General features: G+C 38.7%; 4 protein-coding genes across 8 annotated transcripts in view; 2 read left to right on the top strand and 2 right to left on the bottom strand.

Annotated features, from left to right (window-relative positions):
* Positions 1-8,068: 8,068 nt before the first annotated feature.
* hapstr1a (HUWE1 associated protein modifying stress responses a) lies at positions 8,069-14,575 on the bottom strand. Its single transcript, XM_026947098.3, has 4 exons — positions 14,162-14,575; positions 11,771-11,851; positions 11,295-11,561; positions 8,069-10,406 (listed from the first exon to the last, which is right to left on the bottom strand). Exons 1-4 carry the CDS (start codon positions 14,358-14,360, stop codon positions 10,162-10,164), a joined length of 792 nt encoding a protein of 263 aa, XP_026802899.1. The 5' UTR covers positions 14,361-14,575; the 3' UTR covers positions 8,069-10,161.
* Positions 14,576-17,590: 3,015 nt separating this feature from the next.
* Positions 17,591-43,017, top strand: usp7 (ubiquitin specific peptidase 7 (herpes virus-associated)). Of its 3 annotated transcripts, none has more exons than XM_034309968.2 (31): positions 17,591-18,607; positions 22,365-22,469; positions 25,712-25,910; positions 27,160-27,298; positions 27,409-27,497; positions 27,584-27,692; positions 28,628-28,758; positions 29,483-29,537; positions 29,623-29,703; positions 29,804-29,894; positions 30,085-30,167; positions 30,294-30,403; positions 31,799-31,955; positions 34,144-34,288; positions 35,047-35,177; positions 35,313-35,447; positions 36,022-36,123; positions 36,250-36,355; positions 36,466-36,558; positions 36,819-36,886; positions 37,002-37,102; positions 37,198-37,351; positions 38,378-38,445; positions 38,588-38,696; positions 39,146-39,223; positions 39,359-39,459; positions 39,742-39,841; positions 40,016-40,135; positions 40,340-40,411; positions 40,588-40,678; positions 41,355-43,017. In XM_034309968.2, exons 1-31 carry the CDS (start codon positions 18,520-18,522, stop codon positions 41,459-41,461), a joined length of 3,318 nt encoding a protein of 1,105 aa, XP_034165859.1. In that variant the 5' UTR covers positions 17,591-18,519; the 3' UTR covers positions 41,462-43,017. The 3 variants fall into 3 exon arrangements, with proteins under 3 accessions (XP_034165859.1, XP_034165858.2, XP_034165860.1); XM_034309967.2 differs by having other exon boundaries at positions 31,799-31,976; XM_034309969.2 differs by lacking the exon at positions 17,591-18,607 and adding an exon at positions 20,153-20,279 and having other exon boundaries at positions 31,799-31,976.
* A 1,677-nt stretch (positions 43,018-44,694) lies between these two features.
* Positions 44,695-54,053, bottom strand: si:ch211-157c3.4 (Lipopolysaccharide-induced tumor necrosis factor-alpha factor homolog-like). 2 transcript variants are annotated; one of them, XM_026947091.3, is made up of 5 exons: positions 53,914-54,053; positions 49,070-49,134; positions 48,620-48,727; positions 48,251-48,419; positions 44,695-46,879 (listed from the first exon to the last, which is right to left on the bottom strand). In XM_026947091.3, the coding sequence occupies exons 2-5, from the start codon at positions 49,110-49,112 to the stop codon at positions 46,765-46,767; spliced, it is 435 nt and encodes a 144-aa protein (XP_026802892.1). In that variant the 5' UTR covers positions 49,113-49,134; positions 53,914-54,053; the 3' UTR covers positions 44,695-46,764. The 2 variants fall into 2 exon arrangements, with proteins under 2 accessions (XP_026802892.1, XP_034166154.1); XM_034310263.2 differs by having other exon boundaries at positions 49,070-49,135; positions 53,918-54,025.
* Positions 54,054-64,849: 10,796 nt separating this feature from the next.
* The window catches only part of clcn7 (chloride channel 7), a 19,749-nt gene continuing 13,371 nt past the window's right edge, over positions 64,850-71,227 (top strand). The window contains exons 1-6 of one of the 2 annotated variants that reach the window (XM_026947090.3): positions 64,850-65,098; positions 65,621-65,698; positions 68,356-68,421; positions 69,051-69,116; positions 69,205-69,337; positions 70,261-70,370. In XM_026947090.3, coding sequence (XP_026802891.2) covers positions 65,009-65,098; positions 65,621-65,698; positions 68,356-68,421; positions 69,051-69,116; positions 69,205-69,337; positions 70,261-70,370 — 543 coding nt within the window. In that variant the 5' untranslated portion in view covers positions 64,850-65,008. Of the gene's footprint in view, positions 65,099-65,620; positions 65,699-68,352; positions 68,422-69,050; positions 69,117-69,204; positions 69,338-70,260; positions 70,371-71,227 lie in introns of both variants that reach the window. The other variant, XM_026947089.3, reaches the window with a different exon arrangement.

Raw genomic sequence — 71,227 nt, 5'->3', positions numbered from 1 at the left:
TTCATTGTAACATACTACAGTGTAATTTGCCAGTGATTATAATTTTTTTTTTATTTATTAAAAACATATCTATTTATAGTTACATTTAATGTTACTGTGTTGGTATAAAGGGAATAAAACACTTCAGGATGTGCTTTTATAGCAAAATAATCAACTTCAGGGTGATGACAGTAACTCCGCTTCATCTCACCACCCTATCGTTGATGATTTCCCCCTTACAGCATGGCACAGAGTGTTTATTCCTGACGTAGGGAAAAAGGTTTCATCTTATCCATCTTATAAAGCTCGGAAGGAAGTAGCGGAAACCATAGCTACGTAGCTAGTACGTAACCGAGCACGTAATGTAAGTCAATCAGTTTTCACACTGATTAGTGCGTTATTTAACTTGTGTTTAATTAGCTAGCTTTAGAAGCTATACGTACTGGAGCTAATACTGTTTCCCATCGAAATTAAAAACTAACGCTGGACAGGCCACGCCCACAAGCGGCTGAACGTAGGGTAAGTGTTATGGTTATACACTGATGTGCTAGTTTATTAGCTATACTGATCTAATTGAAGCTACTAGATTAATTCTTCTTAACATTTGTGTTTATAGATTTTAACTTTCTTATCTTAACTCTGCTGCAATTAAAGTTTCAACGATGGCTGTTTTCGAGATCAGAGTTTTCTGTTTTGCTCTCACACACCTGATTAAACTCATCAGCTAATTTATTACTGTTACTCAAGTGTACAGAGGGAGAGTAAAGACTAAAGCGTGTGTTTATCAGAGAGTCGGTGTGTTTATCAGTTTATCTTCAGGGCTCGTCTCTCCGTCCTGCTGTCCTCCTGTGTGGTGTAGTGATGTACGAGTGTGTTGGCAAGGGAAATGTCCCGGCCAGATGGCGCTCTATTCTGTCTCGCTCACACACTGACTTCCCAAAGGCCTTGTCAAACACCGTGACACCGTGCTCCTTGCCTTTGTTTGGGTACCTGTCGTCCTGCTCGCCTTCACCATGTTGGACAACATGCACGTGACTGACATAAAAAGTGCTACACTGCAGGACTAGAAACTAGCAGTGAGGATCTGTTAGCATGTCCTGATCTGGATGATGCTGAGCACTCTCTGGCATGGGATATATTTTGTGTGTGTGTGTGTGTGTGTGTGTTAGCATGTCCTGATTTCGAATATGCTAACTGTTCTTGAATAGTTTTCCACATTTTGGCAGGAAATACTGTATTTCTGTAATGGAACCTGTTTAAAGCTAGCATGGTCTTTTATGAATAATGCTAACTTCTCTAATAGTTTTTTTTTCACTCATTATTAGCAATACTAATATTTAAGCAAGGCATTTGTGTTTGCATGTACGTGTAGATGGAGTAAAGCTAACAGCGGTTGTTTAGCATGTCCTGATTTGGATAATGCTAGCTCTTCTCTAATAGTTTTCAACATACATATTTTCTTTAATGTAGATTTATTAAAGCTAGGGAGGGGGAGACAGTTTCACTCTGTCAACAAACTGCTGCGCAAATTTATAGAAAAAAAACTGGCGTTAAATCAGTTTTCCTCTTCTATCTTTGTTAGTGATGTGCAGAATTTGATTTAGATACACTGCCAGTGAAATGTTTTTGGACACATGGACTGTTTTTTTTCTCACATTTCATTACAGTTTACGGCGCTGTGTAGGAAAAGCAGTACAGCAAATGGATGGATGGATTACAGTTTACGCATTTTGGCAATGAAAATAAGGAAAACTAAATAAAGTCATAGATTTTATCCACTTATAGTTGCATTTAATGTTGTGGAAATGGAAATGTTGTGACTGAAATGGACTAAAGAAAAAGCTTGACTGGTTTCTCATTCACTAACAACAACTCAAATTGTACATTCCAACATAAATCTGGTTTAAATCCGACAAATCGACGACTCATCCACTGGCTTCATCAGTTCCACTTTTCATTTACGCTTCACACTTCACACTGAAAAGCAATTATTCAAAAGCGTGTCCAGGGAAAGAGGTCATTCTGAAAGTGGGTTATGTGACTAACCCGCTGTGGCCTGTTCTGGTGAAGAAGAAAAGCAAGTAGTCATGAGAGAGAGAGAGAGAGAGAGAGAGAGAGAGACAGGGTTCTTCAAAAGCACTTTTGCTCCTGATTTCAAGTTCAAAGTTGTCGCTGTTTTGGTGAATCCAGTACCTCGGCACAGCAGTACGACATTTTTCTTTTCTCTAAATCGTCCTTAAAATAATAATTCACCACTCCACTCGTGAAAAAAAATAAAAGCATTTGCACTTCTGTCCTTGAGACTGCTTCATGGAAGGAGCCATACCACGTTAATTTAAGCAAATGGATAAATATCTAATAAAATCCAGGATATTTATGGTTTTGCTTCTTGAAGATGTTTAACAAGTGGTAGGTACAGTGCAACCTGAATTCTTCTTCCACTCGTGCCAAATGTACGCTAGCCAATAGCGACTTGAGTGATTTCCAAGGTCTTTTTTTATAAATATTTGATATATATTTGGCAGCGGGCCGATCTGTAATGCTGCCCGGTTCCTCCTGGGACGCAGCTGTCAGACTGGACGTTTTGACCCCTGTGATATACAGTAACGTTTCTGCTCTACCTCGAATAAGCAAGGAATAAAACACTTCAGGATGTGCTGTTGTAGGAAAATAATCAACGACAGGGTTGCATGATGAAGCAGCATTACTGCTGATTATTTTCCTATAGCTCCACGTTCTAAAGTGTTTTATTCCTCTTATACCACAGCAATTTGCCAACAATTACAGTTTTTTATTTACTAAAGAATGACACGGCATATTTTTTATCCATTCATAGTTACATCTAATGTTGTGGAACGTCTGCAAAACAAGTTATTTCCTGTTCTCACTTATGTTATAGCAGCTATAAACAGTCGTTCCCTCACCAACCTCAGCTTTACGGCTTTACTTCTGACACTGGAGGCTCCTTCCGAAGCTTCTCCAAAGAAGTTTGTACATTTTTCACAATTTTTAAAAAGCTGTTCATTGTTAGGCTGAAATTATTAAATTATGTGGAGCATCTGTCCATGTCATTGAGCTGTTACTATAGCAACCATAACGTATTAGAACGAGTGCAGTAATATAAACCTGCGATTTGAAGCCATGCTGTAATAGAAAATTAATCAACACTTTCCAATCAGACCAATCAGAATCCAGAATTCAACCGCACTCCCTGGACCACTTTTTTTAAACTCTGTATTGGCTTCATGAAATCATTCTGAAGCTGTTCACCAATTCTGGAGCGTGATGTCACCATCACAAAGATCTCATCACGAACACTACGATGTGTTCACTATTTCCACCAAATCTGACCGCTCTGCGTGGACGTCTAGCATCTTGCTTGAGGTCTTAAATTCGCCCTGAATCCACCATTTCTCTGCTTCATTTGTAGAGCTGTTCTTTTCTAAGATGCTCTGTGATTAGCAAGCGAGCAAACAAATACAAGATGCTCCATAAATAGCAAAAGACAGCATGTTCTGTAATATCACAGTACAGTCTGACCTCACAAACACTCACACTCACACACACGTATATATGTGTACACTGATTAGCAGCGATGTACAGAAGAGCAGCGCTGCCACCTACAGAAAGATCTAGAACGATCTCATTCCCTCCGGGCCTTATTAAAAACCTCGTGTTTTATTTCCGTCTCTGAAAGCAGACTAGCTCCTGTATGGCGCCCTGCTTCATTAAGCTTCTACAGACTTTTTGTTTTTTTTTATAGAAAATAATAATAAGAAACGGACATAAAAGGCAGGAAACTGTTGACTGAGAGGAGATGGGTCATTTTCACTGGGCCTGGGTGGCCAATATGAGCCACCTGATAAATCTCACAAACAAAGTCTGAATTAGAAAGCGAGGGAGAGAGGAAACCTGCGAGGAGAGCGCTCCTCCTCATCACCTGCTGTAGACAGCCTCGAATAGAGTTCACTCCGTTCTATAATTAGCGGCGCACAGGCTTAACGACGAGCCATCGATTTGAGCTCGTGGTTGTGTTGACGAATCTGTTTCGCGTGATGAATCAGGACACGATGACGAGAATGTCGCTACTGTATATTTTAATCTGCCAATTTCCTGTTTCTCTGTGTGAATCCCAGTAAACAAAGGATACAAGCCGTGTGCAGAATGTATAAATAAAAAGCAGAGCAGTGAGACTCTGATGGAGCAGCATGTACACAGCGTTCTCCTTCATCTTTACACTGGAAAATTTAGCAGCTTTATCAGCAAAGCAAAGCGAAGCCTTTCCATCACAGAAATGAGAACGAAATGAAGCAAATGGTGTGGAAATAATATTAATAAAATTCATTTCATATTCAAGGATTTCTCAAAATTTACAGCTGACTAATAAATACATCAATTAAATAATTAGTTCAAATAAACCTGCAGCAGAAATAAAATTTATATGTATATTTTAAAGAGATTAAAGTCTTTTTATAATGTGTGCAGTCTCTCACGTTTAAAGTCGCTTTACAATCAATGAAAAATGTTTTAATGTTAAATGAAAAAAAAAAACTAAAATTTTAGCTTTAGAAATAGGAGAATGTATGTTTTATATTTTAAGTTTGGTTTAATTTAAAAAGAAAAAAGATTTCGCTGTAAACTGTGTATCCAAGACACGAAATGAATAAAAAATTAATTCTTTTCACAAAATATGATAATGATAAGATTGTAAATTTGCCACCATTTTACCTCAAATATGCTTTTTTTAAAAAAAAAATGAAAAAAAAAACTGCTGGAATATGTAATTTTATATTAAATGTGCAATTGTGGAATTGCACAACATAAATTTATTTATTTATTTATTTATTTATTTATTTATTTATTTGTGTCACCTTTCTAACACCCAAGTACATAACACAAAGTAACATCTTTTTTTTTTTTTTTTAATGAGCTAATCAAAGGTAACAATGGGACAATCTGTGTGTAATTTATATTTTAATTTATACTCACATGTGTAATTTATATTTTTTTTTTTACACGAAAAGCTTAACAAACTGCATTTTAAGTGTTTTTTAAGGGCTTGATCTCAGCAGCCATTTTTTAAATATAAGCACCTTGATCTCCAGAACAGATCCTGATTAAATGAACTACAGTAACCTCTCAGCGTCTCTGTCCATCAGATGACCGCTGCTCACTTAACGACCTCCACGCATAATTGGTGTTTATTTTTTTCTGTGTGTTCTCGTCTGGATGATTTCAGTTGAATAATGGACTCATCTATTATTAAGAGCTCATCATCGTGCTGGTGACTCGCTTTCAGTATCATTTATTTTAAATGAGAGCAAATGTGCCATCCTGTCTGATAGCGGACGCCGTGTGTGTGTGTGTGTGTGTGTGTGTGTGTGTGTGTAGATGCTTGATCATAAATCCCAGCACTGTGTCTAAAAGTTCTTTAAAATTAATAAAATTTGACCCAGAGGTGGTAGAATCAAGATGTGCAGTCATATTCTGACAGTTCTGTCAATATAATCCATTGTGGTGCAAAAGTTTCTTTACCCTTAGAAAAAAAATAAAGAAAATACATAAGTAAAAAATAAAACACTCCATGTTGTGCTGTGATGGGAAAATAATCAATGACGGAGTGGTGTGATGACGCGGCGTCAATGTTACCATCCCAAAGATGATTATTTTCCAATAACAGCACATCCCAAAGTGCATTTTTCCCTTTATATATCACAGGAATGTGCCAATAATTCCCTTGTTTTTATTTATTAAAGAGCAACATGTCATACTTTTTATTAGTTAAAAGTTGTCTAGCTTCTGTGAAATGAAGTTAGTTCCTGCTTTCACTTATGTTATAGCAGCTATAAACGGTCTTTCCCTCTCCAGCTTCTCTTTTTTCTCTGTCTTCAAGTTAATAAGACAAAAAAAATGCAGCTCAAAGTGTAAACTCATCTGGCTCTTTCTAACTTGTTTCGCAGATGTTCCATAACATAATACGTAACACTAAACACATAAGAAGTTCTTTATTAAGGAAAAAAAAAGTAATCGATGGCAAATGGTGTGCTGTGGCATAAGAGGAATAAAAACATGCTGTTGTGGGGAAAATACGACTTTGGAGTGATATTCATAATTCATAAGCTTTCCTCAGTAATCATTCAGAATTTCAGCGTGTATAAGAAATACTGTAATAAACCTGAGGGAGGAAAAACATCTTCCCACTGAAGAACATTTGCTAAAGTCAGCTGTTTATGGGCTCAACACTAACGCTTGGTGTTATTAGTGGAACAACACTGACACCCAGTGGTAGGCTTCGGTACTGCAGCGTCGCTTTAACGCACAATCTTTAGCTCTGTCTCAAATCTACACTTCTGTATGTAGTGCACAAACTAGTGCACTCATTATAGAAACACAGAATCATGCAGTGTCAGTTGTGATCCTGTGAACCACATGTCATACACAGAGGGACATTTCTGTTCCACCTCCAGCACACCTGATTAAACTGATTAGTATTATGTATTAGTATTCGGTGTGTGGGGTGTCCTATAATATCCACACCGGCTGTGTTTGACATGGAATATTAGCCACACTACTCATACTAAACCCCTCCTAAATAAAGTATGTAGTAAATCAAATATATAAATATATATTTTTTAAATGTGTATTTCCACTACACCAGAGATCCAAGTGTTTAGATCCAGGTGTTCATGCTCATGCTTTTTCTTTTCTTTTTTTTTTTTAACTGTACCAAAAGAATTTTTAACTGCATAATTCTTTAATTGTATAATGAGCTGTTCTTACGCTATACAGCCAAAAGTATGTGCACCCCTGTCCATCACACCCATATGTGGTTCTTCGTCAAACCACAAACCAAAAGGAAGCACACAATTATATAGAATGTCTTTGTGTGCTGTAGCTTTACAGTTTCCCTTCACTGGAACTAAGAGACCCAAACCTGTTCCAGCATGACAATGCCCCTGTGCACAAAGCGAGCTCCATGAAGACATGGTGTGTGAAGGTTGGAGTGGAAGAACTCGAGTGTCCTGCACAGAGCCCTGACCTCAACCCCACTGAACACCTTTGGGATGAACTGGAACTGGAGACTCCTTACCCAACATCAGAGCCTGATCTCACTAATGCTCTTGTAGCTGAATGAACACAAATCCCCACAGCCACGCTCCAACATCTAGTGGAAAGCTTCCCAGAAGAGTGGAGCTCATTATAACAGCAAACACACAGGGAAATAAATCTGGAATAAGATGTTCAACAAGTACATATGGGTGTGATGGTAATGGGGTGCACAAACTTTTGACTATATAGTGTATTTGCATGTGATGGATAACAGATAAAGTCTATAAACAGTCATTACCTCACCAGCCTCTTTTTTCCCTCTCTTGAAGTTAATAAGATTAAAAGTAGCTTCTTGTTTGTTGCTGAGAAACTGCGCAGTGTAAACTGTAAAAAGTGTAAACTGTAAAAAGTGTAAACTCCTCTGTCCTGAAGATGCTGGAGAACACGAGTCACAGCCTGACACTGGAGACTCCTTCCATCAATGATGAATTTATTATTATTATTATTATTATTATTATTAATTCCTGGAACATTCCTGGAACTGTAACATGCTTTTTGTATTTGATGTTTTAAGACCAATGTACAGTGTACAGTGGAAAAGCTCGAGATCTGTATGTATTGAAAGAAATATATATTTTTACATGTGAACAATATAAGATAAGGTGTTTGTATACAGAGTAAATGTTTAGTGCTCCTTTTATCCATCAATAATTCCATTCAACACAGAAAAATCTCAAAATTCAGATTTGCTCCACTTTTGTGTCTGTAGTGTGAACATTCTTTTCACCTCATTTTTAAAATAAACGCAGCAGTAAAGCTTATAGAGTCAGAGTTTCATTCCCTTCCAAAAATAAATAAAATAAAAATTCAAAAGGGTGTAAATTCAGAAACACCAACATGAAGTATTTTTTAAAAAAAGACAAAATGTCTGACACTTATAAAATCAGCGTAAATGCTTTACATTTCTGAGATGAAACTGGAGCTCGGTGTGCTGATGATGGTGCAAAGAAAACGGAGGAAATTAAACACACACACAACATTAGGACATTTTTAGTTTTATTTCAGCAAATAATTTACTAACATTTCTGTGGCAGAATGCTGTAAACTTCACATCTTTTTGTACATACGACTAAAAGTCAAACTGCAACCGAGGCGTTTTCAGGGACGACGATTTTTTTTGTTTGTTTTTTTTTTCAATTTTTTTTCTTTTATGGAAAACGGAAATAAAGTGTTAGTGGATTCTACGTAACCTGGGACAGGTAGTGTTTCGTAACATTTGACGATGAAGAGTAGAGAAAGAGGAGAAAGACGAGAAGGTCATGTGGTTCGTTTGGGATTGAAACATTTTTCAACACAATTTCTTTTCAAACACCAACAACTCAAAGCTAGCTCTTTTTCTTCTTTTTTTAAAAAGAAAAACTTTTAACTACTTATACCAATCTGTTTGATTTTCTCTCACAATAAAATCTAATGCTTATAGAGTCAATAATGTTCGTCTTAAAACTCTAATCCAAAGACTTTTTAATAATCAGTACATAATAAATGTTAGTTTGAGCGCTGTGTAAAGGTAAATGGTCAATTGTCCAGATCAGCTGTAAAAATCTGCACATTTGAGGACATTTTGTTTTTTTTTCCCTCCTAGCATCACATCCTTACGAGGTGTCCTTTAAGAAACACTGGTTTTAAAGGACACTTTAATTTCAAGCCCATCAGCAATAAAGTTTCCTTTTCGACGTAATTTTGAGCCACTGACCCTTTTATGCATTGCACAAAAAGAACGAAAGAAAAATTCAAAAGATGTACGAACGTTTAAAGATGAGCTCAAGGTTAGTTTTATTTTTATTGCAACTGAATCAGATCCGAAGAAGCAGCAGCTTTGAATTGAAATATTGCTCTCCATACACTCTCGGGGGAGAAAAAGGTACTAAAACTGTACTTTTCCCTATCAAGAGCACACCTTTAGTATCCATCTTTACATAGAAATGTGAATAAAGTGTGTATTGAAAGCTTGAAAAGGTCAATCCCTTTTTTTTTTTCCTTTTTAAAGGTACACTATATCCACATTCCCTCCACACGTCAAAGGTACGACTTCAGCAACACGGAAAATTACAGTATAGTCCCTTTTTTCCCCCCACAGAGACTGTATGTTCGACAGAAATAATAATAAAGACGTCATGATGAAAAGCAAGATGAAGAAGAAAATATATATATATATATATATATATATATTAAATATATATTAACGTGGCTTTTGTAACGAATAATCATTCAAATCCTAGAAACTCCGGAAGATTCCGAGTGGATAAAGTGGCAATACTGTTATATAATGCACAGTCTCTATGGTTTGTTGTGATTATGGCAGCGTGAGGCTGAAAACTTCACCCAAAAATATCCGATACTGTACTAACGATCAATCCAAGGCTGCTTTCGCACTTTAAATTGGGAAAAAAAAAAAATCATGTCTTTTTTTTTTTTAATCCCAAAAATACACACGTTGGTAATTTTAGTTACAGCGTAAAATCAGTGAAATATTTTCAATTTGACGTTTTTTTTCCACCTCCATTCCGTCTTCCGTGTGTTTGTCTCGCTTTCCGAGAGGTGAAAAAGCAGCAAGTATCCTTCGCTGCAGAACCCAAAATAAAAAATTTAAAAATCCAGGGGGTGGAGTCGGACCTGATCCAGCTCCGCCTACCTGGGCGGAGACGACTTGACGTGATGTCGAAGTGTGTCGTGGGTCTGGGGTTAGAGGAGGAGTCGGATCAGGTCCAGCTCCACCCCCTGGACTTTTGGTTCTGCAGCCATCTGTCTTTCCGTACGATTACGTTACGTTACGTACAAACGTGCGTCACGCGTGAAAGCTACCTGATCAGCACTAAGTGAGCATTTTTGGGTGACGTGTCCCTTTAAGGCTGCTCCGTTCTTTTTATCCCCTCATCTACGTATTAATCATCACGTGGCAAAAATCAGTAAAATAACGTGAACATCGAGGTACTACAGCGTCTGCGTGTGTTACACGTTCGATGGCTTCCTTTCAAACTGGAACAGAAACATACTGAGGATTAAGTGGCTTTATTTTCGAGCAGCATGTATGTGTGTGTGTGTGTGTGTGTGTGTGTGTGTGTATTCTCGAGCTCAGATCGTCCTGTTGCGTTTGTGGGTCGGCGAGTCCGTGATGACGTCGCTGCACTGGGCGCTCGTGCGCTTCCTGCCGCCGCCGTTCTCCAGGTGCAGCGCCATCTCCTCCGCTATAAAAGTGTTCAAGTCGACGTCGTGGAGGCCGTTTCTCCTGCGGCCCGGGTTCGAGCCGCCGCTCACGTGGGTGGGAGAACCCGGAGTGCCGGAACGGACGCTGATGCTGGCCATCGCGCCGCTCAAACCTGCGACAAGACGCAAGAAATCACAGACAACACACTTTTTTTTTTTTTTCCCCTCGTATTCTGAACAGTTGAGTTTTTTATACCACAGCGCTGCTGAACTCTGGATTCTGATTGGTCAGAAGGATGTTGATTAATTCTCTATAACAGCAGCTCTGACAATATTAATGTGCTGGTTCTAACAAGTTATGATTTCTATAACAACATTTATTTTTATTTAACATTTACGGAAGGAGTCTCTTAGTCAGCGTCAGAGGTAAAGTAACGTACGCTAAGTTTTCCGACATCTTCAGCACAGAGGAGTTAACTCTTCTTTGCGGTTTCTCGGTAACACGACAATCTACAATTTATTTTCTTTTGTCTTATTAACTTCAAAAGAGAGAACAAAAAAAAAAACAAACAAAAAAAAAAACAGAGACTAGTGAGGAAACGACGGTTTATAGCTGCGATAACGTACATGAGAACTTGTTTCTTGGACGTTCCACAGCATTAAATATATTAATAAATGGTTAAAAAGTGTGACGTGTTGTTTAATTAATAAACAATGTGGTATAAGAGGAATAAAACATTTGGGGACGTGCTGTTATAGGAAAATAATCACCTCCGATGCAATAACAGTGACTCCGCCCCTTCACGCCACCCGTTCGTTGATTATTTCCCTCTAACCGCATGTTACGGAGTGTTTTATTCCTTCGTCTGTGAATTACTAATGTCTAAAATGTTAAATGGAAACTAAATCAGACCTCAGTTAGACCTGGAAGATTGTAGCTGCTTAAATTTAACCACAAAGAATAACGAGCTAGATTTTTTAAAAAAAATTTTAAATAATGAGTGCTCGGGAAATAGATTGTGCTTTAACGACGTCTCTGACGATTCGCGCTGATTATTTACCGTGCAGTGCGATGGCTTCACGGAAAGGCTGCAGGTCTGTTTCTACAGATGAGACTGCGTCTGACGAAGGCGGCCGGTTGGGCGGGATTCTGGGCGTGGCTCTGGAGACCCTCGGAGGCGGCGCTTTGCCGCACAGGAAGCTGATCAGATCCTCCCTCCGGATGGTCCTCCTTCGCTTCTTCACCCAGGCCAGGACTTCCTTGTTGCGTCTCTGTTGACCCGTCTGGATCCCAAGCTCGTAGCTTCGCTGATGTGCATCCACGCTTTCTGTTAACGTTCAGAATATCCAGTGAAGATCTGGTCGTTATGAGCGGACCAACAATCCACATCATTTTTTATTTGTTCGCGCTGACCTCATTTTTAAAATCGCAGAAAAATAACCACACTATGAATCTGTTTTTTAATTATTATTATTAAAAACGAGTTGTCGTGGAACGCCGAGTGTCTGCTGTGAAAGGGATAAACGCTGGCGGTACCTTTGTACAGGTTGGTCACGGCTGTTGCTGCGTTCTGAAACGGCGCCCACAGGGACAGTCCTTGTTGATGGCAAACTCGATCTGGAAAACAAAAATAAAAGTGAAAGAGGTGCTTCAGGTCGCGTACGCGTGCTTCTGTACTTCCACTGACGGTAAACGTGCTGCACGGAATTCCGGGTTTGTTTACGGCAAATTCTGGAAGGTTCATCACTGAAAGATCGCCACAGTTCCTGACAACCAATCACTGATCACCAACGTTCCCTACAACCAATAGCAGATCACCGCCGTTCCTGACAACCAATCACTGATCACCATTGTTCCCTACAACCAATCACTGATCACCATCGTTCCCTACAACCAATCACTGATCACCGCCATCCCTGACAAGCAATAACGGCTCGCCACCGTTCCCAACAACCAATCACTTATCACCATCGTTCCCTACAACCAATCACAAATCACCGCCATCCCCGACAACCAATCACTGATCAGAATTTTCCCCGACAACCAATCACTGATCAGAATTTTCCCCGACAACCAATCACTGATCAGAATTTTCCCCGACAACCAATCACTGATCAGAATTTTCCCCGACAACCAATCACTGATCAGTATTGTCCCCGACAACCAATCACTGATCACCATTGTTCCCTACAACCAATCGCAGATCACCGCCATTCCTGACAACCAATCACTGATCACCATCGTTCCCTACAACCAATCACTGATCACCATCGTTCCCTACAACCAATCGCAAATCACCGCCATCCCCGACAAGCAATCACTGACCACCGCCGTCCCCGACAACCAATCACTGATCAGAATTTTCCCCGACAACCAATCACTGATCAGTATTGTCCCCGACAACCAATCACTGATCAGTATTGTCCCCGACAACCAATCACTGATCAGAATTTTCCCCGACAACCAATCACTGATCAGAATTTTCCCCGACAACCAATCACTGATCAGAATTTTCCCCGACAACCAATCACTGATCAGTATTGTCCCCGACAACCAATCACTGATCAGTATTGTCCCCGACAACCAATCACTGATCATCGCCGTTCCTGATGACCAGTCACTGATCAGTGTTGTTCCCTACACCACTGGAGACTCCTTCCATAAATGTTAAATATCAACAATCACACAAATGTTTTTAAAGAGTTTGTTTACGTGATGTGTCCTCCGTACAAGTCCCTGTCAATGAGCTGTTACTATAGAAACGATAACGAAGACCTGCTGGTATAGAAAATTAATCAACACCTTCTGACCAATCAGAATCCAGGATCACAAAGCGTCTTCGTCCTTCTTCACGCAACATGTTTTGATATGCAAATGACCATGACGATTTAATGAACATGCAAATCAGGCTACGTCATCTGGCGACTTCTAGCTACTTCAGGAGCTACTTTCTCCTGAAGAGAGTCGGCAGCGCTGCTCAGGAAGACCCGGATGCCCAGGAAATGGATTATATTGAGAGGAAACGAGCCTTTACAGCTTGGAGCCCCAGACTGAAGCCTGGTGACTGAAACGCCACATGACGGCTGCAGGCTTGAGGATGTTTTCAGGCTTCACTGCTGTCACAATCAGCCGGTTCTCTGAATTCACCACTTGCTCTGACATGTTCCTCAACCTCATCCACACCAACAGTGTCTCTAATGCCTGAGTAATAATACTTCTTTGTTTAAAAAAAACAATAATAATACTGAAACACCAAATGACGCTATTATCAGATCCATCTGTCTGACACACACAGATACCTCGCTAGCTAGCATGCTAATCATCACCAAAATAAAAGGTTTATCTAAAATCAGCTTCAGAAACTACTGGAACACAATCCAGTCAAGACGAACTGCTTTATATTTTTGATCTATTTCAACCTGATTTAATCAAGAACGACCTTTTAAAGCTACATGCTAAGCTAGTCATAACAATGCAGAAGAGTTATAAAGTGCTAATAATGCTAAACCAGCTAGCGAAATCTGGCACAAAGGTTCACAAATAAACTTTACTAAATTTAAATCAGATCCAGATCGCAGTAATAAACATTCAGAGAACATTCTTTAGTAAAGAAATTAACTGACTAGCTACATCGAGCTAGCTAACGTTAGCTATACAGACATATATAAAAGCTAACAGCTGACTAATATTGTGTAACGGTCGTTCTTTTCCCACCTATACACACAAAAATCCCGCCCCCTTCATTATAATTGGCTAGCCTTCCACGACCCAATGGGCAACTAGCCAATCGCGGGGCACGACCCTTATTCTGATTGGTCAATCCCAAATCACATGACGCGGAACTCGCCGGAAAACAGATGGGTTATAAAATACTAGCAAAGTATTAACTAGCAAAGTATTCAGAGGAAGCAAGCAGTCATAGCGGACCTTTATAAAGCTGCGCCACCGCAGTAGCCGAATTTTGAAACATATGCCAGAGTTTTTCTCGGTTTTGGTCGACCTCCTCTTCGCTCGGTTCTCCTTGGTCGGCCTCGGCGAGGCACTGCCTCTCCCAGTTTGAAAACCAATGCTCGGGTCCGTGTTCTTGAATCTCTGCTTCGTTCTCTTCTTTCCGATCCTCCATCATGAAAACACCCGAAAAGTCCACAATAAAGTTCACTTTGTTAACAGTCAGCTGTCTGATGTGAACGTCTGAGACTTCAAAAACGCGAATTATTCTAAATTAACTCTAAACATAGCGCTAGGGATCGATAAACAATGAGGCTGGAGCGGTATCTTCTCGCTAACTGCTCTCCTAACGACCAACTTCATTGACGTGTTTGGGGTTATAAAGTGACTACGCTCACTTTGTCAGCGGAGAAAACCCCGCCCACCGGTTCAAAGAAGAAATCTGATTGGCTGCTCTTGCCCCTTTTCGAGGACGCGGATAAATCTGAATATTTCATTTGCCAGAGTAAACGCCAATCAAAAACGCGAACGGAAGCGTGTGACGTCAAATTAAAGGGCCAGCGCGTATTTTAAGTAGCTGAGTATTACACTGTGGATGACAAGGTCTTTTTTTCAGTTATTTATAGCAGTAGCAAGTTTGGTTTTTACATTGGAAAGATCTTTAAAACATGCTAAATATAATAAAATACAAACTGTATTTGTGGGTTTATCATATTGCACACATTAGGATGATATCAATAGTATAATCTTTGCATTTAAATGTAAAATAAAAGTGTTTAAAGGGCTACACTGAAGGCAAATATTGTCTTCCTGCTACTAGAAAACTTTTTCTTTTTTTTTTTGCTTGTTTGTTTCATTTTTGTTTGTTGTTTATGACTAATTTTTTTTTAAGTGCCCTCATTCAGTTTTTTTTTCCCAGCTGTTATTTAGTCTTATGACCTTTAGACATTTTTGTGAAAATAATTTCATAATACGCTTCATTCTTTCACAAATAAGTGTCACAGATGGTTTTATTGCAATCATGCATTTGGTTGATAAAAAATGTGGTTGTGAAATTTGGTGCATACAAGGCGGTGCGCAAATCAGAAATATTTATTCACAGAAACAGCGATTTATTTTTGTGATGAAGTTGAATGTTTATTAAAAAGTGGAGTTTATTCCTCATGGAATGTGTTTAGCTAGAAGCTTCACAACATGGGAATCAGGTCACTTTTAGAGGAAATACTTTACTTTGTTGGGATACAAATACATTACACAAATATATAAATATATATTTTTTGAAAATTAATAATTTAACAATAATTATTAGCAGGTTTATGTTTAGTACTTTGATTTAATCCAGCAGCACAAAAGTGCTTAAGTGTAAAGTAGTAAAAGTTAATCAGCTGTAAATAAACTCTAAGTACAATGTATTTCTACCCATATTGTGAGTGTAATATAATACATTATAGTTAATATTTAAATAAAATATATGTACTTTAATCAGACCTGCTGCTGAGTTTGGGTGCATGCTAATGAAAAAACGTTTCCTGTATTTTCCACGAGCTGTTTTTGTGGAAGGCTACACACTGTAACTGAAGAAGAATCGATTTTAAAGCACATTTCATTTCACATTTCGACATTTTCTCACTCGTGGAAACCCTTGTGACGAGCCGTGTGAAGAGTCAGGACTAGAGAACCACAACTCACTGCTATGATCCTTCACTGTGTAGTTAAATGTACTCAGTTTTTAGACTTTGTTCCACTCCAGAGAAGGTTTTAGGCGTTGAATCGTATCATCGTATGAACAAAACGCAAAATTCATACATACACTCAGGGAACTGAATGTAAAAACAGACTCGCGTTGACATGATGTGGCAGAATATAAACTTTATTCATTATTTATTCAACTTTATTCACTCTGCAGTTTGCCTCACAGGCCTCCGAGGTAAACCTGTATTCTGTCTTTCTGTCTATCTGTCTGTCTGTCTGTTCATCTGTCTGTTCATCAATCTATCTGTCTGTCTGTCCATCAACCTGTTCATCTGTCTGTCTGTTCATCAATCTGTTCATCTGTCTGTCTGTCCATCTTTCTGTTCATTTGTCTGTCTGTGCATTAATCTGTCCATCTGTCTGTCTGTTTATTGCTCTATCTGTCTATCTATCTATTTACATGTCTTTCTGTCTGTTCATTTGTCTGTCTGTCTGTCTGTCTGTTCATCAATCTGTTCATCTGTCTGTCTGTTCATCAATCTGTTCATCTGTCTGTCTGTCCATCTTTCTGTTCATTTGTCTGTCTGTTCATCAACCTGTCCATCTGTCTGTTCATTAATCTGTCCATCTGTCTGTCTGTTTATTGCTCTATCTGTCTATCTATCTATTTACATGTCTTTCTGCCTGTCCATCAGATATGTATCTATCTGTCTGTTCATCTATTAATCTGTCTGTTTGTCTGTTCATTGATTTGTCTGTCTATCTATTTGTGTTTGTCTGTCTGTCAATCTGTCTGTCTGTGTATCTATTTATCTGTCAATGTACCTGTCTGTTTTTATTCTATCTATCTATCTGATGAACAAAGAGATGAAAGTGAAAAAGAGAAAAAAGACATAATCACATTCTATTCAAAATAATCTGTTTGTTTTATTATTTAGGGAAATGTGCCTTGGTCTATAGTGTGACTCTTAAAGCTACAGGTTTGATCAGAGGTTCATTATAACACTGTAATGCTCATGGTTCTGGGTAAGATTATTATTTATTTCCTTAGCTATGTCAAATATAACATTAACATTAACAGAACACAACCACAACATTTCTTCAAAATGCATTTTTAATTCTATGCTGCATGCAATATGACTTCATATGAACCAGGTTTCTGAGTGTTTCAGAAACCTGATTGTGTGTTTTGCATGTGTAAAATGTGTAAGAGTGAAGAAAGTAGCTACTCTGCACTTACAGCAGCTTTTAGTGCCCAGTTTACAGAAACAGGTGCATGATGCAACTTTTTTAACAAAATAATGCTCAAAGGGACATTCAACAACAACAACAACAACAGGATAAAAGTACGTATAACATTTTTTAAAAGTGTCCAGACTAAACAGGATGTTTAAATAAACAGAGTGTAACTGTGTGTGTTTTATTTCGTTCTCTGGAATAGAACTGGGATTTAACTGTAATGCTAGTGCACTAGTGTGGGGGGGGGGGCGAATTCCAAATGGCGCTGTGCTGCCTGTACTAGTGAGCTAGGTAGGGTGTGAAAGTAACGGTTTTCCCGCGCGAGCCTAGTGCACTACGTGTTAGAAGAAGGGCGTTTGGAATGGAGCCCGCGTGAGTGTTTAGATCCCCCGTGCGGATGTGACATTTCAGAGAGGAGCGCGACCGCCATTTTGAGTTTTTTAGCTCTTGCTGCACATCAGGAACCAACCGAGAGAGAGAGAGCGAGAGAGAGCGAGAGAGAGAGACGCTCTGGCAGTGACCGGGCAAAAAAAAAAAAAAAAAAAAAAAAAAGAAAGATATAAATACGTTTACGTGGGTATAAAACGCTTGAAGTGCAGCTTGTAGTGAAGTCGAAGCGCTAGTGGTGTGTTTTTTGTGCTCGGTTTCTACGCGCTAACGTCCGAGCGAGAGCAGCGCGAGCGTCTTTTGTCGGTTTAAACTTCTAAATGAGTGCGGATTTAAATTAACAATCCGGTTTGAATGGATTGCATTTTTCGCCGCTCCCCCCTAGAACAGGGACAATCGGAGGAGCACACGGACTGGAAATATTGCGAGGGAAGTTAAACATTTTCTCCGCAATCGCATGACAAGCGTATTGTTATTATTATTGTTATTGTTGTTATTATTATTTTGTGTGTGCGTGTGTGTGTATTAACATTTATGCTAGTTTGCGCTAACTAGCATCGGCTAGCTGTAAACAGGGTATTTGTTTTTGCTTCCCTTAGAAACGGTTCATAATTTGGGCCTGTGTAGTAGTAGTAGCAGCAGCAGGAGTAGTTGTTGATATTATTATTATTATTGTTATTGTTATTTTTTTATTTTGGAGAGTTTAAGCTCAGTCATCCCTCCCCCCATCCCCATCAAAAGGCGCCGAGATTGGGCGAATAGCGAGCAAATACGTCCGCGTTTCTCTGCCCGCGCCCCCGCCGGCTTCCCTGCCTCATTCCCCGGCGCCGACCTCAGGAAAGGCCGAGGTCGCGTCAGCGCAGGCCCGGCCCGACCCGTGCAGCCCCGATCCTCACCCTCACCCGCATCCGCAACCTCCGGCTCCCCGGTGCCCTTTCGCTACGGAACCGAACCCGGATAAGGGCCAGGGAAACCAAGACGACGACGACGACAGCAGCAGGAACCGTGAGATCACAAACATGAACCATCATCACCACCAGACGCAGCAGCAGCAGCAGAAAGCCGGCGAGCAGCAGCTCAGCGAGCCCGAGGACATGGAGATGGAAGGTAGAAACTCCTTTAAAAAAAAAAAAAAAAAAGAACCACCACCACCTAAAACTCTTCCTATCAGGAATATTAAACCTAGCATTTGTAAAATTAATTTTTTTATCTAGCATTATTTCCCTGGTCTACACGTGTATACATAAAAACATCCAATGTGTTGTAAACATTAGTAGCGCTACAGCGCGAGCTAGCCGAGCCGTTAGCCGCTGGGTTTTGACCTGATTAGCGCGCTATAGCTGCATTAACTTACCAAACAGACCTAATATCAGAGCTGGACTGTTAAAGCGTTAAATTATTACCGCTTTAACCCATGATTCTTATTTACTTTCAAAACCCAGAAACAGTTGAACATTGATTGAAAAAAAAAATACCTTAATCATTTGACTAGCTAGCTATGTTAGCATAGCAGCACATTTAACATGAACGTGATCTATCTTCTAACATATATAACGTATAAATAACTTATAAATAGTGAATAATAATAATGATGATGATGATAATGCTAAAGCAAGTATTCATGTAGCTGTTTTATTTTTTTACTTAGGTTTATTTTTAAATGAGATTTAAACCATGGTGTGAAGCTAACGCTAGCTCTGTGCTACATCAACAAACGTGGTGCTAAGCAAAGTTAGCGAGGATGAACGCAGTTCCAGGACCATAAACACACACACAATCCTCTTATTTAATCTCTAAGATCAATTCATTTACTCAAACTCCAACTCTAACACGTGTCTGACTTTTACAGAGTGTGTTATAGTGGTTTATTTTATTTTATTTTATCAGCAGGCCTGTAGGGAAATCCAGGTTTTCCTTGAAGCAATGATAGACAGATGAATGAATGAATGAAAGATCAAGTAAATGATCCAGTTTGATCACGGAGGAGTGGAATAACCTGTTTATCTGCCTCTTATTTTCTTATTTACTGCCTTAATTCGTTAGAATTGTAGTTGTTGTTGTGTGAGATGAGAGAGCAGGCCGGTTAGCATGTTGTGCAGCTTTACAGGTCTGAGCTGTGAAATAAACCATCAAATGCTTAAACAATCCAGAACTAACAGGATAAAATAAATATTAAATAAGTCACTCGATGTTTATAACCAGCTGTGGATCTCTAACGCTAGCTGTGCTTTGCTTTTTTCCCCATTTTTTTTTTATTTTTTATTTTATTAATTTTTACTAAACCAATCAAACTCACTTTGTAAAAAAATAATACACGTTTAGATTGTATTCACTTTATTGTTTTGTTTTTATATTTAATTTGTAATCGTTTATTTATTTATTTTTAATACTTAGCCGCATAACAAGCTGACTAGCAGAGCAGGGGGAGTGTATCTGGCGTTTTCGTTCCAAGATGGCGGACTGCACTTTCTCCCCATCCGTTCTCCGACAAATCCCGCCCCCTGTCGCTTACGATTGGCTACTTATTATCTCGGTTTGCTCTACGATTGGCTGATGCTGTAACTGCCGCGTGCAACATGATGAAACAGCCAATCATTGAGCACGAGGCGGGGTTTGTTGAAAACGGATGGGGAAAAAATAACGGTTTTTTTTTTTTTTTTTTTTTTTTTTCAATGATCAATTAAGCAACGCGAGGCCGCGGCCGCTCCGGTGCGTCGGTTTGTTTATATTTATTTGAGGCAACAGGAAGACGACGCAGTAAACAAGTAACACATTCTCGGTATTATTATATCTGACTATATTTCTTTTCGTGTATTAGATGATAAAGCGACATTTGGGAGTTGTGAGTAATGTGTACGAGGAGGGGGGAAAAAAATAACAGCAGTGATGTTAGCTTGATCTCGCGCGAGTCATGGCGGAGGTGGAGAGAGAGGGAGAGAGAGAGAGGGAGGGAAGGAAGGAGGGAGGAGGAGGAGGTGTAACGAGCGGATCAGCTCCGAAACACATCCCCGAGAAGATAATGTCACGCCGGTGTCCGTTTATAGACCGTTTATAATCTGTTTATAAGCAGATTAAACGGTGGGAAGTGTGTTGGTGTTAGCCGATGAGGCTAATGCTAATAATGAGGCTGCGGCAAGGCCACGGCGCGCGCGCGCGTCACTCACTCGCTCACAGCCTCAGCGCGTGCTGCTGTAGCGCCATTTTTAACGCTTATACCATTTTAATATTCACATTTCTTCTTATTCTTTTCCACATTTCTCCTCTTTCAACATCACCATCATGGGGGTTTAGGGATAGACACCGGACTGTGGCAGGCTCCATGCAGGGGGGCGTTTCTCCTGCTCCTGTGTGCAGGTCTAAATGGCTTCCTTCATGTTAGTTTTGTATGTTTTTATCATTTAAAGTCTAAATTATATTTTAAAAAACAACAACAACAACAAGGAGAAGAAGGATGCACTAACAGATCTGCTGAGAGTGTGTTTGCTTGCTTGCTTGCTTGTTTAGGGATACTGACCATGCGGGATGTTTATGTTCGTATCACAGAGCTCCTGAATCCTGATTGGTCAGAAGGTGTTGATTAGTTTTCTAGAACAGCAGCTCTGATAGTATCTGCAACTCACCAATGTGCTATCGTTTCTATAGTAACAGCTCGTTCACGGATTAAGAAATAGTTGATGAAGTGAGGATGTTGGTGTGACGTTTATGGAAGGAGTCTCCAGTGTCAGACGTAAAGATGCGAGTTTTCAGACATCTTCAAGACGTGCGAGTTTACGCTTTGTGTTATTAAATTAAATTAAATTAAATTAGAGGCTGGAGAGGGAACGACTGTTTATAGCTGCTACAACGTACGTGAGAACAGGAACTAACTTGTCTCGAGGTCGTTACGCAACGTTAAACGTAGCTACAAACAATGAAAATGTAATTTATATTCTTTAAAAAGTAAAAATTATAATTCGTGACATGTTTCTGTGGTGTAAGAGGAATAAAGCACTTCAGGACGTAGCGTTAGAAGAAAATGATCAATTTCTAGGCGGGAACAGTTATTCGTCTTCGTCACGTCATTCGTTTCTTACAAAATTGTATAATTTTTGTAGACAGCGTGATGCTCGATCGTAGCGCATCGGAGTGATCGCAGTCACATGAGAATGCAAATTCTGTCTCCGTCTCTGAAAGAACGAACTGCGTATTTACAGCTTTATTTACAAAAGCATTTTACTAAGAACTCAGGAAACGTCTTCTACAGAAACGATTTACATAAATGCTGATTAACGGAATATAAGACGTGCCTTGAGATTCGTATTATAAGCGAGTTTGGAGTAAACATGTTTCTGTAGGGGTTTGCGATGTGACAAAAAAAATCACGTCACGATACTTTCTACAGTTCAGCTTTGCTAAGAAACTTCAAGCGTTTAACAAATTAACATCAAATCAGATCGAAATTATACATTAAATTCTAACGAGTGTATAAAAAAAAGAGAGAGAGAGATTGCAGTGTGAATAATAATCTCGGACAAGTGCGTCAGTGTCGTAATTTATCAGGATCGATATTTTGTCGTTACATCATCGGCCGATGTTTTTAAAAAATTTAAATTTGTGACAGTAGAGAGAGATGAAGTTAAAAATTGCCGGTGTTCTTCCTGTTTCAGTCTGATCGTCTCCTCATCACGAGCTCATGTCATGAGGTGTGAAAACTCCTGTTAGCGTATCGGTCGTGTGGAATTAAATAAAGCACACTGCACAAGCACAGTGAGCTTAGAAGTGCTGTTTACTATAAATATGATTTATAGTTCTGTATGCGTGTTAAGCGCACGGAGCTTTATGGTCACACACCTGACGGTTTTTCCCCTCTGACTCTCTCCCTCAGCTGGGGACACGGATGATCCCCCAAGAATCCCTCAAAATCCGGTCATCAACGGGAATGTGGCAATGGCAGACGGACACAACAACACAGAAGAAGACATGGAGGACGGTGAGTGTGACTTTAAGAGCTCTCGTATTTCTCTCCTCTGTGCGGCTAAAATTAACGAGCGATCTTAAATGACCCGGGTGTTTATCAGCGATTACTGAGTAGATTCAAAATCAGCGTTAGTGGCTGACTAACATGGTTCGTTACATGCTTTTTAAAAATAGCAAGAGGGTGACGGTAGAGGGGGATGACATGGCGGCCCACTTTTACTTCTGCTTACGTCGGTCGCATTTGTATCGAACCGTTTACGAAGACAGAATTCCAGAGTTACGCGTCTTAACCAGAGAACAGAGCGGAGAATAGCCAGCTTCCTGGTCGACGCTGTTCACGCTGAAACGTTCTGCAGTAACGAATTTTTCATATCTGGATTCATGAATATTTGATTTCTAGACTGAAAAAAGTAGGAACAGTTAAAATGAGTTAGAGTTTTCTTTTTTAAAAAATGATTTTATGAAGAAAATTTGTATCACAAGCCAAGGAATATCAGAAATAAAAAATTTAAAAAGCTGTTTCCTAGTTTTTCTGTTTTGATTTGAAAAGGAAAAACGAAGGAACGGCTCATGTGGTCACTGTGTTGTGCTTTACGGTTAGAGGACGGCGTGACAGACACTCGCCGCTGTCCCTCTGTCGTATCGTAGCGGTGACGTAACGTTAAACTTCACCCAATGGTTACTAAGGGACGACGCAAAAATGTGACGATGTGCAATGTCACTTAATTATGCATGTGATGCAGTGGCACTTTTTAAACACCAGAGGTCCCAATCTGCACAACCCTCAGAGTTACAATATATAGAGCGCATGTTGGTCACATGATCGCGTTCCTTCATGGAGAGTCTCGCAAAACGAGAATCGTACGTGCTTGTGAAGTCCGATAGCTTACACAACCTCGTCTCTGTGAGATACGGTGGACGAGAGATAGGCATGCGGAAGCCGGGCATTTTAGCCGACTTGGAGCTCCATTTCTGCTTTCAGTAGATCTTTCAAAAAGTCCCTAGCTCAGACACTTTGTTTATTCAGTCAAAATTTGTGGGAGAATTTATAAATTTGTGTATTTATTTTTAAGATACAGTGAACGTGAAGTACATTTTGTTTACAGTATTAATCCTCTACTCAGGTTTACACTAACAAAAATGCACTTTGTTTATTTGCATTGTTTATGATTCAGAAATTTGCAAAAAGAGACTTTTCATAAGGAGTTTTCTGAATTTTCTTTATTTAAATTTTGTTTAAATTTTACGAGAATTGAATTGTGAATGATTTAAATTGTATCGTGAAGTGAATCAAATTGCTGCCGGTGTAGTGGGGTGCACAAATCCAGTCACGCCTGAACAAATCCTAAATTTATTAGCGCGCCTTGCCGGACCTTGGTCACGCTTAAATCCGGAAACACTCGATCCGATTAAAGTGAAGAGCAGCATCAGTAACAGACAAGTCATCACAAAAGATAGTAATACTACGAACCTTCGGAATAATCTAAAATGGTTCACCTGAGCAGCGGGAAAAATCAATCAATATCGTTCCAAGTCTACTGTGTAGTCACGTGATTTTACTGACTAAGTCGAATAAAGAAAGCGGTAGCTAGCGTACTGTAATAACGTATGGCGTAGTACATCGCGTTTACGGCCTCAACTAAATGTCAGCTAGTCGTACGCCGGCGTTTAGTCTGTGAGCTGCTGTGTTGCGTCCTCAAATTGCTCGTGCGATAAATTACTGCTTAACATAAATCATTTTAACGTCAGTTAGCAGGCGGCGAGATTTTGTAAAACACGTCCTATACGGCATCCAGATGTGTTTAATCACCGTGATGCGCATTACGTTTAACACACACACACACACACACACACACACACACACACACACACACCAAACGAAAGCATGTGTTTTCATTTGAAAAGATCTGTTCAGATGGGATTAGTTCATCAGGCACGTCTGTGATATTTATTTATTTATTTATTTATTTATTTGTTTGTTTGTTTGTCACATCGATTTTAAAAAAAGAATAATAATCTTGTGTCAGGACAGCACTAAAGTGACCACAGGAGGAGCGAGTTTCTAGCGGGTTGTATTTTCTACGAACCCAGATGTTTGTATCACGCGGTCATATGATCGCACTCCGTTCGCATCATGAAGGTCTGAAGAGAATCATGGATTTAGCAACAGCTTGAAAATACAATAAAAAAAAAAATACTCGCAAAGTGTACAAGAAGCATTCATTTTTGTTTTCCCAACTCAGGAAGCGTTTAATATCTAGGGGAGGTACGGATACATGTGCTACGAGACTAAATACGTATTTATTACGTATCTGCATAGAAGATGAGAAAAATGCTGACATGGCCGAACCGGACGGAAATAAGGTCACAGAGATAAAGCCTGTAAAATAGGAAATGATCCGATGTAAATTTGATCCTGTCCGAATAAAGCTGTACAGAGTGTCCGAAAAGTCAGGAGCCAATAGGAACACGTCGAGCAAAATTTCGCAAAAATATGATACAGCATCTGAGAAAACGGCTAGAGCGTTGAAAATACGTCGTGAATAATTAACACGTAACCTTCCTCTCAATGGTACCTAACTATTCAGATATTCTGCTGTTAGTTAAATTTATAAATTTAATTTTTTTTTTTTAAATTTTTGTCGTTAAATCTATTGGACGACGATAGAATAGAAATACGCAAAGGTGTGCGTTTAGTTCGCTTTATCTTTGTGCTTTATTCTTTGTGTTCCCTTATCTTTATTTTGAATATGTTGAGCAAAATTTCGCAAAAATATGATTTTTAAAAAAAAAATGTGTAGCATGTTGTAAATATGCTGTAAGTATTTAAGTAAGTTTCAATGGTACCTAACTATTCAAATACACTGTAGTTAGTTAAACTTATAAAGATCAGTTTTCGCTTTCTGTTGTCGTTAAATCTATCAGATGACGACGAATAAAAATACACAAAGGTGTGTGTTTCGTTTGCTTCGTCTTTGTGCCGAAGATGTGAGATTAATTAGCTAATTAAAGGAACGCGCTCATGTCAGTCGACTTTGTGGAGGCGTTCGGTGTCTCAGACTCGCAGATGTGTTTTCTGACACTATATGACACACTGTTATCTATAAACAAGGATACACACACACACACACACACACACACACACACACACACACAGAAGCGATGGGAAGAGTGTGTCCTTTTTTTTTTTCCTGATTTCAGAGATGTGAACTAGCGCAGTTGTGATATTCTGTAACACTTCCCCGATCTCCACAGATACGAGCTGGCGTTCCGAGGCCACCTTCCGCTTCGTGGTGGAGCGCTTCAGCCGGCTCAGCGAGTCGGTTCTCAGCCCGTCGTGTTTCGTAAGGAACCTGCCGTGGAAGATCATGGTCATGCCTCGCTTCTATCCCGACCGGCCTCACCAGAAGAGCGTCGGCTTTTTCCTGCAGTGCAACGCCGAGTCCGACTCCACGTAAGCCGTGTTTATGATTTATAGCTCACACAATGGCGATGTTTTTTTTTGTTTGTTTGTTTGTTTGTTTTTTCCTCTTCTTCTTCCACGCAGCCGGGGTTTGTTTTGCTGACTCTCAGTGCACTTCTCTCTGGCATTTTGGGCGTAGTCGCTGTGTGTGTAAATGCTGCTGACGGTGAAGCATTCCTGCTCGTCTCTGCATTTAAATGCTGTAGCAGTATCGAGAGCTGGATCAAATCACAGTCTAGTAGCTGAATATTCAACACTGTCTGGAACTGCAATTACAGACAAAACATCACTTTCTAAATACGAAGCTGTACAGTTGCACTTCGAGGATGAATTATCCTGATTACAGTGGTGCTGTATTCCGATTCGCTCATCAGTATCCAAAGGGAATCTCTCTGCCTTGCAAAATAAACAGTTTTCATCGGAATAAAAGTGCCAAGGAGCTGAAGCCAGAAGACTTTAATAAGTCAAATGTGTATCATTTCTCCCCAAATGTAGTCTGGTGTTTTAGTATTTGCGTTAATGTATCTTTCGTACAGTGGAAGATGAGCTGCATATATTCTCTTACCTATCAAATCAATCGATGTTGATTATTTTCCTATAGCACTACGTCCTGTAGTGTTTTATTCCTCTTATACCGCAGCAAGAAGCGAGTTCAAGTTCTCACTTGCGTTATAGCAGCTATAAACAGTCGTTCTCTCACCAGGCTTTTTTTTTTTTTGCTCCTCTCTCTCTCTCTCTGTCTTGAAGTTAATAAATATCTCATTTGAAGTGTCTCTTTCTATAAATGTCTCCTTACAGAAAACTTGTTGTACTGCAAAAAATGCCTTATTTTTCCACTCGTCCGTATTCAACAAACCCTGCCTCCTGTTCAGTGACTGATTCATGTTGTGCTCGACAGTTGCCGTGTCAACCAATTGTATCGCAAACCGGAGTAATAAGTAGCCAATCCTGAACAAGAGGGGGCGGGGTTTGTCTGAGTGCAGATGGGTAGATCGTACAGTCCGCCATCTTGGGTGTGAATATGTTAATGCACACTGTCGCTGTTAGTTTATAGTGTTGTTTGAAGCAATTTTGTGGTGATTTGGGAAACATTTTGGGTGAGATGCCTTGTTGTCGACGGACCCGCGTACCAAATCTGACACTTGGAACACATTTCCACGCTGAAGCTGTCTTGCTACTCGGAATTACTCGTCGTCTTAAGATCACTGTGGTATGATTGTTCGTTCCTCCTCGTTCTTAGGTCATGGTCATGTCACGCTCAAGCCATGCTGAAAATCATCAACTACAAGGACGACGAGAAGTCGTTCAGCCGGCGCATCAGCCACCTGTTCTTCCACAAAGAAAACGACTGGGGTTTCTCCAACTTCATGTCATGGAGCGTAAGTGACGACCATTTTTATTTTTTTTTTTACCATCTAGTCTTTTTCACTTCTCCCTGATAACTTGTCGAGCCTCCACACTCACCGAGGTGCGCGTTTGTGCTTTTCAGGACGTAACCGACCCGGAGAGAGGCTTTGTGGAAGACGATAAGGTCACGTTCGAGGTTTCTGTCCAGGCCGATGCTCCTCACGGTGTAGCGTAAGTGAACTGTCATAGACGTCTAACGTTTTAGATTTATTTATTTAAACGTTATATTATAGTGATGATGTAAATTCTGTTTGTAGATGGGATTCAAAGAAGCATACTGGATATGTAGGGTTAAAGAACCAAGGAGCCACGTGCTACATGAACAGTCTGCTGCAAACACTCTTCTTCACCAACCAGCTCCGGCGGGTACGAAACAAACCATCCTTTACGTAAAACTACGAGCGAGTGCGTTTTGGAAAAATATAGCTGTGAGGAGCGATTAAGGGGGCCAAGCACTTTGTGGCTCCACCACTTAGCAATGCAGGAAGTCCAGAAGCCACTGGGACCATCAGTGCGTGTTACCAAACGCATGTAGTGAATTTAAAGGCAGAACGTGAAGCCGTCGACGAGAGAGAGTCTCACTTCCTGTTCTTGGCAGCCTCTTAAGTTACAAATGTGCTCGAGCTGAGGTTAACAAATAAGCTTCGAGTTTAAGTTGTCTACCAAGTTCGAGATACTTTGCCCTCACTTCCTGTTTGGCGAATTCCTTTGCGTGTTATGGACGAAATCATCCCGTATATATGAAATCCAAGAGACGTGTATTGTTCGTGTTGGTCTCATAGTGCTGTGATCTAAATGCTGTTTGGACGAAATTTGGATTGGACAAAATTTGTAGGAAAAGAAGTGAAAAAAATTCAAAATGGCGGAAATCATAGGAAAGTGGAATCGTAATTGACGTGCATTCGCAGTGAGCTCTGTAATTATTGGCTCCGTAATTATTGGCACCTTTTGGACATGGAAGGTGGACATAAGGTTTGTGGTTATTTAGTGTGATCGCACTGATAATGAGAGAATAAATCTAGTTCAACGAAAGGTTAGGTTTTTATTTTTAAGTCCATTTTAAAAAAAAAAAAAGTGTGCATAATTATTGGCACATTTAGGGCTTTGTGCATAACCATTTTTACTCGTCTTGAACGTAGTGAGCTCTTTTCCCACGTTAAATGTTTCAGCTAAAAGAAACTTGGGAATTGAATTCGTATCCAGTGCCGTTTGTAATTCTTTCTTTCGAAGTATGGTATGTAAGATGGTCCTGTGTGTTTCAGGTGTATATAAACATTTTTTGGGTTTTGTTTTTATCGTAGGCGGTCTACATGATGCCCACTGAGGGAGACGACTCCTCCAAAAGCGTTCCTCTGGCACTGCAGAGGGTCTTCTACGAGCTCCAGCACAGCGATAAGCCCGTCGGCACAAAGAAACTGACCAAGTCTTTTGGGTATGAGGACCTTTTTTTTTGTTTTTTTTTCATTATGCATAAGAATAATAAGAAGAAGAAGAAAAATAACAATAGTAATAATTCTGTTAGTGTCAATAGGTTTTCTTTATAGCACTTTTCACGGATTTAAAATGAGAAGTGCTTTACAGTGTGAAGTACAAAAATGTTAGCTAGTAATAATGGATAAATAATTAAATAAATAATAGTAGTAAAATGAAAACTCATAATGTGTAATATGAAATACACATAATATGTCTCTAAAGATAGAATAAAATTACTATGATTATAGTAATATATGTAACATGGCAGTAAAATTAAGATGTATATATTTTTTTTAATCATCAGTGATGGATGCATGTTGGGGAAAATAAAATAAAAATAAAAGTCCACTTTACCACTGTTCTTCTTTTATTTTTATAGGTTATTCACAGCTTTCTAAATTATGTAAAGTCTCAAAATGTGCATTGAAGGTACCCTGAGTAATTTTTCAGATTATGAAGCGGTTTTAGGCGTTATATATCGGAGGAAACCGAATTGATCGGTGTAAATAAAAAATGATAATGTGAGCATCCAGTACGTTCTTCCCTCCGCACTCGATGCTGAGGTTTTATATTATATCATTTATTTATGTACTTGTATCTAATGCACATCTCTGTGCTGTGGGATTAGTTCTGTGCTGGTTGTGTAGTTACACAGTGTGTGTGTGTGTGTGTGTGTGTGTTAGATGGGAGACGTTGGACAGTTTCATGCAGCACGATGTCCAGGAGCTGTGCAGAGTGGTGAGTTTCAGAGCCATGAGTTTTAAACACCACATAGATGTTATTTCTAAGTGAAAACGTAAGCTAAGACGTGTCTCCATTCCAGCTTCTGGACAACGTCGAGAACAAGATGAAGGGGACGTGCGTGGAAGGCACCATCCCGAAACTCTTCAGAGGAAAGATGGTGGTAAGCTGGCTCACCTTTCTCTCCCACTTTTACCGTGTTTTATTCGACTTCATTGAGATGAGTTGATAACTGCGTGCGTGTGTTTGTGCGTGTTTTTTAGTCCTACATCCAGTGTAAGCACGTGGATTATAGATCTGAGCGAATAGAGGATTACTACGACATCCAGCTCAGCATAAAGGGAAAGAAAAACAGTGAGTACTTCTCAGTTTTTTTTTTTTGTTTTTTTTTTTTTAAACCAATGATATTTAGCGTGAGTGTGTTGCTCACCGCGAAGTACTTTAATATTCCGTTCTGCGTTTTATTTATTTCCAAATGCGCAAGGTGATAAATAACTCCAGCTGTTCCGACATGTCTTTTTGTCTCTGCTCTTTTCCCCCGCAGTCTTTGAGTCATTTAAAGATTACGTGGCGGTGGAGCAGCTCGACGGGGATAACAAGTACGATGCGGGGGAGCACGGCCTACAGGTGCACATCTCGCTCTGCGACTCGCCATTAAACCACACACACACACACACACACACACACACACACACACACACACACACACACTTTCAGCTCATTATGATCATGACTCGTGCTTCTGTTTTCCAGGAAGCTGAGAAGGGGGTGAAGTTCCTCACTTTTCCTCCCATCCTGCACTTACAGCTCATGAGGTTCATGTACGACCCCCAAACCGACCAAAACATTAAGATCAACGACAGGTAAGGAGCGCGAGAATAGTGCTTTAATCGTAATCATTATGCTGACAGTAGAGCAGGCTGCATCCCAAATTTTAGACTTGTGCACTAGTGTAAGCACCTAAAGCTGCAGAGTTAATAAAGTGAGGATACAATTAAAAAAATATATATAAAAAAAAAAGACTCTCTGCACTTTAATCAGAAATATTTAGTTAGTCAGATAACTTTGGGTGGTCTTAAATTCAGCTTTATTATTTACATTGTTTACTTTATTTAAAAAAAAAAAAAAAGTCATTAATGTTTAATGTAATTAAATCTGTTTTCTAGATCAGCAGATTTTTTTTCCTTTTTATTTTTTTGTAGTTTCACAGTAGATTTTTTTTTTTTTTTAAACAAACTATTTAAAACTAGCTTCATCAACCTGTTTTTTTTTTTTTTTTTTTTTTAATTATTATTTATGTAATTATTTATTTTCTGTCCCAAGATTGCAGTTGACATTATTTATAGATATGAAAACTTTATGCCGTGGGGTTGATCACCACCACAGTAACGAAATGAGAAAATCACGGACATTGACCACCGTTCACGTTTGGAATACTGTTTTAAATATTAATAATAAATTTTCATCATATTTAGCATGTAAAAAATTCACATTTCTATATCTAGCCTAAAGTCCATCACATGCATTTTCTTACTTGTTTGGCAAAATATTTCTTTATCGTGAGCAGGTCATTCGTGGCACATATAAGCATTCACTTTCTAATAATTAAATTACACTTAATCACACATAGATAGCTAATAATGAGCGTGTTGTACACTACACAGACTTCATGACATCCTTGTTGTACTCTATGAAGTGAGCATATATAGTGAATAGGAGGCTGATTAACCTTAGTGTGTGTGTGTGTTAGAAATGTGAAAAGAAGGTTCACGCTTTCTTTGTGAAAACAAAATCACAGACTCATGAATATGCAAATCCTTAAAGTAATTAAAATCGAAATGACATTTTCAAACCATAGCTTGAATCTCATTTGACCAATCAGCAGCGCTCCTGAGCCAGTTACGTTTAAGTTTGTGTTTCTTTTCATGGCTTCGAGTCATTACGCACCCAAACTCTCACATTACGCGCTAACGCAGTATCATTCGGACACACACTCGGCGAGCGCTGGAGTTCTTTACTCGGTGCGATGAATCAAATCCTCCAGCTTATAGTTAGTAAGTACAAGTGCGTATCATGCAAAGAGTGAGGTTAGCTCTCGAAATAAACCCCTGAGTGACTCATCGAAGCAGCAATCATTGACTCAGTGGTTCCAGCTGCTGTAGGCTTTGTGTTTTCTGCTATTATGGGTGCAGGTGTGTGTGTGCGTGTGTGTGTTTTGATGATGATGATGATGATGATGATTAACGTCGCATCCTCAGGTTCGAGTTTCCCGATCAGTTACCACTGGACGAGTTCCTGCAGAAGCCGGACGTGAAGGACCCGGCCAACTACATCCTGCACGCCGTGTTGGTGCACAGCGGAGACAACCACGGCGGCCACTACGTCGTCTATCTCAACCCCAAAGGAGACGGCAAAGTGAGTGTCACGGAGCCAATAGTGAGGACCCATTTCCTTATTTTGGGGGGTTTTTTATTATAGATGAACATATTAGAGCTCAAGACAGGCGTCGCTCTAGAAATCACCGCTCAGGCAGCTGATTACGTTAACGGCGCTTCCTGAGGTGCTTTATTCCACTTATACCACAGCAGCTGCCAATGACTTACAGTTTCACATTTTAGATCCCTCTGATTGAGCTGTTACCATAGAAACGATAACGTATTAGACCGAGATCCAGATTTAACAGGATTCAGATTTCTGCACTGCTGTGGTGTAGCGGTCTTTGACCAAAACACGTAAGAAGTAAAAACCATTGAATATTTTAATGCTTAATATAATACCCTAAATTTTTTTTTTTAAATTGAAAGCTTAAAACGTAAAGTCGTACCATCTGAGATCGTTAAAAAAAAAAAAAAACGCCGTGACTTGGCATCTCTCTGTACAGACTGACAGCTGTCTAACATCTCTAATATGTTAACATCTATAGTTCTGATCGTTGTGTTTGCTGCATGCTACTTAATCAGCACCTTGCCATGTTTGTGTTATGCTCTGGGATTAGTTTTTGGTCTGGTGTACCTATTTAAGCATGTGTTTTTCTTTCCAGTGATAATCAGCCACAAATGAAATGCAAAATATCGTTTTTTTCCCCTCTACTGCTGTTGTGATGCAAATAGTTAAACGTGGTGCGAAAAGAATGTATTGAAAAGAGCTGCAGGCAATCGCAGCCATGTGCTGCGTGATTCCGCTGTCTCAGCATGCTGTTAGGGGAGGGAGGTTTTCAGTACACCGCGCTTCAGATCAGTCACAGCATAAATTTATTGATATTTTCCCAGCAACGAAGTAATGTTGTACTTAAAGGGAAAAAAAAAAACCTGAGATGTTTAATAGTTTATGTATGAAATGCAGTAAAGTGATATAAAAATATCAATTCAGCACTAAAATTAACATCAAATCAGCTGAGTCTAATCAGTTTTACTTAATAAAAAGGTTTAAGATGTTATAAATATTCACAAATTCTCAAATGTGATGCAATATCTGTATTATATTGTATGATATGATGCATGTTATATCACACACATCTACATGCTTCATAGGCTTATTAGCGATCACCTCGAAATTGATTATTTTCCTGTAAAAGCACATCCCGGAGTGTTTTGTTCCTCTTACAGCTTATGGCACTTTGCCAGCGGTGACTTTTTATTTATTAAAGAACATGTTTTATCCATTTATAGTTGCTTTTAATGCTGTGAAACACTGGAAAGACGGTATATTTAGCCCACAGGCTTTTTAACTTCATTTACGAGCTAAAAAGCTGCTCTGAAGCCGTATCTTAAATCCATGTAATGGATTTGTACCCGGGCAAGGAAGGTAACGTTATGTTCCTTATCCTTTTTAATTAGCAGTGACGCTGCTTATTCTGCTTATTCCGTGTGCACAGGTTAGTGTTTGTAGTAGTATATTTGGGAATGTGTGTACTTTGTGCTGATGCACCTCTAACTAGCAGAAAACTAAGAAAATTTGTTTTTCTCGTACACACACCCCCTTTCGCTATTCTGGAGAGCCTCAAAGTAGAGCTGGGCGATATGACAAATATCACGATACCTAGACGATCAACATAATTTATCACGATATCGACGTACCTCAAAGCATTTAAAGAAGCCTGGCGGCTCTTCACATCTGTGTGGGTAAAGGATCCCAACATGTTTCATCAGCAAAGTTTCTAAACATTGCTCTTATAGAGAGAAGTTGTTGATATCAGCTAACTGTTGCTAGTGTTAGCAATAATTACTGCTGAGATAAACCTCCCAGTTTTCTCGTAACGTAGCTAGCTAGCTAACACAGCCACGAGGCCGTACGATAGTTAGGATGTTTGATCACTGCTTTTGAAGATGTATGTAGTGAAGCGTTCTTCATGAATCAATAACATTAATGTGGTCTGTCCACGATTCTGTCTTCAAAATGGCAGCCATTTTAAACCGTGACCTCGCACGAGACGCAGTGATACTACAGGCAGAGTTCCCATGACAGCTTTCTTGTTATTTTCACAACTTTGTGATTTCTCTTCCACCTCATCCAAGTATAAAATGTGATATTGTGTGATAATGTGGATTGTCTGTGCATATTAAGCGCGCAGGCCGGTGGAATTAATTTGTTTCCGCTCCACCAGTGGTGCAAGTTCGACGACGACGTCGTTTCCCGATGCACTAAAGAAGAGGCCATCGAGCACAACTACGGCGGCCATGACGACGACCTCTCCGTGCGCCACTGCACCAACGCCTACATGCTGGTCTACATCCGAGAGTCCAAGCTCAGTAAGCGGCTTTAATTTCTGCCATTCCCTCTAAACTGACTGAAAGCTGCTGCTCCGTGATGGTCCGGTGGTTACGGAGCGCAAAAGGAGAGCACATGAGCACCAAACGCTCCGTTACGTAACCTGCTCTGTGTCGCTCTGACGACGAGGTTCTCTCTTAACTTACACTGGTTGTGTCGGTTTTTATGTAAAATTATTGTAATAAATATTAATTATTAATGATAAATTCAGAAATGACTCCGCTGTACGATGTGCTGAATTACGGCTTAGCTACAAGATGACTAGCACGATGACCAAATCCTACTTCTCTACTATCAACCAGTAGCTGAATGGCATTGTGGGTAATGTAGGAATCTCTTAACCAAAGTAAAACAGACCAACTTAAAAATCTTGGAGGTAGCAGATGCTCACTTTAATTATTAAGGGTAATTCAGGGTGGATGTTTGTTTAAGTGTGTTTATAATTTCAGGGCCACAAAAAATAGGTTTGCCCTCATCCTGAATATTACTGATCAGCACTGCATTTTTTTTTTTGCCTAAAGTGACAACTCAGAGTGCGTATGTAGTTTCAGGACAGTTTCAGGGTCAGTGCTTGCAGTTCAGCTAGCTGCCAGCAGAGGGCTCTGAACATTACACACCACTCCTTTAATTAGATAATCGTAACAATACATAAGGAAGCTCTGTAGCTATGTAGCATCATGATTCACACCCTGTCCTTGTGAGTTATAAACTGTGTGTGTGTGTGTGTGTGTGTGTGTAGGCGAGGTGCTGCAGCCCGTCACAGACATGGACATCCCTCAGCAGCTGGTGGAGAGACTGCAGGAGGAGAAGCGGGTGGAGGCCCAGAAACGGAAGGAGCGCCAGGAAGCTCATCTCTACATGCAAGTGCAGGTGAGAACATGTTTCTCTCAGTTATTTCTTACTCTCTGTCCAGGCTGTTGATTATCTTCAGAAAGTCATCAGAGATGTTCTGAGCTTGTGATGGTTCTCAGACGTTTGTGTGTGTGTGTGTGTGTGTGTTCGTAGATGGTGACAGAGGACCAGTTCTGCGGGCACCAGGGCAACGACATGTACGACGAGGAGAAAGTGAAGTACACCGTGTTCAAGGTGCTGAAGAGCTCCACCCTGGCCGAGTTTGTGCAGAACCTCTCTCAGACCATGGTGAGCTCCACAGCGCACGCCTCAACAGGCCACTCTGTTCAGTTCCCCGTCCTAACAGCAGTACGTGCTGTGCCCTTTAGAGCTTCTGGAGTTGCTCAATACAAAGAAGTTATTGATCCTGTAAGGAAATTCTGCCTTGTTAAAGCAGCCAAGGACACCGAAGTTTTCCGACAAAGTCTTTAGGACAGAGGACAGGGGAGCTGGCCAGTTTTAGGAAGGAAAAAAAAAATTGTAGGTGTTGAGCTTTATTTTGACAGGTTTGCGTGCTGTTAAATAAATCAAAAGGATTTATTACATCGATAGATCAGATTTTTTTTAATGACGATGCTGAAATCATACTCATTAACCCCAGTAGTTGCAGATTAAACTGTCATTTGACAAGCAGGAGGACATAAGGGACTTTCTAATTTGCATATCATGAATATTCATAAGGAAAATGTTGTAGTGCTGTTTCTAGGACCTTTTAGCGTAGTTTAATCAGACTCCTTTTGGGCAGATCAGATCAGAATGTCCCAGCTCTGTGCTCTGTCTACTCAGACCGGCGGTGTTGAATGTCTTTATTGATTGTGTGCAGGGTTTCCCACAGGACCAGATGCGGCTGTGGCCCATGCAGGCCAGGAGCAACGGCACCAAGCGGCCGGCCATGTTGGACTACGAGGCAGACTGCAACAAGTCTGTAAGTGATAAGCAAAGCCGTGGAAATCGTTAAGATCTTCACGTATCCTGCTGCCTGTAGAATTACGCGTCACGTCTGTCTCTGTGTCTGTGCTTACGAGAAACTTCGCTCTGCTTCACTCACTAGATGATCGACTTGAGCGACAACGAGAACCCCTGGACAATATTTCTGGAAACAGTAGATCCAGAAATGGCTGCCAGCGGCGCAACGTTACCCAAATTCGACAAAGACCGTGAGTGTGACACACACACACACGTAAATTTCTCCTGAAATCATTTCACCAGCTCAGTTTACCTCTAGCCTTCTGCTTTAATGTGTTTTTTCCTTTTCTTTCATTTTCAGATGATGTCATGTTGTTCTTGAAGATGTATGACCCAAAAACCAGAAGCTTAAATTATTGTGGACATATCTACACGCCTATATCCTGTAAAATACGTGAGTCACCTAATGTAACGTAACGTAACGTGACTTCCGTTAGATGGAGATGAAGTTACAAACACCCACGTCTCTTTAAATGACATAATTAAAGATATAAACCTCAGTTGCAGTGATCATGGTGGTAAGCTGACCAAATCTCTCTCTCTCTCTCCCCCTCTCTCTCTCTCCCCCTCTCTCTCTCTGTCTCTCTCTCTCTCTCTCTCTCTCTCTGTCTCTCTCTCTCTCTCTCTCTGTCTCTCTCTCTCTCTCGTGATCAGGAGACTTGCTGCCCGTCATGTGTGAAAGAGCAGGGTTTCAGCAGGGAACTAGTCTTATCCTCTATGAGGTGTGTTTTCTTTTCGCAATTTGTGTTTCACTTCTGTTTACACGCTCATCCCGTTACCCAATCCTGTACTGTTTTTGCTAATTTGCTAATCTGTGACTTCTCCCGCACACCGCAGGAAGTTAAACCGAATTTAACGGAGCGGATACAGGACTACGACGTCTCCCTGGATAAAGCTCTGGACGAGCTCATGGACGGAGACATAATCGTGTTCCAGAAGTACGAATTCTCTCCTCATTCAGCTTTCAGAGTTTCTGTTCAGTTTCTCAGGGATGAAGCGAGTGAATGACCCCCTCCTGTCGTCTGTTTAACAGGGATGACCCAGAAAACGATACCAGTGAGCTGCCAACGGCAAAAGACTACTTCAGAGACCTGTACCACCGCGTGGACGTCATCTTCTGCGACAAAACCATCCACAACGACCCGGGCTTCGTTGTTACACTATCCAACAGAATGAACTACTTCCAGGTTGGTTTTGTTGAATGAACTGACCTTGACCTTGTGAGAGACGGAATATAAATAGGACTCTATAATGGGAGTATAGGTGTGTGTGTGTGTGTGTGTGTGTGTGTGTGTGTGTGTGTGTGTGTGTGTGTGTGTGTGTGTGTCCTTCACCGATGATCCAAAGCACATACAGTACTTAACTGCCAACCTAATGATTGATTCATACTGAACTATTTGTAGAATGCTACCAATGGCCTGCACTGCATTAAAATTATCAGCTGCTCTCAAATATATTTTAGCCTTAAGGATTAGCATGCCACGCCTCCATCCCTGAGACTGACACACACTACGGAGGCCACGCCTCCATCCCTGAGACTGACACACACTACGGAGGCCACGCCTCCTTCCCTGAGACTGACGCACACTACGGAGGCCACGCCTCCTTCCCTGAGACTGACGCAGACTACGGAGGCCACGCCTCCTTCCCTGAGACTGACGCACACTACGGAGGCCACGCCTCCTTCCCTGAGACTGACGCAGACTACGGAGGCCACGCCTCCTTCCCTGAGACTGACGCACACTACGGAGGCCACGCCTCCTTCCCTGAGACTGACGCAGACTACGGAGGCCACGCCTCCTTCCCTGCGAATGAAGCACACTACGGAGGCCACGCCTCCTTCCCTGAGACTGAAAGGCAGACTACGGAGGCCACGCCTCCTTCCCTGAGACTGAAAGGCAGACTACGGAGGCCACGCCTCCTTCCCTGAGACTGAAAGGCAGACTACGGAGGCCACGCCTCCTTCCCTGAGACTGAAAGACAGACTACGGAGGCCACGCCTCCTTCCCTGAGACTGAAAGACAGACTAGAGGCCACGGCTTCTCTGTGACTGATAGTTACAGAGGCCACGCGTTCTTCACAAGGATTGACGGGCCCTGAGACCGCGCCTCTTTCCCTGGCATTCCCAGAGTCACACTTGGAAAATGATCGTTATTCTAGAGCAGTCTGCTTCCTTCGGTCACTTACGCGTATATTTTTAATGTTATTTGTAGGTGGCAAAGACTGTTGCGCAGAGGTTAAACACTGACCCCATGCTCCTACAGTTCTTCAAGTCACAGGGGTAAGTTTGTTAACGTCTCACCCTCCTGTCCCTCATTTTCCTCACAGTCACTTCATTGTTATAACTAGCGATGGGGATTAATCACTTAACATTTAGAATAAACTAGCTTTAACCTGATTTTTTTCCTCTTCGTCCTGGACAGGTACAGGGACGGCCCGGGCAACCCACTCAGGCACAACTACGAGGGAACTCTCCGAGACCTGCTGCAGTTCTTCAAACCACGGCAGCCCAAGAAGCTCTACTACCAACAGGTGAGACAATCTGACTCATGTAGCATCTTCATCATTTTTATTTTTTTTTAATCAAGATTTGTGGTATCATGGTCATGTCCTTCACTGTACTAGTTTATGTAGTTATGATATGTAAATAACACATGGATGAACTGCGAGTTAAAATAGTGATACATTGGATGCATAAGTACAACATAACTGCTGTAAATACAACTTTTTGCGTGTAATTTGATTTTATTTATTTCTTTATTTTGCATTCCTTCAAAACTCTGAGCTGATAATGGTGTTTTGAATGTAAATGAGTGAGTGAGTAAAGCAGCACAACCTCGGTACCATGCTCAACAGTGCTTCTGTACAGCACGACATGCTGAACACAGCGACCTGAGCTCTCTGTACAGGAACCTGAGCCTCACTGTGCAGGTTCAGCTTCAGTCCTCTGATTAATTCATGTCTCCTCTCACCTCTCGCAGCTCAAGATGAAGATCACAGACTTTGAAAACCGGAGGAGTTTCAAGTCCATATGGCTGAACAGTCAGTTTCGGGAGGAGGTAAAGAAAGTTCCTCAAGGAGCTTCCTACATTCAGCTTCTATAACCTTATTTATTTATTTTTTTAATTCATTAAGACGTAATCCAAGCTGTATATCTGTTTTAACCCATTTCTGATTTTGCTTCTGTCCTCCAGGAGATCACACTATACCCAGACAAGCATGGCTGTGTTCGAGACCTTCTCGAGGAATGTAAAAAGGCCGTGGAGCTCTCGGACAAAGGCTCAGAGAAGCTCAGGTATAAACCACTGTTAGAGTATTCCAGGTGTAGCTTTCATGCTTTCATTTATCCTGTCCTTGGGTCCGTCTTTACCTCTGTAGAAGGCTCTTACAGAAGCATTTTAATGAAAAATTGATGCTGGTTGTTTTCCTAATATGTGTCTCATGTACAAGTGCGCCATTAAATCTGATTAGCTCCTTCACGTCGCTGTCGCTGCTTTCATAAGCCTTTTATTGAACCTCATTTTTAGCTCTGTGTCTTTTTTTTTTTTTTTTTTTCTCCGTCTTTTCCTTCCCGCAGGCTGTTAGAAATCGTAAGCTACAAAATTATCGGGGTTCACCAAGAGGACGAACTGCTAGAATGTTTATCTCCCGCAGCCAGTCGGACGTTCAGAATAGAGGTGAGATCTCATTTGCGCCGCGCCTCAGGGCCTCTCCTGGGTTTCTGCTGTAAATCGAGATTCATTACCTTATAAAATAAAATCGTAAATATTTGATTAGTTTTCCTTCGATATGTATTTGCGGAGGTTGTGAAAGTCCAGGTGCGTATTTGTAATCTCGTGTGTGTCCATTAGGAAATCCCTCTGGACCAGGTCGACCTGGATAAGGAGAACGAGATGTTGATTCCAGTTGCACATTTCCACAAGGAGGTCTTCGGGACTTTTGGAATTCCGTTCTTGCTAAAGATTCGTCAGGTGCGTTAGTGTGTTTGTGCATGTTTGTGTGAAAGTGTGGGTAAATTTCTGTCGCTTTGCAGTATTGACTTGATGAATAGCCAGCTAACGGAGTAAACTAATAAATAAATAACTTTAGCATTCAGCTTTTCTACAGAATTATGTGTTGTTGAATTGTCAGTTAGTGAGTTAGTTAATGCTAACCCGCTGCGGTGCTGTGTCCAGGCCGAGCCCTTCAGAGAGGTGATGAAGAGGATCCAGAGCATGCTGGATATCCAGGAGAAAGAGTTCGAAAAGGTAAACACTGTTACTGCTAATTTATATCCACAGCCTTAACTCTGCAGGGTTCGACGCTCTATTAGGCAGGGATAGTTTACTTGGAGAGCTTCTATACTTTAGCATTAGTCCATAGTGGCTTGTTAATGTTGCACTTCATTTATTAGTTTATATGTTTTTTTTTGTGCATTTCGCAGTTTAAATTTGCGATCGTGATGATGGGCCGGCACCAGTACATCAACGAGGACGACTACGAAGTGAACCTGAAGGACTTCGAGCCACAGCCGGGTATGTCACTACGCTGAAGGTTAAGTACTGCGTCCCGTGTCCTTACACGATAAAGAACAGACCACGTCCCGTCATCAGTTAGAGTCAGCCGCGAAAAATATACAGAAATGTGTAACTTTATTCAATTTGCAGACATTTTAATCAGCAGTTTTGTTTTTTGGTTTGGTTTTTCCTGGGAATGTGCTTTAAACGTAGCCTAGAACTCTCTTATTTATTTATTTATTTATTGATTGATTTATTTGGGACAGTGTTAACAGTGTTTGATTCTGATTGGTCAGAGGGTGTTGATTTATTTTCCGTAACAGCAGCTCTGACTGTAGTGCAAATCACTCGTTCTAATCTTATCGTTTCTATAGTAACGGTTCATTTTTGCTGCCGTGCAAGTGGAATAATACAATAGGGGATGTGCTGTGATAGGAAATTAATCAACTTTGGTGTGGTAACAGTAACTCTGCTTCATCACAAAACCCCGTCAGTTTTTATTTTAATAGAACTAAAAAAAAATTAACTACTTCACTTATTAGGAAGTAAATTTATTTCAGAATTTATTTGTTTGTTTGTTTATTTAGGACATCAGGACTCTTGCACATGACTGCGTTTTGCCGAAGGTTTATTGTTTGCTCTTTCTCTCTCTCTCTCTCTCTCTCTCTCTCTCTCTCTCTCTTTCTCTCTGCAGGAAACATGTCCCACCCCAGACCCTGGTTAGGGCTCGACCACTTCAACAAAGCGCCGAAGCGAGGGCGCTACACGTACCTAGAGAAGGCTATCAAGATCCACAACTGACGCGCTGTCTCTCCGCCCTAACCGACCCTTATTAAAGACTCTAACCAGAAGTTGTGTGTGTGTGTGTGTGTGTGTGTGTGTGTGTGTGTGTGTGTGTGTGTGTGTGTGTGTGTGTGTGCGCGCCACTTTTTACCACCTGCCCTGCGGTTACACAGGCCCCGCCTATGAAGTCTTCAGCAAGCCAGAGTTCCTGCTCATCGTTTTTCTTTTTCTTTTTTTCCCCCCCCCTTTAGAAGCTCTTCGATTCGACTTCTGTCGCCTGCCTGTTTTTGTCTGGGAGAATGAATTGAATTTTAACAAACGGGGGAACAGTATGAACTTTCTAGACAGGTGTAATATTTTTTTCCGTTTTTGGTTTTGTTTTCCTTTTAATTTTTTGGTTTTAAAGAATTGTTACGGCAAGAGAGCTGCTGCGTGCGTAGGGAGGGAGGGAGGAGGACGGAAACGAAAGTTTGGCCATTTACCAAAAAAAAAAAAAACACAAAAAAAAAAAAACACAAAAAAAAAACCAGACGAACGGATGGATGTCGAGGATATTTAACCAACTTTTAACCAAAAAGGACACCACTGATGGCTAAAGCTTGCTGATAACTCTGAAGCAGTTCCGTGTTTTCTCGTCCCTTAGCGCAAAACTAGGTTTTTTTTTTCTTTTTTTTTTTTTTTTTTCTTCGTGTTTTTTTTTTTTTTTTCATGTTTACACAATTCTCACTTAGTTCAGTTAAGGATTTCAGTCGTATCTTTCATGAAAAACTTGTATGATAAAAATAAAGATCCACAGCATCGTTTTAAAAACAAACAACAAACGAAATGAATCGTCTGTACTTCATTTTGCACGTTGGCACTTAATATCAAAGGTTTTGCATTTCTCCACATCGGTAAATGTAATCTTTGGTCGTGTTTTGGCCTTGAGGCCCCCCGTGTGTTCCTTTTCTCTCTCTCTCTCTCTCTCTCCCCCAGCCCACCTTCTTACGCTTTCTCTCTCTCTCTGCTTTTTCACCCTCTTTCGTTCCTCTGTCGTTTTTGCCGTGGGATTGGAGGCGGTGTTGCTCCACGTTCGTCCTACATTAGCAGGAGGCTGCAGACTTTCGCTAGACTGGTTCAGGATGTAGAGAAACCAGCATTAAAACGAACCTTTTTTTTTGTTTGTTTGTTTAGTTTTGTCTCTTTCCCCTATTATTATTTTTTTTTTTTCTAAGCACAGGAGTCGTCATGCTCCCGAGTGCGTAGTCTGCTTTGTAAAGACAAACGTTTAAAATTGTATATTTAAAAAGAATGGACATGTAAAATTAAAGACACACTTTTGTTGGGTACAGATCGATTCAGATGTTCATATTCATTGTGTGTAGTTTTATTTTGGACACCGTTTTATTTTCTTTTCCTCAACTACTTGCTACAGTTCGTTTTAAGTGCAGATGCGGATCACATCTTTTGATTCTGATTCCCAGCCCCCAGTCTAATTCCTCCGTGTAGCAGCAGTGTACAACAACAACAACTATTCCTGTATATTGCCTTTTTGCTGAAAAATGTATGTTGAATAAAATTTTCTATAAAAGCTACTGCAACTATTGATGGAACATTGTGATCCTGAAGAGACGTTTTCCTACGCTGATTGGCACTTCAGTGCTGCGATTAAAGCATTTTGGGCTGCTACGTGTTTGCAAATCTGGAGAATTTATATTTCTGAGTTTTGAGTCTCCAAATTATTATTATTATTATTATTATTATTTTCATTTTCACCAAATTGAATCTGTTCATTCTACACTTGCTATTCTGTTTGCAAACCAACATCAGTAGGAGTGACTGAGTGTGGGACGTTTTAAGAAGTCTTCATGCAGACTCGCTAAATCTAAAGAGGAAAAATTCATACAGGGTTTTATGCAAATATGCTGCCGTTCAAGTGAAGATGTAGATGCTAGAAAAGTTTTTACCTCGTCGCCTCTGAGCAGTGGAGGCTTTATGTTTTCAGGTTTCTGTCCATCTGAGCTTCCTGTTAGCACGATATCTCAAGAACGAGTGGATGAATGTTTGTAGGATTTTATATTTAATTATCACAGGAACCAGCAGATGAACTGATTAGATGTTGGAATTAATCCAAACACGTGTCAAGGTCACAGCAAAAACAAATGTCTGACAGTTTTTCTTTAATAGTTTCTTTCCTTCACATTTATTTTTAAGTTTATTTTAAGGGTATTTCTGGCATACAGATTAGTCACTTAGTGACTTCTTAGTGGTGGAGGCGCCCCTGTTGACCCAGTTATTAATAAGTGTGCATGTAAACATTTCCTGTCTACACCTTGTTCATCTAACTTGGACAAACGGCAGCTTTTTCCCCGTCCTAAGTGCCGGGTGTTTACCGTAAATCCCAGTATATATTCACATTCTCCAGTTTGTACCACCACACACAAGAGCAAACAGTGTTTTAGTCAATTTCTAATTATCATCACTTCTATATATTTTATTTCCAAGTAAAAATTTTGGTCTTTTTCTTTCCCTTTCTGGCACAAAAGTGCCAATTTTGGTTGGAGTTTTGCTGTCCTCCTAACTAGGTTATATATTTGTCTAATGTTATTTAAGTCAAACACACACACACACATTTTATTTCACATAAATGAAGTCAAATCATTCTCCATTTCGAGGAAGCCACCTCTGTGCATCTGTCAAGCGGGAGATTCGAGTCAAAATGAGAGCACTAATGTGAGATGGGGTTAAAGGGGGCGGAGTTTTCAGGGAATCTGTAAGATTCACTTACTGACGATTCAGTAATCATTCAAGATTCACGTGCTGATTGGCTCATCTGCTGTTTTTATTGGGGGGTAGAAAAAAGGACTTGGCATATTTTTGAGCTTTAACTCTAAAAACGAAATTTATTGTTAAAATGTGAACCTCCTTTGCAAAATTTAGAAAAACCTGGCAGGTCTGTTTTCATCTCTCATGCAATACCAAATCAGATTATAATCATTTATTTTTTTTATAATTATTAACCAAAGCGATAGTGATGATGCAAAGATGCTCCATTTGATGTTATTTTCTTCCAACTCCTGGTGTCGTTAAGATCGTAAATAATAATCCTAATTAATCAACTGTGTAATAAAAGAATTATCAACGATGTCAAATATGATTCAAAGCCGCAGAACATCTGCAAGGTGCATGTGGGGGGAAAAACAACTTAACTGATGTCGTAAATGACAATTTTTTTCCTCATCCTAATACTGATCACTCATTTAAACACAACATTCAGTTCATAAAATGATTTTTTTTAATGATAAGGCAGAGATACTCAATTCCAGTGACTTGCACATCATTGTAGCAGAGCTCTACACTGCAATAAAAATATACATTCAAAAATTATTCAGATTTATGGAGAATTATGTACAAAGCACAAGGGTTTCCTATGGATTTTTATTTATTTTTTTATTTTAATGAAGTCTAATTTACTAGTTTTGAACGCCAGGGCTAAATTTGTGTCTGATGGAGAACCTGAGAACCTGATGGTACCGGTACCTTGGTGCCTTATTGCCTCATAATACAGAAATATATCAAAAGCAGTTTACTATTTCGCATGATCAAAATCATTTATATAACACTTGCAGAGCCCGACGCCCCGATAATATCCACACCCCATTTTCTGTGAGAAATCCTGAAATTCAGTAATATATTATAATAATAACAGTTATGGTGTGAGTAGTTCTCAGTTGCCTTCCTCAGCACTGTAGACACTACACATTTATTTCCTTCATATAAAACACCGGATTCATCTGTTCAGGTGATTTGTGTTCGAGTGCATGAAGTCCAGAGGAACTTAAACCCTCTGGAGTAGATCAGCGTTTTTCAGTCCAGTCCACGGCTTCGTCCCAAACGCTAGAGCTCATGCCTAATTAGCATCAACGTAATAACATCAGCCATTTTAAGAAAAGTCATTATTTAGGAATGTATGTGGTGTTTCTTTCTAATAAAAATTTATCTTTATAAATGTGCTGTAAAAATCCTCTCAGAAGTTCTGTCAGGTTAGCTCAGGTTAGCTAGCTAGCAAGCATTAGCAAAAACAATAACGATATTTAGGAATTTGCTGTAAAAAATCCTCTCAGAAGTTCTGTCAGGTTAGCTCATGTTAGCTAGCTAGCAAGCATTAGCAGTAAACAATAACATTATTTAGGAATTTGCTTTAAAAAAATCCTCTCAGAAGTTCTGTCAGGTTAGCTCATGTTAGCTAGCTAGCTAGCTCACAAGCATTAGCAGAATTTGACTCAAAATCCAGTCAGGTTAGCTCATGTATGCTAGCTGGCTAGCATGTTCAATGAAGATAATGAATTTTTATGACTTAAAAATCTTCTCAGAAATATTTTTCTTGTTAGGTAGCTAGCTTGCAAGCATTAGCAGTGAAGAATAATGATACTGATCAATTTGCTTTAAAAATTCTATCAGAAATCCTGTCGTTAGCTCAAGTTAGCTAATTAGCAAGAATTAAAAAATAAATCCAATCAGAAAAATCTTGTCAGGTTTTCTCATGTTAGCAGGCTAACTGTCATTAGCAGTGAATAATAATGATGAATATGATTTAAAAATCCTCTTAGAATCCTGTCAAGCTAGCTTATTTAGGCTAGCATCTTTAATGAACATGAACATTTATGAGCATAACTTCCCAGAAATCCTGTCAGGATAGCACATGTAAGCTAACTGGTTAGCATTAGCAGCAAAGAATAATTACATTTATAGACATGCTATAGCAAGCTTGTCAGGTTAGCTCATGTTTGCTAACAAAACCTGTGAAAAATGAATATATATATGATTTCAAATGACCTCTTTAGGTTGCTAAATAGGTTAGAAAATGGCAAAGATATGATGTTTTATTTTTTGTGACTCTTAATCATGACACTGTCGACAATTTTGATGGCTTTCTCTGTCGAACACTAGCGTCCGGGATACGTTTTTGCTCAAACAAGAACACTGAACACCTGAAAAGAGAGCAAAAAACGCAGACGCATGGAACTTGTAGATCAGGAAAAGAACTTCAGAAGATCATGCAAATCAAACGCGTCCTAACTTGCAGATGTCTGAAGCAAGGAAAAAGCGACGGGTCCCTCAAAATGCCGAGGTTGTGTATTGCAGTAACATATTACAAAAATAGCATAATGATGATAATAATACATGGTAAGGGTTCTAAAGTGTGCCGTAGTGTCCATCAGCTAATCTCATGTTCATACATGATCACGTCGACTAGATGGTGGTGGTAGGCGTGTTGTGGTTTGTGGGTTTGTTTTCTGCAGCTGTGGCGTGAGCGTTAGCTGTGAGGAGTTTGGCCGGGGTCAGCAACATCGCTTCTTCTCCACGTGCAGAATACGATGACACTTGGGGCAGGAGTGGTAGACATCTTTGAAGAACTTGAGGCAGAACGGCAGGAGGCAGCAGCCAATCACGAACCTGAAACGCACCATCACATATATACACACATATATAATCACAGATCATTCGCTTATAGACACAGCTTCCTTTCAGATCTTTACATGATCACTTAAACAACGCCGTTACCTTTTAAAGGGGCGGTTTGTAAAATTTGTAAAATTTAGAAAATGGTTGTAGACCCTAATATATTATTATTATTATTATTATTATTATTATTATTATTATTATTATGTTGTAATATTACTACTACTAATAATAATATAATAACAATATAATAAAAATGATATGATAATATTAATAATAAATTAATAATAATAATTTTATAATAATACAAGATATTATTATTATATTATAATATGATATTGTAATACTATCTAAGACTATTTCGAAAATTTGTAATGGTGCCATATGGCTAGTTTATTCATTTAGAGCTTCTAGTTACTTTTTTTTTTTTTATTTTGAGATAAATAGAAATTTTGAAATTAAATTATTATTAAAATATTAAAAGTATAAATCTGATTGTTGTTTTTGAGTGATTTTGCTTTCAATGATCAACTTAGAGATTTTCACATTTATCTTTTTTTTTTAAAAAAAACATTGTTTATATTTTATATATTGTTGTGTTGTTTCATATTGTGATATTTTTCATATTTAAATATTTTACATTTATTCCTATTATTTCTTTATTCCTTTTTTTATCACTTTTGTCACATACAGAACATACTTTTTTTTCACATAGAATTCAACATGCATTTTAAAATCCCTCAGTGCTCAACCTTATTTGTTGAAACATCATGTTGTTTATTCCACAAACAGACATTTCTTTAGATGATTTAATGATTTGTGCTGAAATATTTATTAATTCCTGTGATTTTAGTTATGTTTATTTACTGTTTTTTTCAAAATGGCCTGTTTTCACACAAGATTTTTTTCAGGCTTAGAAAGATCCTAGACTTTTTTCTTCTTGCTATGTTTAGTAGTTCGCTGTTAAATAACATTTTATCCATAAACCTGTGCAAAAGTAAAATATATTTGCTTGTCCTACATATTGAATGAATATTTTCGTTAATAAAAAACATATAAAATAAATAAATTCAAATAAAAGTGTATATTCTTAGACTGGTTGCATATCATTTGCATATTTTACAAGAAAATGTCTTACAAAAAAGTATTAATATTAATTAATAATAATAATAAATATATTAATATTGTACTGATGTATATTTTGAGTTTCATTTTAATATGAGTAAAATGAGATCCAGCCATAAAGTCTATGTTATGCCTTTTGTTATTATTTCTGTATTTTATTTTCCTTAATGGTCGTTGCGTATTAAGCTGAGCTGCGTGTGAAAGGTTTCAGTATAATTAATAAAGTTTTATTACTCCTACCCGCACAGGATGAAGAGGAGGCACATGAGCCAGGCGTACATTCCCACTTTATAGGTGACCTGGGTGAGCACTTGCTCTCGGCAGCTGGTGCAGGTGACCATGCCGGGAGAGCGTCCGAGCTCCGATTCATAACTCACAAACTTGTTCCTGTCAGTGGACGTCGTGTGAACTGCGAGAGTGAGGGAGGAAACCGTTCAGAGAGCAAGAGAGAGGATTCAGAGAGGATTTAAAACTGGTGTGTCCAGTGACACTCTCACCTGTCGACACACTCCCTTTTCAATACACTCCCTTTTCAATACACTCCCTTTTCAATACACTCCCTTGTCGACACACTCACCTGTCGACACACTCACCTGTCGACACACTCACCTGTCGTGGCTTGGGTCTGCACTCTGTAATCTGGATTGACGGAAGTGGACTGTGGGTTGAACGGCGTGTGCACCTTGTACACCTTCACGTTGTCCCCTTGGTCATCCACTACATATAACGAGATCATGACATCATATCATCATGTGGTGCACTCAGAGCGCCTTCTTTACTGAGTACGTGATGACCATCAGAATAAACGTGAATAAAGAACCAATAAGACCATCACATTCCATTAAACTACCAGTACAGACCACCAGAGACAGCTAAATTTCATCTGAAATTGTTTCTAACAATTTGTACTTTCAGCACAGACATCCAAGATACGCTTTGCCAATTTATATATATATCAATTGAGAGAAGGTTACTAGATCCCACATCGTGTAGAATCCACTATTCCATACCGTATATTAGGGGAAAGGAGCTGCTTTGGGTCAAAAATTTGATACTGACCCGGTATGACGTAGGGTGGAGGGTCTTTTATTCCTGAACTCATTTCCTTCTCTGTTTAGCCGTAACTGCAAGAGACAATCAATCAATCAATCAATTAATCAATCAATTAATCAATCAACCAATCAATCAAGAAATGAAAGTATTCATTTAATTTAAATTAGTATTTAGTATTAATTATGTGTATTAATTAGTATTAGTATTTATATTAATTATGTGATTGTAATACTAAAATACATATTTATATGATATATTATATATATTTCTATTATTTCTTCAGTGTCTTCTTGCAAAATAACATTTAATATTAATATTAATCTGCCATGTAGTTGTACTGATATTGTGTTTTATTTGGGATTTCTTTTATTTCCGTTGTATCTTCTTGGAAAATGACATTTTAGCCAGTTGCTGTGTTTTAATGATTGTTATTTTTATCTTACATATCTTACATCTTACATATTCTTATATTTCTTTCCATTTGTGTGTGTACATGTATTGTATTTGTTTTGTCATGAACCAAAAATGACTGTATGCCTTTCGTAAAACTCTTCTGATATTAAAACATTTGAAAGTGTGCTTTTATTCTTGATGAGAATTGCAGAGAAAGATGATCTCAAGTACACATTCAAAACAATACAGGAACTTTCATTTAATTTTATTATCTACAAGCAATTTTAAAGAAAGACGTATACAATCTTGCATTGGGTCATTGATCCAGAATGAATATCTGAAATCATCAAGTTGTGATGATGATGTTATTACAATGTTATTACATCAGGTAATAGACCTTGTAGGCTAATATAATAGTTACCATCAGAAAATACGAAATATTATAAAATAAACCTTTAATGGAAAAAGCGACTCTTTCTGAACAGGAAGTAGGTGAGCGGTTGGAAGTATGTGATGCTTTACAGCCTCCAAAACCAAAACCTAGAATTTGATCTCCAGTTTGAATTTAAGTGGAATGCTGGTTATAGCCGCTAGTGGGATCAAATGATCTCGTCAGTCTGCGATTTTAACATCGTTAAAGAGTAAATTTCCCAAATTCTGCCCACCAGGGGGCATATGAGCATCATCGGAGTAGACGGAAAATGTCTAGCAGAAAAGTTGTCATCTAATTTCACCCTTTATTCCAGTCACAGTCCAGTTTAGTGTTTGACTGTAAGTTGAGTTGACCTTACAGACAGATCACACCTTCACATTTAGTCCGCAATTTTGATTTAGCTCATGAATACTGTAAAAAGTTTGACGATGACTTGGATTGGTCGAGTTCAGCGCGAGGCCCTAGTGACCCTTAAAAGCCTGTGATGGAGTTCATGTTACGAAAGATCGTGCCTTATATCATGTGGTGTAATATTACAGGAAATACTTGGTGTAGTGACGTCTTTAAATTGCATCTTGTTTGCGGGGAATGTTGCAGAGATGTGTAGATTAATGAAAAAAAATCACAAGTGTAAATCCATTTGTAGCTTCAGAGTTCAGCAGTATAAAAAAAAGATGTAGATATATGATATAAGATAACGCTACATGATGATGATTCCACTTCAGTGACAGGTACACTTCTCTCCTGAGATGGTTTTCGGAAATGCCTGAAGAAGTTCAGATGATGCTAAAGGACAGGAATTTGTCCCAGTGAACGCCTCGAGGAGAAATTCGACTAGCCGAGCCTGTCCTGGGCCAGGCGAGCACTGGTGAGAAGTGGAATGTCACCCGGCAGCATGTTTCGCTCGGCAGTCTCGTTCACGTCTCGAGAGTTTAGTGCATAGCCTACGTTCTCAGAAGTAAAAGTGGCAAGCTGTACTTGTCCTTGGTGCTGAGATGGTATCATCAAGAGTAAATTATTTTGAAGGTACAATACATCTTCATTTCCAAATATAGGATACGTACTGAATGTACAATAGATATATAGCCTTGATGGTACCATCCCAGTGATGAGGAAAATACAGTCTGGTACCTAATTGGGTGCTGAAGATGTTGTTCAAAGTTGTTCAAATGAAAGCCAATTATTCCGTAACTACAATTAAACTAATAGGAAAAGTGCGTTTTTAAAGAATTGAGCCTTTGGCTTTTAATAAAGACAAGTATCAACGGTGATTTTGAATTGTTTACAGGGAATCTTCACTCATATCTGCTCTGCTATTTAATGACTGAATCATACTGACATCATGGAACGGTTCTGCGTGTGGGCGTAATTACAGAACAATGGAAAATGTTGTGCAATTCGTTAATAAACGAATGAATTAATGACACTAATACAGAAGAACTTCAGCCACCTTTGCACTGAAGTTTAATAGGACTGTGGGGTTTTACGTGAAGAGTGATGGACACTTGAGGGTGTGACGATGCGCTGGTCTGACCACATACCATGCTGAAGAACTCGGAAACATGGATATATATATATATATTATGACATCATGAAAAACATTATTTCCAGGCGTGTCACTGTTTAAAACAACAAGCTTTATTTTTAAAGACTGCTAAACGGTAAGAGTGATCAATCCCTTAGTGATTTTTTTTCAGTTTAAGGTGTGTATCAGGGCTGGGATCCTGCATGACCCAACAAAAAAGTGACATGAAGCTTGCGTGACAAAGAAAGGCAGCATGGGAGCTGGTGCTGTGGCGCAAGATGCATTTACTTCATTCATTCGTTCATTTTCAGTCACTGCTTTATCCTGAGCAGAAAAAAAGGACCAAATTGTACCTTTCCTTGTTGCTGGGGTGTCGCCCTCAATGTACCTTTAATACATGGATAAAAATGATTTAAGGTACATAAATGGACTGTAACTGGTTTTTAGAATACAGCTTTCAAGAAAATGTGTCTTTCTAGGTTAAAAAATATAAAAGATGTACCATGAAGGTGCCACCTGAGCAACAAGAAAAGCTACAGGTTAGTACCCTTTTCTCTAAGAATTTCGTTTAAATGTATAACGTCTAAATTTGCTAGTAAATATTACTGGTAGGTAAAATAATTACAAATAACTAATTCTAAAATAATAGCTGCAGGAGCGTACAGGAGTGACTTAAAACAAAAAACAAACAAAAAAACAACAACATATGAAACAGGAAACGATTAACAGATCCAGAATAAACTTCCTCACTCACATCCCTCACAACAAACCCGTATCTCGAATTAGTTTCACTGTAGCTGCTTGTTAACACTTTGCAGAAGTTTGCCTTTTATTTTAAAACAAATGATGTTGGATGGCATTTATTAGAACAAAAATCATTATTAATCACGCCACATCAAATCCATACGACATCATTAATCGGATTTACAGATTAGGCCACTGACTGTGAATTAATTGAGTTAAGAATGTGGGTTATAATGATGAATGTATGGCATCTGTTCAGAGCTTTTTTAGCTCCTGCAAAAAAGCTCCTGTTTTTTACATTTAAAAATAATAGCACCTGTTACTGGAATTCAAACTTTTTTTTTTTCGCTGAAATATCCCTGTTTCCGGAAAAAAGCTGATACATTTTTTTCCTGAACCTGGTTTTCCCCGCAATAAAACAAAAAAAACCATTATATAAAAAAGTCACATCACTAACTGATTCTTGAATAAGGAAATGGGTAAACAGTTCCTTACTGGATATTTAGTGCGCAACATAAGGTTCAGAAAGGAGGCACTATTTTTATACACTATGTAGGGAACATATATAGTGAACAGTAAATAAGAATAATCCCTAATGGATATAAAATGCATTAAATAACCTATATATACCTATATACAGTAACTATATAGGTACATATACAATATATAACTGTATAACTATATACCTATAACTAAATACCTATATATAAAAATATATAACTATATACCTATAACTAAATACCTATATATAAAAATATATAAATATATACCTATAACTAAATACCTATATATAAAAATATATAAATATATACCTATATATAGGGCTGAATGTCTCTTTAGCGGACATTTAGCACACTGCATAAAGTGTAAACATTATTTTTATTCAATATTTCATATCTGGTTCCTATATTGTCTATATATTGTACTTATTCAGGGATTATGGAGCTATTTTGATTGTATTTATGTTAGTTTTAATGTACAATTAGTACCAAATATTTCGGATGTACTTAATAATATTCATAACAAACATTTCTAGGTGACTTTTTTTTAAAGTCTGACTCCTTTTCTGCTTTATTTTTCCATTATTTTGTGAAATTTAGACCAAAAAATGAGTTTAAAGAATGTGAAAAAATAAATAATGACATGCTATAAACATCTACTGATGTTGTTCGACTGATGATGACGTGAACAGGCGTGCCCTGCCGTCATTGTTGTGCAGGTTCTTTTGATTAAAGGTCACTATAGTGCTCTTACAGTATTATTTCTTCTAAATATGCAGAATAAAGCTCTTTCCTTTCAATTTCAGAGCAACACAAAACCAGACTCGAGGCCTGAAACTGGACTAAAAGCGATAACATCAGGATCTTGATGAGTATCTTGATAAAGTTCATGTTTTCTTTCAGAAAGTTTAACCATATTCTATTTTCATTTGAGAATCAGAAAGGAGTTTGACATTTATGAACCACAGGAAGACAAAAAACAGTTGAACAGCTTGCAAAAAAAGTTTAATAAAATTATGTCACATGATCTGTTTATCATGTGACCATCTCTGAGCATCTATTTAACAGCATGTTAAGCAGATGTGGACACATTTCAAAAAGGCTAAAAAAAAGGATGTGATTTAATATCTAAATCAATTTTCTAAAACTCTAGAAAGATCAAATCACCTTCAATATTTTATCCTTTTAACCCTAAATCATCATGAAGAGCCAAAGCACACTATAAAGCCATGTATTTGAGAAGGTCTCTACTCACCCTGCTGCTGCTGCTGCTGTCTTGGGTGCGACTGAATCCAGTTTAGGACGAGACCTGGAGCTTTTCACAGCCTTCCCTCCACTCCACCCTCCTCGACGAGGGCGCGCTTTCATACGCATTCACCTCCTCTATGAATATGCATAAGCCTGAGTCAGGAACTCAATACCTTTTCTCTACCTCTTGCTCTCTGAATAACCTGTTTTTGTGATAACAATGAGCCCTTACAGGAGCAGTAAGGCAAGAAGATTTTTTTTTTTTTAGCCTAAAACACGATTGCACGTACAGTTATAAGATCATTTGCATGTGAGTGATTCAGTTAAACTGATTTCTAATTGCTAATTTAAAGAGCTAATGTAAAGAGCAACTAATTTAAAATAAATAAATTAATTAAAATAAAATAGTATATATACTGTGTATATATACATTGCACTTAAGATTAACTGTCCTCGCCGTATCCACGCTGCGTTGGTGTAACATCTACTGCACTTCCCCACCATTTTGCACTGACACTGGAGACTCCTTCCATAAATGTTACATTAACATCTCCTTACAGAAAACTTCAGCATATCAATTCTTACACACATTTTTTAATCTGTTTATGTGGAGCGTCCATCGTGCAAGTCCCTGTGAATAAGCTGTTGCTATAGCAACAATGACGTTTTAGAACAAGCGCATTAACATAAACCTGTGATTTGCTGCTGCACTACTGTCAGAGCTGCTGTTAAAGAAAATTAATCAACACCTTCTGACCAATCAGGATACAGAATATAACATCGCTGTGGTATAAGAGATAAATATTTAAATTTTTCCCCAACATAAAGTTGATCTCTGCCTAAAATGGGTAGTGTCAGTCTGTCATCATGCAATAATTAGATCTCCAGAAGTTCAAACTCATCACCTTTTACACACCCAGACTAACCGGAGTGAGCTGAATTACCTTCCCAGCTGATGAAGTCAGGGTTATGGCCTGTCTGTAATGCCTTAAAGGTGACTGGTATTGGGCGTTAGCATGACCCATGTGCTATTTTATTTTTTAAAAATTATATATATTATTAAACTTAAAACTATTAAACTTTTAATACAGCTACATTAGCTTAAGACCTATTAACATTATTAATATTATTATATTATTAGCATATATATTATATAGATATTATTATACCATAAATCAATCAATATAAATCAATGCACTCGTTCTAATACGTTATCGTTTCTATAGTAACAGCTCATTCACAGGGACGTGTACGGCGGACGCTATATGTAACCTAATAACATCCTGATCTTCAAAAACGTGTAGCTGTTTAACAAAGAAAAACATGTAATTGTTGATAAGGTGATGTATACGTAACGCTTATGGAAGGAGTCTCCAGTGTCAGTGCTTTGTAATGGTCAGAGTGTATGCTTTCTTTATAAAATGATTTTTTTTTTTTTTGTCTTATTAACTTCAAGAGCGAGAGGAACGACTGTTAGCTGCTATAATGTAAGTGAGAACTTGTTTCGTGGAATTTCCAGAACATTAAATATAATGATAAATGGATAAAAAGCGTCATGTGTCGTTCATTAACAAATTGTAATCGGCAAATTGCTGTGGTTTAATTATTATATATTGTTGTAATATTAGCCTCTCTTAATGCTAGTGCTAGCTAATGTTAGGTAATTCTTCATATCACTGTAACATTAGCTTGGTTAGCATTGTTAGCGAGATTTTCCTGTACAAAGTATTTGTAGCGAGGTTGCTGTAGGAGTTTTAAAAAGCTAAATATCCAACGCCAAGGATTACCTCATGGCTAAAATGGTTCATCTGAGCTGTTCCTTCTACTCAATGATCTATTTAAAAAAAAAATGTGTTCAAACAATAGACGGGTTTCAGGTTTGGCTACATGTAATTGTTTTTGTTGTTGTTTTTTTTGTCATAGCTAACGAGGATTCATTTTCTCCAAATGTCATTGGCTTGCTGTGGAAAGGTCCTTAAAGTTGTTTTACCAGGAGAAGAATTCCAACGCTAGTCAAAACCTGACAGTCATCAAAACTATTGCTATGCTGAAAAAAATAAACAAAGTCCACATTAAACTGTTAGTTAGCTGTCGAGGTGTCTAGCTTGCTAAAGTAATAGCCTAATTATATTGAGGATTTTATGAAATCTGGTCATTTTAATCCTGAATAAAAATGTTTTTTTTTAACTTCAAGTACTGTCAACAGATTCTAGAGTTTGCGTCGCTAATTCGATTATCGTTAATAGACACTGTAAGCAAAATCATATAACATCGACCCAAAAGAGTGGAAAAGTGAGTTAGCATCTGTAGGAGGATTTTTTTTTCTTTTATGTGTGGCCACGTCATCCACTTGCATCTCTACTTTAAATCTTGCTAATCCAGAGTAATGCTAGTTAGCTATCTAGCTATTGTGATGCAGTTCCACAGAAGCTAGCTTGATATTTAGCGTTACGTAAGGTCTTTTTACCCCACCTTATATGAGGCCATGTCACCTCCTTGCATCTTATATCTTAAATCTTGCTAATGCTGAGTACTGCTAGTTAGCTAGCTAGTTTCACAGATGCTAGCAAGGTATTTAGGGTTTTGTAAGCAGGATTGCTTCACCTGTTCTCTCTAAAGTTTTATTTAAATGACTTCAAGATTTCAAGATCTTGTTTAGGGTCTGTCCCCCTAGTCGTTTGTCAACGTCTTGCACTCGGACTGGTTTGATCTCCACGACTGTTAACAAAAGCACTTCACTCATTTTCCATCCCTGCATCACCCACATCCTCTGTAAAGAAAGAGTTCAGTGTGATCCTTCACCCCGGCTTTGACCCTCACGATCCCACTGCATTATTCGTTAATTAGCCTCATTCAGGGGTTTGAAATGTGTGTAAGGTGTTTAACAGGGAGCTGCAGGAGAGGCAGTGGGAAAACATCACACACCTTTTTGCCTCCAGTGTTGGTTTAGTTCAAGTCATAAGTGACCAGGTGTGGGAGAGAAAGTCAGAAAGACACTACCAGAGAGTGTTAGCTCAGTCTCACACACACACACACACACACACACACTCACACAAGAGCTGGCACACCTTCTTCGCCGTCGCAGTCGATCCTGCCCTGCAGCATTCCCCAGGTCGCGACCAAACCCCTCTCTGTTTCACATTCCAATAATGGCTGCTCATCAGGCATGAGAGGATCTGTGCTTCGCTACGAGCCAGTGCGTATGACCTTTTTAATCTTCCTGACATATTATTAACCCTGAGGGGACCCTAATGGAAAGAACACACACACACATCTCACATGTGATAATGTTTTCCCCATGTAATTATGATTGCAATGTGTGACTGCATAAGAAAGAACTGTGAAAGTGCATCTGAAATTGTATGAATGTGTGAATTCAAGTAAACATCATGTGATCAATATGTGATCATGTGACAAGTGTGACAATAAATCACAGGTTAGTGTGAAACATTAACTCGAAAATAGATAAAAACAAAAGAGAAATTTTGAAAAAAAAAAACACTTATGAATAAAAACAAATGTAAATTATTAAAAAAAAACACGTGAATATACATGAATCGTGTGTAAAAGAAATGAAAAATGAAATGTAAAATAAATAAAAAATCACATTTGAAAAAAATGCATGCAGTATTAACATTAATCACATCATCACATGTAAAAATAAATGAAATATCACTGAAAAATGAATGCATCAAAAAAAAATGTGTGAAAAATAAAAACACGGGGGACAACATGTGAAAAATGAGCAGGAAAATAAATGAACTGTGTGTAAAAAAAAATCCCACATGAAAAAAAAAAGAAAAATATGAAAAAAATGATCACAGGTAATGAATCATTTACAAAAAAAAAAAAAAAGATAAATAAATAAATAAAATAAAATAAAATAAATAAATAAATAAATTAAAAATGTGAAAAAATCACACGTAAAAAACAAGGGGAAAACTACACATAAAAAATTTATGTGAAAAATATATAAAATAAATGAATCATGCGCAAAAAATCACGTGAAAATAAATGAAATGTGTTGAAAAAAAAATCACACATGAAAAATTAAAAACATGCACTGTATGTGAAAAATAAACCTGTGAAAAAAAAATCACATTAAATTAAATTTAATTAAACCCTTATATCTGCTCTCTTCTTCTTTTTCTCTTTCACGTGAGTAGTTTATTTTTCGGGAAAGCCGGTGTGGCCCATCCCCATCTTCTGTCCGTAACTTGTTGTGTTTTTTTTCAGGTCTGATTTGTCACACAGTCGTCTGAAAACGTGTGTAACATCATTCCGACTGCTGGAGATCCTGCACACAAAAGCCAGCCTTCATGTAAATAAATTACCTGATAGTCAGTGTTTTTAAAGTTCCGTTTAAGCAAGAACTGAATTACAAAAGGATGTATCACTTCAGTCACAGACCCAAATACTGGATAATGTAAATAATTATTACCACCACATCCATAACTGTTATAATTCATGATTTTTTTTCATAAATCTAACAATTTCCTAATTCATTATACATAATTCTCATAATTCTAAACCAGTGCAGCGTATTTTACTCTCTTTATATAAATTACAATTACAGATGGCATCCTCAAGCTCACAAGTTCCTACTCGTGCCATTGTAAAGGCCTACAAGAATAGTTACAAGTTACAAGAAGAGCAGCAGCAGGAGCTTTGTCAGCCTCAGTGTGGCAGGAGCAGGAACTTGTGGGCTTCAGGATGGCAGGAGTATGAACTTGTAGACTTCAGGATGGCAGGAGTAGGAGCTTATTTGCTTCAGGATGGCAGAAGTATGAACTTGTAGACTTCAGGATGGCAGGAGTAGGTGCTTGTGGGCTTCAGGATGGCAGAAATATGAACTTTGTCAGCCTCAGTGTGGCAGGAGCAGGAACTTGTGGCCTACAAGTAGGTGCTTTTGGGCTTCATGATAGCAGAAAGAGGTGCTTGTGGGCCTCAGGACGGCAGGAGTAGAAACTTGTGGGCCTCAGGACGGCAGGAATAGAAACTTGTGGGCTTCAGGATGGCAGGAGTAGGAACTTGTGGGCTTCAGGATGACAGGAGTAGGAACTTGTGGGCTTCAGGATGTCAGGAGTAGAAACTTGTGGGCTTCAGGATGGCAGGAGTAGGAACTTGTGGGCCTCAGGACGGCAGGAATAGAAACATGTGGGCTTCAGGATGGCAGGAGTAGGAACTTGTGGGCCTCAGGACGGCAGGAATAGAAACATGTGGGCTTCAGGATGGCAGGAGTAGGAACTTGTGGGCTTCAGGATGTGAGGAGTAGGAACTTGTGGGCCTCAGGACGGCAGGAGTAGAAACTTGTGGGCTTCAGGATGGCAGGAGTAGGAACTTGTGGGCCTCAGGATGGCAGGAGTAGGAACTTGTGGGCTTCAGGATGTGAGGAGTAGGAACTTGTGGGCTTCAGGATGGCAGGAGTAGGAACTTGTGGGCTTCAGGATGTGAGGAGTAGGAACTTGTGTGAATAGGAACTGAAGGTTTCAGGAAGTTTGCAATGTAGTTATTTAATTGTTTACACTGGAGTTATTCAATAAAATAATTTCTTATCATGACTTTTAAGAAAATGTTCACACCATGCAAATACAATTACATTTTATTCATTTAAAAATGAATTTTTATTTTATTATAATTTTTATTTTTATTTAATAAAAATTTTTATTTTATCTAAAGTAATTCAAGATCAGAGTCTCTGACAGTCCTCGGATTTGATCTCATAACCTTCTGGGCACAAGCACAGGGCTTTACCCATCAACCCCAAACCCTGATTCTTATCACTACACACATTTCCTATTTTTTATTATTTTAATTATTCACTAAGTGCAGTGTGTACTTTTAAGACTGAGGAATGTTGAAAGTGAGGAACAGCTCCTGGGCGATGCCTCCCATACTCGTACGCTTCACGTCTGCCTTGTTTTTATCCCTTATCATTATGTGTAGCCTATTTATGCTGTCTGTCCAGGTTTTATCTGTTTTTGCTCACACATTCCTTATATGGTCAATGTTTCCTGTTCTCACTTCCTGCCAGTCAATTTAATCTCTCTGACTTTTTCAAAATATGAGTCTTGCTTCTGTAACTGCACGTCCTGAAGTGTTTAATTCTTCACAGCACTTATTTTATTTATTAAAGGACAAACATGTCACACTTTTTATCCATTTATAGTAACATTTAAAGTTGTGGAACATCCGTGAAAGTAGTAAGTTCCTGTTTTCACTTACTTTATAGCAGCTATAAACAGTCGTTCCCGCACCAGCCTCTATTTTTTCCTCACTTGAAGATTTTTTTTTTAAAAAAAACACAATTTTTAAACTCCTCTGTTCTGAAGATTTCTGAAAAGTTATGTTATATAATGTTAAATAATCGTCTCCTTTTTGGGAAGAAAACTTCACCACATTAAAGTTTTTTTAATCTGTTTATGTGGCGCGTCCGTGGTACACGTCCCTGTGAATGAGCTGTTACTATAGAAACGATAAAGTATTAGAACGAGTGCATTGATACAAACCTGCACTACTGTCAGAGCTGCTGTTATAGAAAATTAATCAACGCCTTCTGACCAATCACAATCCAGAATTCAGCAGCGCTGTGGAATAAGCTGCTATATGTGGTTAAGTGGGCTACACTGTACAGGGTTTTTTTTTCTGCATTTCTGTCATTTTTGTCATTTTTTTTGCATTTATCTTCCTTTCAAAATGCAGTCTGGTATTTCAGTGTATGTGTAAATATTTGGGTGTGGTTTTGGGTGTGTTGTTGTCTTGTTAAATCTGTTCTGGCAGAGAGTGATTCAGTCTGCAGTATTGCCAAAGGACACGCTCGGCAAGACCATCATCATCATCATCATCATCATCATCAAGTGCATTCGAGTCGTTTTTTTGCACAAGTCAGTGAAAATGCTAAACTAAGAAATGTAGCTGTTGATCCTTTAGATACGCTAGGACACGGACACGCCTGCGTCGGAGGCTGAGGAGGCTGGATGAGCAGGTTTCTGCCGTAAAATAAACACACACTTATCTTGTCAACCACACATTAGTTTTTTCCATGACAGAAGAGTCATGAGAGATTACAACTTGTACATAATCATGACATGACAAACATTTTACTAAGATTTACTAAGAAGCAGTGTTGCTGCAGGACGTCTGTAGCAATTATGATCGAGGAATAAGCGATTTCCGTCAGCTATAAATCACAGCGATGGGCGTGTCTTCTCGAAGAACACATGGCCCTCACACTAAACGTTCCATGCTTTCTACATACACCACATATTTATAATAAAAAAACTGATTGCCATGACATTAATCAGCTGTTGTATAGGGCGTGGTCATGTTTCTGAATTAGTAGGTCACATGACCAGAACAGGGCCAGTAGACCATCTTTTGCTGGATGGTAATTTTCCGTCTCCCACGTTCGACTTGACTCGACTGACCCATAAATGTTTTAGATTTTCTAAATGCCTTACTGCATTATTTCTTTGAGGTAGCATTTGTAGCGGTAATTCAAAAACTCAAACCGAAGCCCTACTTGGACGGGATTAATTTCACATCGGGATGTTGGGTAATTTAATGATTAGTGGTATATCTTTGAAAATTTAGCCCAATCTGAATCTGTCATATCGGTTTTTTTGTTTGTTTGTTTTTTACGAGCTGTGCATGCACGTGCTAAACAATGAGCAGTAGAACTAACCCCAGATAATATACACCCTGTTCACACTGACATGTTGGTAAAGATTCTGTTACATTCTGTGGAAAAAATGGTTTCGCACTTTTTTTCGGATCATGTTAGTAGGTCACATGACCCTAAAATTTATCTAGGCTATACCTGTGCTGGCTAAAATCTGACCTAAAACTCCTGGATGAGTCACTTCTCTGACTCATCCTTTTCGTTTAAACTGTATTTATCTATATCTATTTCTTATAGACATATTATCTATAATCGATATTTTGAATCTGTATTTCGTTCTGCGTTTTAAACTCGATTGGTCTCTTTTTGGATTTGGCAGGAGAAGATAGAAAAGACACGTGTTCCTGGAGTGTCTTAATACCGAAGAACAGGTGCAAAATCTCTTTTCCTACCAGATATAACACAATCTTTACCAACAAATCAGTTCAGACAGCATATAATATATTACCTGGGGTTTCTTCTACTGCTCATTTTTCCAGATACAGAACTAAAAGCTCAGAAATCTCAGAAATACACACTAATAATTACATTATTCCATTTCCTCATTTGAAACTAATCCAGTCTGAATAAGTCTCTAAGGCGTTTCTGCACAGAGCACAGTATCAGACTCGGGATGTAATTAATGCTTTTCCACATTTTCAACTCACTTTTGCAGATTAACATCCCATAAAAGCCACATCACTGCCATGCACAGATTTTAAAGGTTTTTTTTTTTCACTTTGCAGGGTTTCCTCCATCAAGTTAGACAGCGTTGATAAAAAAGGTTGCTTCTACAAAGAATACAAGTCACGCTTATAAAGTTCTTTTAAGAGTTAAACGGCTCCTGAAATTAAAATTTGTGCTTTGTAGCTTTGTCCGTTAGTGTTATCGATGCCAAAATGGCAGTATATCGGTTTATTAAATATTTTTTTGATGATGCTTACTTGTGCTGATCTTCATGTTTGTCCAGTTAAATGCTGTCTAGAAGAGTATATATCTATCTTATGTATATTAAAGCTCTTTTTAGCTAGCACGCTAAGCTACTGTCAAGTTTGTTTAGATTCAGCGGGGGTATGGTGTATCTCGAACGCTACTGACGATGACAAATTTTTGAAAGGAAATAAATATGTAAACATACATCACGGCTTCGAAGATTTGATTTGATTTCACTGGGACTTTAATGTCAGTACTAGCAAAATATTTTTGTTGCAATTTAGTTCATTTTTTTAGCTTTTGTTGCATTTTAGTCACTATGTTGAGACAAAAGATAATGTGGATTGGGCATATGAACCTCCCAATGGCTACAGAGTGACCCAATTCATTTATTTTTATTAATAATTTGTAATATTACTATTTTTTAGACATTAGGAATTATATTGGACAGAATTCTGTTAGAGTAAAAGAGATCCCAGTCGGGGTTTCCCCTGCTTTGAACACAAGAACCATTGAGTTTTGAGTTAAATCAGATGTTTAATGGTTGAACTATGTAACATTTGAGAAGTAGCCTATGATTCAAATACCTAATTACTTTTCTGTAATAAACAAAACGCTTCACAAACAGGAAATGAAGAGGCTCTAGAATCGACCCCTGAGGTACAAAAGGTTTAAAATTTACCTTTAAAGGCAACACCTTTAAATGAGCTAAAGAGTGTGTGTGAGGAGGAATGCACTGCTGTCAGTGTGACATTTTAAGAAGGATAAAGCATTCCTTGGTTTGTGTGTACACAAGATTGAATCACGTGTGAGAGTGCCGAGCTTCGACACGTCTCAGCTGTCACCGTTTTCAGGTCACACGGCTGCACATTACTCTACACCCAGCTCTGCATTCGCTGCAACCTGCGTATCTAAAGCATGCACTGGAGAAAGATTTCTGCATTTAATGTCTCCAAGAAGAATGGAAAACAGGTCATGTGCAGATGCAGCCACCACATCAGGTCCAAATAACCTTTAAAGCATGTGCAGTTTATAGTTTTATATTTTATACCCATTTTAAAGTAAACCAAAAAAAGATTACACTGGGATTGGTTGGTGATAATCCCAACTATCCATACTGCATAAGTAAGGAGGTTGACACTCTTTGCCATGCTGTTATAGGAAAAAAAATCAACAACAGTTTGTTGTGAAGAAGCAGAGTTACTCTTCCCACCCTAAAGTTGATTATTTTTCCAATAACAGCAAGTGTTTTATTCCTCTTATTCCACAGCAATTTGCCAACATTTACAATTTTGCTAGCTGCATTTAATGTTGTGGAACGTCAGCGAAACAAGTTAGTTTCTGTTCTCACTTACGTTATAGCAGCTATAAATATATATCATATATCTTTTTACTCTCTCTCTTGAAGTTAGTATGACAACAAATTGGCCCTATGTATGAATGAGTGCATGACTGTGTGTGTGAATGATGTCCTGCGATGGACTGGCGTATTTCCGTATATTTCACACCCAGTGTTCCCGGGAAACACTTCCTGATCCACTGCCATCCTGACCAGGATAAATCACTTATTAAAAATGAATGAATGGATGATGTAAAGAGGAAGCTACACTATATGACCAAATTTTTGTGCACACCTGACCATATGTGCTTGTTGAACATCTCAGTCCAGATTTATTCCCCTGTGTTTGCTGTTATAATGAGCTCCACTCTTCTGAGAAGCTTTCCACTAGATGTTGGAGCGTGGCTGTGGGGATTTGTGTTCATTCAGCTACAAGAGCATTAGTGAGGTCAGGCGCTGATGTTGGGATGTCGAGGAGGTCTGGGGTTCAGTCGGTGTTCCAGTTCATCCCAAAGGTGTTCAGTGGGGTTGAGGTCAGGGCTCTGTGCAGGACACTCGAGTTCTTCCGCTCCAACCTTCACACACCATGTCTTCATGGAGCTCGCTTTGTGCACAGGGGCATTGTCATGCTGGAACAGTGAAGGGAAATTGTGAAGGGAAATTGTAATGCTACAGCACACAAAGACATTTTATTTAATACTAATGGAATTTAACTTACACATAAAGGATTGGGATTTAAAAAAAAAAATGAGATACAGCATCCCCTAGCATCCAAACTCCAATCAAATCAAACAAGATGGACTCAATCAAGTGTCATTGTATATTGTATATATATAAGTGTCATTTTATATGTATACATAGTACGTTGAGTGAGTATATTACGTGTATTACACATAATATTTGATCATCCAATAGAAATATCGTGAATATGGCCGCCACGGTTGGCTGATTAGCTCTGTGTTTAAAAAACTACATTTCCCATGTGTAGTTCGCTCTTACTTCCGTGTTTCTTCTTCGTGGACTGTCTCGCGCTCTGTCACGAGACTGCGTATGATAGTTAGTCATGGAGGACGGAGCGTTCCAGGTGGTTCTTTAGCCTTAGCAGGCTCATTTTAACACCTTTAAACATATTAATAAAGTTTGACACTTTTTTTAAAAAACACCACCGACATGGCTAACAACATAGCGAAGAAGGTTTCGTGGTCTGGAGAAGGGACGCCGCTTCTGAACGGGGCAGAGGAGAGCAGATACAGCGGGCAGGTTAGCAAACAACAACAACACAAACAACAACACAAACAACAACACAAACAACAGCACAAACAACAGCTCACACTTAGCCCTGGGACAGCCAGAGACATGCTTAAATAATCATCAGGGTGAAAACAGTCTGGGTTTGGTTTGTTTTTTGCAGGCAGGTGATTTATGTCTCTGCCAGGGATGGAGACAGGGATGTAGATGTCTGCAGTTAACCTAGTTATCTTGTTGTCTAGATAGGGAGGTGACTTGACTTGGCATGCATTCATGATTTTGATCTTGTCATTTTGTGCTTAAAGCTATAAAATATCCTTAAAGACAGCAGTACTTTCATTTTTGTGAGATTGCATTAAGAGCAGATGTTTTGCAATCCTGGAATGGCACAAATCCCTGCTTCCTATTTGCACACTGGGAAAAAAAAAAATTGCAGAAGTGACTGGTCTTATTATGTAAAGCTGGGTCCTGATCAGAAAGCCAGAAGACGTGTCTCTGTCTCTGAAATGATGCATGGTTTGTTTGTTTTTATAGACATCTGGAAGCAGTATGTTTCACATAGGCAGGATGAGCACTGTGGATCTGGAGGAGGAGGCCATAACGACAGAAGAGGTAAAAAAAAAAACAAAAAAAAAACACACAATCCTTAAAGTGCGTCTGAAACTCAGACCTGACAAACTTTACGCTCTGCATTACTGCGTCAGAGTACGCTGAGATGAGTTATTAGTCAAAAATACAGTACGTCTTCTTTCCTTCCTAATAAAAACCACAATGAGCCAATCAGCGTTTGAGTCGGGAATGACTGACGATTGAACTGACATGAACTGACTCTCAGGAAGCCCCGCCCCCTTCCATGTCTCACATTAATAACATTATAGCTGGTCATCTAGACTCAAGTTTTCCACTTGAAAGATGCACAGACTGTTTTACGGCAGAGTGTGAGTGTGTGTGTGTGTGTGTGTGTGTGTACAGGGTTTTTTTGCAACCACTAGGCACTTTGCAGGAAAAAAAAAAAAAGCTACCATTCATCTGTTTTAGCTTTAATCGAGATGTTAACATTAGAAAAGATTACATCAACAGAGTGGCAGCTTATTTTTTTTCCCTCAGGTGCCTGGTGGTATCTGTAAATCCCCGTATGTACACACACTCCAGTTTCTATGGGCAAGTTTATTCATTATTCCTCTTCGTGGTTAGCTGCTCTGGCAACCAGATTGGTGTTTCAGAGCTTGCTGTATCTGTCCCTTAGAGTTATAGATACCAGTATGATAGTGCATTAAAAAAAATAGTTTTGGAGAAATTCTTATCCTTGGAGATACTTGTCTTGAGTTCATCCAGTTAAATGCACTGTAGAAAGTACATGTCCTGCCCCTGGAGTGTGTGTCTTGCTCTACAGTAGAAGCTCGTTAGCAGGAAACATGGTTCAACTGTGTGTGTGTGTGTGTTTTGGCTGTGCATCTTCCTGTGCACTTTTCCATTTTCTAACCATCCTTTGTGTAGAATAAATATTTGGAGTTCACTGATTTGGAAGAGGACGGAGTTACTACCTCAGACTGATGAAGAATTCCATCTTTATACACTGTTTGTGCTTCTCCATCAATAAGAGTCCGTAATATTATTTTATCTACCACTCAGACATGTCAGATGTGTCCCGGTGACGACCCTGAAGCTCTCCGTCACCACCGGCAACACTGACGCTCGACCTCACCTCAAACACCTACAGACTAACTCCAAAAAAACACTCGGCGTCTAAGATATCGTCCTGTTTAAAGCAGGCAGTCGTGTGTGAAGGCTGTTTCAAAAGGAAATACTTCAACATTTAAAATCAAATCATACCTCTCAATTCGTTTCATGGGGCCTTTAATAAGCTGCTTACCAAGAACGGCTCGTTTAAATGTTTCTGAAATGCATTTTACTTCTGGGTCACAGTCCAGGCTGTAATCTGTGCTGAATAAACAGTCAGACGGTCATAAAGAGCCTTTGTCTAAATATTTCTCGCTGAAGAAACTAAAGCGCTTTACTGACACACTTCAACTCTGGAGGAAAATCTGATTCAGCGTTCTAGTTTTAGAAATGGTTCCTTTACCAAAACGAGACAGTCTTATTCTTATTTCGTCTGACATACTTTTTGCTGGCATGAGTGTCGGTATGATTAGTCAGCTTCAGAATTATTGGCACCCTTGTCTAATTATAATTTTCAACCTCATATGAAATGTCTTTTTCTAAATAACAGTATTTTCTGAACAAATATTTTTTTGTGATAAAAGGGGATATTTTATCACACAAAGCCTTCAAACCCACTGTAATATCTGGAGATTTTGCAGCAAGTGTTTAAGAGAACGGGATTGCGCTCCTTGAAAGAATATTGCATTAAAATGAAACTAAACAGAGCTCCCATATATGTGAACTCAAAATACCACGTATGCAGTGTGATGTCCAGAATTATTAGCACCCTTCTGAAAATAGGCAAAAGTGCTTCTTGAAAGAATATTACATTAAAATAATACTATACAACATTCCCATATGTCTAAAATTAAAATATCACTGATGCAATGGCAACTCCGGAAAATGAGCAAAACAGAACAACACATGCAGCATGTGGGGTGCCAATAATTTTGGAAAAAAGGTCTTTACTGAAAAAAAAATTTTGTTCCCTGAAGGTATATTGCATTAAAATCAAACTTCACAGCCTTTCTATAGTATCTTTAAACACAAAATATCTCTCACATAGTGTCAACTCCAGAATTATTGGTACCCTTCATGAAAATTAGCAAAACGGTATAACTCTTACAGCTGTGAGGGGTGCCAATAATTTTGAAACAAGCATTTTTTTTACAGAACAAAATCACACTCCTTAAAAGAAGACTGCATTTAAAATAAAGCTACACATCCACTCTTTTTGCTTAAACCCTCACTCTCGTAGAATGTCAAGTCCATAATTATTGGCACCTTTCTTTAAAATGAGCAGAAAGGAATACCACATGTACAGTGAAGGGTGCCAATAATTTTGCATCAAGCGTTTTACAGAACAAAATTGCACACCTTGAAAGTATATTACATTAAAATAACACTATACAATCTTCCCATGTATTTAAACTCTTGATATCACTCATGCACCGTCAATTCCAAAATTATTGGCACCCCTCATGAAATTGAGCAACATGAAGCGTGCCAGTAATTCCAGCTCTAACTGTACGCACTATCCAGTAATGGTTAATAAATAAAAACTATCCATGTTTCTGTCATAATATTTTCTTTTTTTCTCCCAGCAGGACCCTGTGAGGCACCGACCGAGTGAGATTCCGCACAACGAGAAGCTGCTTTCGCTCAAATATGAGGTAATTTGCTTAAAATGTCCCGACCTCTGAGGACACGAGGCTGTAAGTCTAGACCTGGTGTGGAACGCTTGTAAAATCGGGAGCTTTCAGTATGACGTGACTTCAATTAAGCTGGGAAAGAATGTGCGTAGATGGTTAATAGCATCAAAAATGTTTTTTTTTTTTTTAATAAATTTAGACCTGTAAGTGTCACATAAACTAAAGAATAAAACACTCCGTGTCATGCTGTTATAGGAAAGTAATCACTAGAGCATGATGTCATCAAGCAGAGCTACTGTTCCCATCCTGAAATGGATTATTTTCCCATAACAGCATGTCCTAAAGTGTTTTATTCCTCTTACACCACAGCAATTTTCCAATAATGGCAATTTGTTTGTTCATTAAATAATCATCTGTTTATAGTTACATTTAATGTTCTTGTTCTTGTTATCAATTACATTATAGTAGCTACAAACAGTTGTTCCCGCACCAGCCTCGATGTTTCTCGATCTCTTGAAGAAATAAGTCCAAACGCATAAAAGCGTATAAGTTACAGCTTTACCTCTGACTGTTACAAACCAATCAGGCTTCGGAGCTGAACAGTGCCGTGGTCTAAGTGTTATTAACACGTGCATCGCGGTTTGTTTCAGAGTCTGGACTACGACAACAGCGAGAATCAGCTGTTTCTGGAGGAAGAAAGGCGCATGAGTCCCATGGTCAGTGACAAACCAACACAATACAAACGACTAATATTACATAATTTCATATATTTATTATGAATTCTCATGATATTTGTGTGTTCAGGGCTTTAGATGTCTGGAGATCAGTCGCTGGTTCATTTGTGGTCTCATTGGCATCCTGACGGGACTCATCGCTTGCTTCATCGACGTTGTGGTGGAGAAACTGGCTGGAGCGAAGTACAAGGTGGTCAAGGAGGGTATCCTTATTCCTACAGCATGCTCAGCAAAATAATATAATACAACATAATATAAACTTAATCAAAGCACAGTGATTGAGTGGATCATTTAAAATGCTAAAATATAATAATAAACATTATACTTATACGTCACCAACGTGCCTTGTGATTTAAAGCGGCAGTATGTAACCTTTTCTTAACAGAATAAATTAGCATTAATGAATCAGAAGCTAATGTTAGGTGAACTCTTCTGGTGATGTCCAGTATGATCACGCTCGCGTGGCGGAATCAGGATGTACATCTCAGGAAAGCCTAAAAGGGTAATTCAGAGTTTTGGGGATTTTTTTTAATTAATTACATTTTTTTTTTAGCTTGTCATGCATTATCAGTGTACTGATGGTAAAAAAATGTTTTCCTGTGAGTTGCTTGCAATAGTACATTTCTAACAGAGGGATCTCTAAAAGTTACGTACTGCCGCTCTAATGCTGTAATGTTTAAAAAAAAAAAGAACCCTAGGCAGAAAATACCTGGCAGTCAACTCTATCTATCTATCTATCTATCTATCTATCTATCATTTATTTATTTTATTTATTTATTATACGAATGAATCATTCATTCATTCTTGAAATGTGATTGTGTTCTATTGAACTTTTTTTTAAATTATACCTTGCACTGCATTTATATGTGCATTTGTATGTTTATTTTTAATAAATTGCATAAAAAAGACTTTTTTACACCCTGAAATGCTGCTGTAGAAAAAAACTTTACCTACTATATACATCCTTCAGTAAATATTTACTAGCCTCTGTTTGTGCAGTAATCTGTGAAAATGTGAAAAAATATATATATATATGTAGTCTGAGAGTCACCTTTCGGGATCTGAACTCTGAATGTCTTTGTTAAATTATTATGAATATTAATGACGTCTTCAACTAAACAACCAGACATTGAGAAATTCACCGAAGATGGAGGTCTGTCCGTCTCTCTGCTCCTGTGGGTGGTCCTCAACTCGGCCTTCGTCATGTTCGGATCCATCATCGTCGCTTTCATTGAGGTAAATGTTTGTCTGTGATTCACTTCATTTTAGTGATTCGAGTTACTCAGCTCGCTTCACTGGAATGATTCGACTCTAACTCATTGATCGGTTTTTGTTTTTGCGTCTATTTGTGCTAAAAAAAAAAAGACCAATTGTTTTACCCCTGTTTTGTTTCTTATTATTTCTTATAAAATCCAGCCCGTGTGGTGATGAGGTCAGCGTCATAAAATAATATTATTCTTATTAATTCTTTGTGTTTAATTGCATGTAAATGAACAAACACAACTTAATGAAATGTTTCACATTTTATTGCTTAATAGAACAAATGACAGGTACTATTTATTATTTATTATTATTAATTTGCTTATAAAAAAACATGTTTTTTATTCCCTGCCAAACACTTTTGAAATTGGGGTAACTTTTTTTTTTTTTCTTTTTTCTTTTGTTATTCTACTCTGACGACACCTTTCAAAATAAATAAAGACATTTATTTCTATTTTTTTTTTAATGATCCCTTGCAAAGCAATAAGTACCTCTTTCTTTCTTTCTTTCCTTCTTTCTTTCTTTTTTTTTTTTTTTTTTTATTTATTTGCTATCAGTGTATGCTGTTTTTAACCTTATGTTCTCATTATGTTCTTCTTCTTCTTCTTCTTCTTCTTCTTCTTCTTCTTCTTTTTTATGTTATTCCTTGTGAAACACTGTTCAGATTGGGGAAGTACCTGTGTTTTTTGTTTGTCTTGCAGTGTAAATGTGCTGTATTGGACCACATTTTCTTTTCGGATCGCTGTGGTTACGGTTTAAGTGCTGAAATATGCGCCATGTCAGACAGACGCAGTGAATGAATCTGCTGTGAGAAGAGTTGTGTTAATGCTGGA

This window comes from Pangasianodon hypophthalmus, chromosome 13, assembly GCF_027358585.1.
Source record: "Pangasianodon hypophthalmus isolate fPanHyp1 chromosome 13, fPanHyp1.pri, whole genome shotgun sequence".
Lineage (NCBI taxonomy): Eukaryota > Metazoa > Chordata > Actinopteri > Siluriformes > Pangasiidae > Pangasianodon > Pangasianodon hypophthalmus.
The sequence above is the reverse complement of the archived record's forward strand: the minus strand, read 5'-3'. Positions and strand labels throughout refer to the sequence as shown.

Coding starts and splice junctions, on each gene's coding strand:
- hapstr1a (XM_026947098.3), bottom strand. CDS start 14,360: ATGATGGAGGATCGGAAAGAAGAGAACGAAGCAGAGATTCAAGAACAC. Junction 11,562..11,770: donor CGTGACCAACCTGTACAAAG/GTACCGCCAGCG, acceptor GAACGTTAACAG/AAAGCGTGGATGCACATCAG. Junction 10,407..11,294: donor TGAAGCCATCGCACTGCACG/GTAAATAATCAG, acceptor GTCTTGTCGCAG/GTTTGAGCGGCGCGATGGCC.
- usp7 (XM_034309967.2), top strand. CDS start 18,520: ATGAACCATCATCACCACCAGACGCAGCAGCAGCAGCAGAAAGCCGGC. Junction 29,704..29,803: donor TCTTCAGAGGAAAGATGGTG/GTAAGCTGGCTC, acceptor CGTGTTTTTTAG/TCCTACATCCAGTGTAAGCA. Junction 30,168..30,293: donor CGGGGGAGCACGGCCTACAG/GTGCACATCTCG, acceptor TCTGTTTTCCAG/GAAGCTGAGAAGGGGGTGAA.
- si:ch211-157c3.4 (XM_026947091.3), bottom strand. CDS start 49,112: ATGAGTTCAGGAATAAAAGACCCTCCACCCTACGTCATACCGG. Junction 48,728..49,069: donor TCCACCCTACGTCATACCGG/GTCAGTATCAAA, acceptor CGTTATATGTAG/TGGATGACCAAGGGGACAAC. Junction 46,880..48,250: donor CTCCTCTTCATCCTGTGCGG/GTAGGAGTAATA, acceptor GGTGCGTTTCAG/GTTCGTGATTGGCTGCTGCC.